Source organism: Schistocerca serialis, chromosome 1 (assembly GCF_023864345.2).
Source record: "Schistocerca serialis cubense isolate TAMUIC-IGC-003099 chromosome 1, iqSchSeri2.2, whole genome shotgun sequence".
NCBI lineage: Eukaryota > Metazoa > Arthropoda > Insecta > Orthoptera > Acrididae > Schistocerca > Schistocerca serialis.
The window spans coordinates 122,005,804-122,077,892 of NC_064638.1; positions in this window are offsets into that span (position 1 = coordinate 122,005,804).

The following is a 72,089-nucleotide window of genomic DNA, read 5'->3' on the forward strand; positions in this document are numbered from 1 at the left end:
TAATGAGGAAGTATTGAATAGAATTGGGGAGAAGAGGAGCTTGTGGCACAACTTGACTAGAAGAAGGGATCGGTTGGTAGGACATGTTGTGAGACATCGTGGGATCACCAATTTAGTATTGGAGGGCAGCGTGGAGGGTAAAAATCGTAGAGGGAGACCAAGAGATGAATACACTAAGCAGATTCAGAAGGATGTATGCTGCAGTAGGTACTGGGAGATGAAGAAGCTTGCACATGATAGAGTAGCATGGAGAGCTGCATCAAACCAGCCTCAGGACTGAAGACCACAACAACAACGATAGCTGCCAGGTCACCGTGGCGTACTGCTAACTGAAGAGGCCCAGTTTCGATCCCCGGTCAGGGAGGAGGCTTTCTCCGCTTGGGGAATGGTTGCCATGTTGTCCTATTAGTTTGTATCGCCAGAAATGACGTTCCACTGTAAAGATGACTGTAAGAGCCAATAAATTAAAAAAAATTACCGTTCTTCATGTTTTGAACAAAAAAGTTATTGCATACTGTTACGACAGAACGTTGTGACAGCCACAGATAGTGACATGACAAGAAACAACTAAGTTCAGAATTTGGGGGAGGTTAGAACGGGAAGATGAATGTTATCTAACGTGATGGAAGCTTTTTAGAAAACACAACTGACGTGATTGAAAACTTAATGTGAGACAAGCCATGGGGAGATATTGTAAACCTATGAGAGAGGTAAAAGAAGAAAGGTCGCGAGGAAGCAAAATTATTGCATAGTGTCACACAGTCAGACATGGTTGTAGCGTCTCCCTGATGTTATTCAATATGTACAGTGAACAAGCACTAACGGAAATCAAAGGGAAATTTGGAAAGGAAATTAAAGTTCAGGGAGAGGAAATAGAAGCTTTCAGATTAGCCAATGCCTTTTTTTTCTGTCTGAGACGGCAAAGGACTCGGAAAAGTAGTTGGACAGACTGGATACTGTCTTTAAAGGAGATTAACGTCAATAAAGCAAAACTAGATAAATAGAAAGTTGTCGAATTAGATCAGACGATGCTGAAGGAATTAGATGAAGCAATGAGAAACTAAATGTAGCAGACAAGATTTGTTATTTGGGAGTTAAATAATTGATGGTGGCCGAGGTACAGAAGATATTAAACGAAGACCAGCAACAGTAAGAAACATGCTTCTAAAGTGAGGACTTTGTTAACATCTTATATAAACTAAAGTACAGATATTAAACTATTTTAGTTATAAAAGCTGCTATAATAGAATTTTAGTCCGCAACTTGTATGGCTATGAACTCATCTCGATACTATGATCATTTTTAAACTGTCTGCAAAACATGTGAGACGTTGGTACATAACTTTTGTACGTTCATTTAAAGCACGATGTAAATTTTAAGTTACAGTTTCTAAGTACTTACGTCCTTACTACATCGTTATCGTTGGTGCCGCCAAATTTTTTATATTTTAATAAGTTAATGAAGTTTTATTAATCTGCGGTTGCTGAGCACAATTTGTGAGATATTTGATTCGTTTCTAAAAGTGATAGCTTCTGTTGACACTTGGTAACGACGCACTATCTTTACGTGGCTGGTTTATTAATCTATGGATATCTGCGATACCATCCTGGCATAGTTTTCTGGTGGTATTATCTTTCCCTATGTACTATGGTTACTGGTTACATCATTGGTTTATTAATCTATAAATCTGATCATAATAATACACAGATACATATATTAATACATCAGAGATGTAACCATACTACACAGATAAAGAGCTAAAACGTTCACATGCTATAAGCCAATAAAAAAAATAAAGATAATACCATCCATAACCAAAACAAAGATAATAATATCACACAAATTCATAAATCAACAAACCAGAGATGTAAACATGGTACATAGTTACCAAGCTATCAACAAAAGCTATCTACTTTCAAAACGAATCAAACATCTCAAAAATAGCGCTCGGAAACAGCAGATTAATAAAATTCCATCAATTTATTAACATATAAAAAATTTCGACAACACCAACGATAACGATCTGCTAAGGACGTAAGTACTTCGAAATTGTAACTTAAAAATTATAACGTAATTTATAACTAATGAAAACGTTCAAAAGTTAGGCACCAACGACTTATATGTTTTGCTGATAGCCTGAAGATGAACGTGGCATCTAATTAATCAAAATGATTTACACTATGTGACGTCTAGTTTTCTGCTAGAGGACATGAACCAGAGCATGTTAATGTCAGTTTAAAACATCACACAGACCTCAAATGTACAATGCGTGTTAGAGCAGAAAAAACCATGATCCAAACAATGAGACAGGGTCACAGGGAGCATCTCTTGCAACTTACTGTACAGTACGATCATGCTCCTACAGCACTGGTGACGAAACTTTAAAATGGTCTGTGCAGTTGATCAATACCTGTATATTTAATACAATCGGCACAAGTGCTCGATGCGTGCATACATGCTGCCTTTCTTTTCGATATATGGGAGGAGAGAGATGCGGTAAAGATCTTATCGAGTTCCCTATCAGATGAAGTTAGTGGAACATTTATAGTTCGTGATTTTTCTCTGTTGGATGGTACAGAATAACGAAGATAGCATGTTGGGAAGAAAGATATGAATGAACGCGGATCTGCAGTACTTGTATGTAGTTTGGGGACGCACCACAATGCAGTAGTAAAAATTCTTGTCCTTCTCACAGTTTCTGCTTCCATCGAATGGTCAAAACACAGTCCTGTCACAGTAACGCAGCTAAGCCTGTTTTTATATGGGTTGCAGAAGGTGGCAGATATATTTTCCCCGACTCCTACTCAATTCCGACTTAAACTGGAACGATGACATGCGTAAAGCTGGAGAAATGGCAGCCGTTGCAAGGTGCATGGAGGTTACCTAAAATGAGGTTGGAATTTTACTGTAGCACAAAGGTTCGAGAAAGGTGACTCGTTTTGAGATATGAGAGTGCCAGAAATACGATTCACTAGTGGCTGTATTCAATAAAGGACTTCTCTGTAGGATCCTATGCAAGTATGGGAGGACTTAATTCCAAATCCCAGACAGCACTTTTAGCGGATAGCGTAGCACTAGAGATCTGAAAAGCTAGTGTACATTTCTTACGACCTCAATCAGCAAATCATCCACTGTTTGTTATTCTTCTCAATCAACCATCGCCTATAGCCCAATCGATAAGTCACAGAACCTCTGACATGGCATTGAGACAGAATGCGTTACAAATACTGGAGATATATCTAGCGGTGGTGGCTTGAGGGGGTTGAAAATACTGGTTTCATACCACGTTCCTTAGGCGAATCACTTTGTAAATTGAGTAATTTTATTACGAGCTTGCACCATCGGCAACGTGTAACCACACTGCTGGTCTGATACTCCAGCAATCACCATCTGTATTCAGTGTTAGAGTATTTGTCTGGACAAAAAAATACGTCTTTCAGAGGTAATGCCATACCTCGGTTGGTAAAGTGGGTATATCTTTTAACACAGATACTTGTATTCATCTGTAGAAGCAAGACTGCTTGTGATGGTTGTGTTTTTTAACATATGACTGTAAGACGATTAGGCCTCTCTTTCTAGGACACAGTGGTATCACTTGCAAGAAAACTTATTAGACCTGTCCACCCATGGTTGATTTTCGGTCAGTATTATTTTGTATCACTGGCAATCAGTTATTGATGAAGTATTATAGTTGTAGGAGATGTGTGATATGTTCGCATTGAGCACGAGGCTTATAAAGTATATGTTTGTGTTCCGACATGTGCAAAGGAAATGACTATGTCCAGTCGTACGAAAGGTATTGTTTTGACGTGCAATACTGTGATGGCGCAGGGAACCATACGTCAAGTCATAAGAATGGTACAGATATTTCTATTTACAGAGCCACAGCAATCAGCAGGGTGTATTTCCGATACTTTGCTCTTTGTCGAATGTCATTCAACTTAAACTGCAACGGTAAGATTTAATTGTAAATATAGCGATCAAATATGTATGCGGCCAATTTTGTAGGATGATTCTGTCTTTGTGTGGGCTGTGGTGGAAATTATTCACGTTTCCCACTAAAAGCAGGGACTGACCGAATGGAGAGGGCTGTTGCAATGTGAGAATGTAGTTGACTTAACCACGTAGTCTTCTGGACGACTGAATAGCGAATTAATACTTAGAATGTGTTCAAATGGTTCAAATGGCTCTGAGCACTATGGGAGTTAACTGCTGTGGTCATCAGTCCCCTAGAACTTAGAACTATTTAAACCTAACTAACCTAAGGACATCACACACATCCATGCCCGAGGCAGGATTCGAACCTGCGACCGTAGCTGTCGCGCGGTTCCAGACTGTAGCGCCTAGAACCGCTTGGCCACTCCGGCCGGCCTTAGTACGTGTTCGATAGCTTTCGTGATCATGTGGAAATTTGACGAGATTCAATATGGACGTTGTGTTTGTGCTGGGCCATTATTCCCTACCATGTAAATTGTTCCACTGACTGCTTCTTCGCATTTGACTTCTTTATTTAGTTGAGAGACGATCGATTGTGGTGTGTGCATCTAGAAGGTGGAAGGCATGTTTTCCAGTTCTCTAGATATGAGAAAGACCTTATTTAACTTTGTAAATTATAGAGGTGATTTGGAATCGGCTACATCACTGACATCTGTATTCGTGAGTGGAAATATCTGTTTGTTCTATTTTCTTTTTCCAGTTTAAACGTAAATGTCTTCAGAGACAAGACAAGTTTCTCAGTCGAACATGAAGAAACTATACTGATTTTGCTCATAAATCTAAATCAAACTGGACTATGTCTATTTTCGTGGAAAGAAGACATTCATTATGGTCGGGAATATTATTTTTTAATGGTTGCCTTATTATAGGAGTAAGTTCATGTTAAATAAATAATCGAGCGTAGAATGACAGGTGAGTTGTCTACGATACTGTGGGTCTCGTCTGGTCCCTACTCGAGCGTACTACTGTGACGTCAAGCAAAGTGTTTTCAATCTCAGAATGAGAGGCGTTGTGGCCTGTGACAGCAGCACCTCGTAGCCATTGTGGAGGGCTGCATCACTATACTTTTAGATCAACACTATGCATTTGAGATAAATACTGTTATCTCTATACCTGCTATTTTATTGGTGAAGTGCGTGATCATATCAATGCAGGCGGTGGCCGGCCGGGACTTTCGCCTTGGTACCAGCCATCAGGGCAACGAGGCATTTCGGCGACTCTTTCAACTCGGATGCTGCCCAGCATGGGGCCGCAAGGGCCTCGAGACTGTTGGCGTAGTAGCTCCATCACGCAGTCTGTGGTTGTATATGGATGAGAATGCACTCTTTTAGGACGACGATTTCCTCCAGTACTGTCATGTTTTTTTTTCCATCCGCTGTGATAGCGTGTATTGGCTTCAGTTAGGGCAATTTTTAGTGGGTGTGTGTAGCGAACTCAAACAGGGATAGATGATATATGCTTGCAGGTAATACATGTTTTTTTAAAACTCATCTCTGTCCAACACCAGGATCTAGCCAGTTGAACATTTTCGCCCCTAGTTTGTAGGTGTAGGCTAGAGTGTTTCTGTTGCTGGTTTCAAGTGGCATAATTTTTTTCCCAGCAGGATAATACTAGTTGTCATTTTATGGGGAGTATTGCCGTTATTGTGCAGTGCTATGCATATAGTTGTGTAAATAGGGCGGATCTTTATGATTAATTACGTAATTAGCATAGATTTTGCATAAGTTGCAGTAGTACTGCGAATTTTTTCTCCCAGAAGGATAACACGAGTTGTATGGTATAGTTTGTTTTTGCAATTTTAAGCTGTCCTTGTGCAGCGCTATGCATATAGTTGTGTAATTGGGACCAATCTTTGTGGTTGATTATGTCATTAGCATGGATATTTAAGTCAGTTTCAAGTGGTATTGGGATTTTTTTTTCAGTTGTATTGTATAGTTCGTTTTTGCGATTTGAAGCAGTTCTTGTTATTGCACTATGCATATAATTGTGAAATTAGGACCGATCTTTGTGATTAATTAAGTAATTATAGTGCATGTGCGCCCCCAGTAGCTGAGTGATCAGCGCGACAGACTGTCAATTCTAAGGCCCCGGTTTCGATTCCCGTCTGGGTCACAGATTTTCTCTGCTCAGGGACTGGATGTTGTGTTGTCCTAATAATCATCATTCCACCCCGATCGACGCACAAGTCGCCGAAGTGGCGTCAAACCGAAAGGCTTGCATCCGGCAAATGGTCTACCCGACGGGAGGCCCTAGTCACACGACATTCACATTATGATGGATAATTGACTCAGTTTGCCGAGAAAATAAATAAAGTACACTAACCTAATCTTCCTTTCCCGCATTTGGACAGTTTTCTACATCTACATCTACATCCATACTCCGCAAGCCACCTGACGGTGTGTGGCGGAGGGTACCCTGAGTACCTCTACCGGTTCTCCTTTCTAATCCAGTCTCGTATTGTTTGTGGAAAGAAGGATTGTCTGTATGCTTCTGTGTGGGCTCTAATCTCTCTGATTTTATCCTCATGGTCTCTTCGCGAGATATACGTAGGAGGGAGCAATATACTGCTGGACTCTTCGGTGAAGGTATGTTCTCGAAACTTTAACAAAAGCCCGTACCGAGCTACTGAGCGTCTCTCCTGCAGTCTTCCACTGGAGTTTATCTATCATCTCCGTAACGCTTTCGCGATTACTAAATGATCCTGTAACGAAGCGCGCTGCTCTCCGTTGGATTTTCTCTATCTCTTCTATCAACCCTATCTGGTACGGATCCCACACTGGTGTGCAGTATCCAAGCAGTGGGTGAACAAGCGTACTGTAACCTACTTCCTTTGTTTCCGGATTGCATTTCCTTAGGATTCTTCCAATGAATCTCAGTCTGGCATCTGCTTTACCGACGATCAACTTTATATGATCATTCCATTTTAAATCACTCCTAATGCGTACTCCCAGATAATTTATGGAATTAACTGCTTCCAGTTGCTGACCTGCTATTTTGTAGCTAAATGATAAGGGATATATCTTTCTATGTATTCGCAGCACATTACACTTGTCTACATTGAGATTCAATTGGCATCCCCTGCACCATGCGTAAATTCGCTGCCGATCCTCCTGTATTTCAATACAATTTTCCATTGTTACAACCTCTCGATATACCACAGCATCATCTGCAAAAAGCCTCAGTGAACTTCCGATGTCATCCACCAGGTCATGTATGTATATTGTGAACAGCAACGGTCCCATGACACTCCCCTGTGGCACACCTGAAATCACTCTTACTTCGGAAGACTTGTCTCCATTGAGATGTGCACTTAGGCTATCCATCCAGTAGAATCAGGGTTCAAATCGCTGATAAGTTGCGTTTTTTACTTGCACTGAGTTATTTTTGGGTTTTCAAGCGTTGTGAGTGTCTTTACATGCATCATTTCGGTGATCTACAAGTAGTTTGCACGTCTGTATGGTGTGTACTGTATTATTTCGGTAATTTACGAGTTGTTTGTGTCTCTGCACATCAGCGTAATGCATTATTTACGAGTAATTTCCAGGTCTGTAAACTGTATATTGTGACTCCAAGAACGTCAGGGTGAGTGTTTTGTATCAGCATAAAAAATGAACTAGGTGATATCCGTCCCTAAATGAATTGTTAAAGAAATGAATAAAGTACACCCATTCCTCTCTCCAGCAGCCCAGAACAGGTTGAATCCATTTCCCGGCAGTTTTCCTCTCCAGACCTCTGGGAGATGAGGAGGCTGGGGGAGACTTCTAGCTGAGAAAAAGGTGTGACGTCATTATGCTCCTATGGACTGAACTGCATGATCACGTGACCTATCAAGGCGCTCTCTAGTGGCGCACTCATGAGCTAGGTCAGTTCTTTGGTCTGATGGATCGGAGGTAGTTGTCTCTTGTATGGTGGTAGCTTATACGTAGGATTTAGAAATGACAGACAATTCCAGCAGAGACAGATTTTTCCATGCATTGTGTAATGCATCTTTAATGCAAAGCATTTATTTGCAGGACCGTATTCTTCCTCCTGATATGTTCAAGCATTACTGCTCGCTTCAATTCTGCGTGCGGTAAGCTGTGGATGCACTCCTCGCCTGAATGAGTGCATGTAATACAGTTATTAGCGCTCTCCCCCCCCCCCCCCCCAATCTGGTACCAAACACATTTACACAAATTTAAACAACTTATATTCGAATTGAATGACATCAGAGCAGCCTCTAGTGGGGGCAGCACCGTACTAAATCCCCTCAGGTGCAGGAGTAAGCTCTTAGAGAAAAATTTGCAGTTCCCACTCATTTTCCAAGAGGATGATGTGCCAGGAGCCCATGGCGAACACACTTCATGGTGTTACTGCCTCTAATTGTTTAAATAAAGATTTATGTCCAACACAGGCTGAGTCCTTTTCCCACCAGTTTCTAGGCAGAGGTGGCAGTCAGGTGACTTAGGTTAGTGGAGGTAGCCCAACTGCCCTCTCTTTCACGCCATTTTCGTTGGTTAGTAGAGGTAACCCAATTGGCCTCTCTTCCCTCCGAAATTCAACTTCCCACCAGGGGGCGTGGCACTTTCCCGCCAAAAGCCGTTATCTTGGGTAACAGTACTCGTGTCATCAGCTGACGTCACGGCAGCCATCTTGAATGTCAATCGCTTCATCATATGACGTCACGTCACGTCACATACTTGCGTCATCACTCGACTTCACGGCCGCCACTTGGATAGCGGTAGTTTGAAGTGGCACCGGCCTAGTCCACCTGCTGCTGCTGTAGCGCCATTTCGGAAATACTAGAATTATCAGCCGCCATTTCCCTACAGCCTGGCCGTCCGGATCACCTCATCTTAATCCGAGTGTCACCTAGCTGTGGGGCAATCCGAAAGATGTTGTGTTCAGTGTTCAGATTGCAAACTTAGCTGCACTGCAGGCACGCACTGCGCAACACATTCTGAACGTGATCCTGTAAACACTTTGATTAGCTGTGGAACATGCTGTTTCTCGATTTCAACTTGTCGCAGAAAACGGTGGACAGCTTATCGAACATTTTTGGCGCCAGTCACACGAAAATTAATAATCCGATTCGATTTTGATTGATACTTTTCTACATCTACATCTACATCTATACTCCGCGAGCCACCTTACGGTGTGTGGCGGAGGGTACTTATTGTACCACTATCTGATCCCCCCTTCCCTGTTCCATTCACGAATTGTGCGTGGAAAGAACGACTGCTTGTAAGTCTCCGTATTTGCTCTAATTTCTCGGATCTTTTCGTTGTGATCATTACGCGAGATATATGTGGGCGGTAGTAATATGTTGCCCATCTCTTCCCGGAATGTGCTCTCTCGTAATTTCGATAATAAACCTCTCCGTATTGCGTAACGCCTTTCTTGAAGTGTCCGCCACTGGAGCTTGTTCAGCATCTCCGTAACGCTCTCGCGCTGACTAAATGTCCCCATGACGAATCGCGCTGCTTTTGGCTGGATCATGTCTATCTCTTCTATTAATCCAACCTGGTAAGGGTCCCATACTGATGAGCAATACTCAAGAATCGGACGAACAAGCGTTTTGTAAGCTACTTCTTTCGTCGATGAGTCACATTTTCTTAGAATTCTTCCTATGAATCTCAACCTGGCGCCTGCTTTTCCCACTATTTGTTTTATGTGATCATTCCACTTCAGATCGCTCCGGATAGTAGCTCCTAAGTATTTTACGGTCGTTACCGCTTCCAATGATTTACCACCTATGGCATAATCGTACTGGAATGGATTTCTGCCCCTATGTATGCGCATTATATTACATTTATCTACGTTTAGGGAAAGCTGCCAGCTGTCGCACCATGCATTAATCCTCTGCAGGTCCTCCTGGAGTACGTACGAGTCTTCTGATGTTGCTACTTTCTTGTAGACAACCGTGTCATCTGCAAATAGCCTCACGGAGCTACCGATGTTGTCAACTAAGTCATTTATGTATATTGTAAACAATAAAGGTCCTATCACGCTTCCCTGCGGTACTCCCGATGTGGTTTTTGGCCTCAGGACAACTCAAAACCGATGTGATTGATGCTTTTTATGCGGTTTTTGGCCTCAGGACAATAACTTAAAAACCGATTTTTCCCATCCGATGTGATATGATCTTGCCATAGAGGATGGGCTTAGTAACTAATAGTATCACACCTGTACACCCACACTGCGTAGTACGGTTTGTTTAACGTCAAACGCACACCATAGGTATTGGTGTGTGATTCATTTGTCGTTTGTAGTCAACCACTATCAAATTATGACGCTACAGGGCTATCTATTGCCACATTTCGTAACTTTATTTTTCTCCTGTCACACGTTTGAGGCAAATATTCCATTGCATTGCGACGTCATTCTGACCAGTGGTGTTATTTCTACAGCGATTTGAAAGTTTAACTTTAATTATAATCACCCCGTATACTCCCATTCATAGGAGACACTTCCATTGAAAGAACGTGAAACACCTACAACCCTCCTTGTGATGTCACGTATTGTATGGATACTAGTTTCGGTGCTTCAGTTAGCTGATGCCGAGAGAGTTAACACAATCCGTATACCCGATGTATCAGTGGCCAACATCTATAACTGGTTACGCAGATCGCCTGTCACCGCCGTGTCGTCTCTCCACCCATCAGCTATCAAGGCTGTGGCTTCGAACCACCATTCCCACTTAAGATTTTTCCGTACTCTTTCTGTGGTTCATCACAGCTCTCATCCCCTGGTTTACGTTAATTTGCATTTGTTAACAATAGCGTCACAACCAAAGTGTGCGAGGAAAACTGAATTGATAGTTGATGGTTGGAGAGACAACATTGCGGTTACAGGTAATCTCCGTAAACCAGTTATAGATGTTGACCACCGATACATCGTGTCCGCCCCCGGTAGCTGAGTGGTCAGCGCGACGGAATGTCAATCCAAAGGGTCCGGGTTCGTTTCCCGGCTGGGTCGGAGATTTTCTCCTCTCAGGGACTGGGTGTTGTGTTGTCCTAATCATCATCATTTCATCCCCATCGACGCGCAAGTCGTCGAAGTGGCGTCAAATCGAAAGACTTGCACCAGGCGAACGGTCTACCCGACGGGAGGCCCTCGTCACATGACATCATCATCATCACCGATACATCGTGTATAGAGATGGTGTTAACCCTCTCGGCATCAGCTAAGGCCTGAAGATGGTGCACTGAAGCACCGAAACTGGTAGCCATACAGTAAATGATGTCGTAAAGACGGCTGTAGGTGTTTTATTTTCTTACATAAGTCTGCGTGAGGGCTATCGGGGCCAAATGCGGGCAGTCTGCGTGGCTTTCCGATGTCGGTCGCCACGAGGGGTACTGGAAACCTGAAAAGGCCCGCCGTAAACTTTATCGGGGCAGAGGCACATCTCGAGCCGTTCTGAGGTGGGCGTCCTCTCACCAAACCCCGAGCACTACCGCGTTTGTTATCCCACCGACACCCGTCTTCGTATACAGTGCGTCATTCACATTGCTTGCAGTTCTTCAGTGACCGAAATCTTGAAGTATGTGGCATCTTGGCAATTGCCCAGTACCGATGGCAGTAATTTCACTATAGCATCCAACTGGATTCCCACTTAACATTTTCCCATACGATTTCGGTATGTCCATCATAGCTTTCTTCGATTGGTTTACGTTAATTTACATTGTTTAACAATAACGTCATAATCAAATTGTGTGGATAAAACTGAGAATTCGTTTCACTCCTCCTTCACTAGTGAACTTCAGTCGTACATCCATTACGTATATTCCCGTACAGGAGAGACACTTTACTAGAAAATCTCTTGCCCGGTGTCGGTGCATAAATACGATATTGCAGTACCTGTATTGGTTAGAAGGGCGATACAATGTTCCTTCGGAGAAGCATATATGCTTCTTCGGAGGAGCATTGCATTGTACTTCTGACAAACACAGGCATTTTAATATCGGTCAAGAGCAACTCCTGGGAACAACACCTACTTCCCTGGCTAAATTGTTAGTTTGAATAAAACTGTGGTTTTATTCCATCATCTTCGGACGAACAGAACAGTAATACGCTATCTTCCGATGTTTCAGATGAGAGCCGTAGGCTACAGTAATCTTCAAGGCGAGTCGGTGACTCACCCAAAACCACTTGACAGAACTTTGTTCAAATGGTTCAAATAGCTCTGAGCACTATGGCACTTAACATCAGTGGTCATCAGTCCCCTAGAACTTAGAACTACTTAAACCCAACTAACCTAAGGACATCACACACATCCATGCCTGAGGCAGGATTCAAACCTGCGACCGTAAGCGGTCGCGCGGTTCCAGACAGAAGCGCCTGGAACCGCTCGGCCACTTCGGCCGGCGAACTTTGTAGATGTTGTCATGTCAGTATACAAGATAGATACACCAGACTCAACATACGTGGAAAATTAAAAAAAAAAAACCTTACTTGACGTTAACAGACCAACAGTAAATTTGAAACTTCCTTATTTTCTCTCATAAATGACGCTGCCGTCTCATACTGATATATTTATATATTTCCATTTATCCTTAACTCAATAAAGTTTGTATTATCATTACGAAAACATCCTATAGATCAAGTCTATTTAATTTCGACAGCCATTCCCGCACGTGGACTCGAACCCAGTATTTCTGCTTTATGAGGTGGCGACCCTACTTCAAAACAAACAGGAAGTGAGGATCATTATTTTCAGTTGGTGCAACAAAAGTTTTCTGTGTAATACAGCTGCTATAAAGTTGTTTAATGGCGCTGTGCATTTGTAACGGGATTAACTTCATTTTTTGTCACGACCAACCAGTCTTGAAATGCCCTGCTTAACCCGCAGGACAGGACAGATGAATAAATTGTAGAAAGGGACCAAAATAAGGGGCTGTCAATTACACTCGAACATAGAACTTTATTGTTTGCCAAACATTATAAGAGCAGAAAAAAATTTCTTAAACACAAAGCTTTTATGTTTGGGACTTAATTACTGGCTGAAAGCTACTTTAATTTAAAAACGGTTGGAGGCCAATCACTTAAAACGCAAGCATAATCAGACATTTTAAAGGCAAGCCTTATCTTAAAACAGTTCTTTAGTTAGTCTGAAGTAAACAAGTTAAATTCACATCGGCTGAAGCCCAAATACTTAAAATTCCAAACATTAATTTTTTTTAATACCGAAGTCATTACATGAAACAGTTCTTTAATTTAGGCTGAAGGCCTTAAGAACAAACAACTGCAACTCGCACCGGCCGAAGACTTAAAAATTCCAAAAATTTTTAACACGCCAGAGGGCTTACGTGAAGCAGTACTTTGAACTACGCTGAAAGCCTTAAGCGTATAACAATTTAAATCACAAAACCGGCTAGAAGCCATACAAATACCAACAACAAGAACAAATTAAATCAAATAAGGCAATACACACAAGGGCCCCCAGATGTTCGAGGGTCGGTCTGTAATTCAAACACTAACGCTCGCTTAAGTGGGACAGGCAAACGGGCCAACCATTCACGATCAGACGACAACCCAACCAACCGACAGTCAGAGGACAAGATAACTTCCACTTCACCCAACCAGGGCACAACAGGGAATTCAACGGAACAACGAAGAAGACATTGGCGCCCACAACCAATCATACACGGAGCTGTCAAACTACTCACCGTGCTGGACAGCAACAACACGATGAGGGAACCACGCTGCCTGAAATTTAAGTCAATGGCCATGGCTGGTAACCGGAATGTTAACGGCCACAAGGCAGAAGATTCCGCTGGCGCACTTTAATTCAAATAACCAAATAAAGTGAAATTCCACCGGAGGGTGGCTAGAATTTTGCAACTTGGAAACCACGTTGTTGCTCGCGGGAATATCCCAACAGCAGACAACGAACTCCAAACGACAGAATGTGAACAGTCTTGACTTGCTGGTAGGTGAAATCAAAACTCAACCTTCGTGTCTAGGGTCGGTGAGCCACGGACCTCGTAGCAATGGGAATAGGGCCGCACTCTCCGACACCGCGTAGAGACCGCCAGCGGGCCCCGGCCAAACTATGTCCCGCCGAGAATTCCTCGCTGCTCCATGCCAACCGACCGACTCCTCAGAGCCAGGACGCCGACAACATTTAAAATAAACCATCAAAATCACACAAACTACACACAGTTTCGCGAACACTTGGACGAAGAACTAGACTGCAGTGCCTGTAGAATTACAGGGACGAATCATGAGTCGGCACACACAGCCAAGCCATAAGGATCGCCAGCCAAATTCACGACGTCCTAACAAAAGTCGTCCCCACACCAAACAAGTGTGTCGGCAGCCGTCAGGCGAGTCATGGCGGTCCGGACCTCACTGCTGCTGCCGCGCCCCGACTGAACTTGTGCCGCGTGCCAACTCAAACACTGCCAGGTCCCAACTAACTGCTGGCACGTTCCAACTGACTTCATTGCCCGGTCCGAACAGCACTGCTAGCGCGTTCCAACTCGTTGGACCGCACACAAAGACCAGGAAGTAACAGCAGCCCCAAAGATAATACAGCAGGGCCTATATCGATAAGCGCTGCTGCTGCCGCTAACGGGTAGGGAAGGCGGCAGCTCAGTGACACCAGTAATTGAAAATTAATACAACGAGGTGGCAGTACTGTAAAAACAGGGTGTAAAATAAGAGATGGCACGAACACGAGCCACGCACGGCTCAAGTCTGTTAGTTTATGGTGACTAATTTTAAATGCTGTGCCGCCCTGTATTGATTGACTATCTACGCTTCGGCAATTTGGATGGATTCGCGAAGAATAAACGCTGGAGTGCCTCTTCATTAATGGTGTCGATTTTCTATAGGAGGCGAAAACTACAGCCGAGTGAACACGGCTTCTATAAAAAAAAAAAGAAAAAAAAGAAAGAAGAAACAAAGCGGAAATAACCGCCCGCGGTAACCAGCTTACTGCAAGAAGGGAACAATAGGCGACCAAAATAATTTCCCGCTTTCAGTTCGCAAGAACACTGCAAAGACGAGGGTTTGGGGCCACGCCAAATTCATGTTTTAGCTTTTTCTCGTCAGGTATTGTCTGGAACAACAAATATCCACTACCCTAAAGTTCCAGCACTACGAACGAATGTACTTGAGAGAGCATTACTGAAAGTTGTAAAAGTGGGAAAAAATTTAAAAGGAGACTGAATTAATTCCAATAAACGGCGTAGGCTGAATTTTCGACAAAATTTTTCATGAATGTGACTATGTAGTCATCTAGTATTGGCCAGCGTAGTGGATTGCAAGGTGTTTTCACCAGGATGGTTTATTTACTACTGGATCAGTTTTATTTTCAAATCGCCATTTACATTCCCCCTGTTGCAGGCGGACTGGCAGCGATCATAACAGAGCTCTTCAGCCTTGGCTTAAAGTGATAGTGATCAAATGATCAAAGACAACAACAATTCTTACTCAGTGTTAAGAGTCGCATTCTGCAGTACACGGTTGTAATGGTATTTTTTTTTTTAGAGATGGTCGATTTCAGTCTAGGAGCAGACGATCATAGGGCCCAAAAACCATCTCAGATATGCATCTGCATATCTTAACATTCATCAAAGCTGTAAAACAGCTCCGTAAAATAATTCTTACTTATTTATAATAGTGGTGATGAAATGCATGACGTGACTGTAATGTCAGTTCCTTCTGCCGTATGGTGAGAATGATGAAGGAGGTTTCTGGTGGTAGTAGATAGGATGGCTGGATAATAATGCGAAGTTGGAGATGATGTAGATGATGTGTTGGATGTGTATATGGAAAAGAACAAACGGATAGAATGTGGGTGTTGGGGACAGGTAGGATACCAACAAGGCAAGGAAAGAACAGGTCGGAGTCTTCATTTAGTACTGAAGGATTTAGATGGGTTTCAGCTGAACATCTACATCTACATTTCTACATTTATACTCCACAAGCCACCCAACGGTGTGTGGCGGAGGGCGCTTTACGTGCCACTGTCATTACCTCCCTTTCCTGCTCCAGTCGCGTATGGTTCGCGGGAAGAACGACTGTCTGAAAGCCTCCGTGCGCGCTCTAATCTCTCTAATTTTACATTCGTGATCTCCTCGAGAGGTAGAAGTAGGGGGAAGCAATATATTCGATACCTCATCCAGAAACGCACCCTCTCGAAACCTGGCGAGCAATCTACACCGCGATGCAGAGCGCCTCTCTTGCAGAGTCTGCCACTTGAGTTTATTAGACATCTCCGTAACGCTATCACGGTTACCAAATAACCTGGTGACGAAACGCGCCGCTCTTCTTTGGATCTTCTCTATCTCCTCTGTCAAACAGATCTGGTACGGATCCCACACTGATGAGCAATACTCAAGTATAGGTCGAAAGAGTGTTTTGTAAGCCACCTCCTTTGTTGATGGACTACATTTTCTAAGCACTCTCCCAATGAATCTCAACCTCGTACCCGCCTTACCAACAATTAATTTTATATGATCATTCCACTTCAAATCGTTCCGCACGCATACTCCCAGATATTTTACAGAAGTAACTGCTACCACTGTTTGTTCCGCTATCATATAATCATACAATAAAGGATCCTTCTTTCTATGTATTCGCAATACATTACATTTTTCTATGTTAAGGGTCAGTTGCCACTCCCTGCACCAAGTGCCTATCCGCTGCAGATCTTCCTGCATTTCGCTGCAATTTTCTAATGCTGCAACTTCTCTGTATACTACAGCATCATCCGCGAAAAGCCGCATGGAACTTCCGACACTATCTACTAGGTCATTTATATATATTGTGAAAAGCAATGGTCCCATAACACTCCCCTGTGGCACGCCAGAGGTTACTTTAACGTCTGTAGACGTCTCTCCATTGATAACAACATGCTGTGTTCTGTTTGCTAAAAACTCTTCAGCCACACAGCTGGTCTGATATTCCGTAGGCTCTTACTTTGTTTATCAGGCGACAGTGCGGAACTGTATCGAACTCCTTCCGGAAGTCAAGAAAAATAGCATCTACCTGGGAGCCTGTATCTAATATTTTCTGGGTCTCATGAACAAATAAAGCGAGTTGGGTCTCACACGATCGCTGTTTCCGGAATCCATGTTGATTCCTACATAGTAGATTCTGGGTTTCCAAAAACGACGTGATACTCGAGCAAAAAACATGTTCTAAAATTCTACAACAGATCGACGTCAGAGATATAGGTCTATAGTTTTGCGCATCTGCTCGACGACCCTTCTTGAAGACTGGGACTACCTGTGCTCTTTTCCAATCATTTGGAACCCTCCGTTCCCCTAGCGACTTGCGGTACACGGCTGTTAGAAGGGGGGCAAGTTCTTTCGCGTACTCTGTGTAGAATCGAATTGGTATCCCGTCAGGTCCAGTGGACTTTCCTCTATTGAGTGATTCCAGTTGCTTTTATATTCCTTGGACACTTATTTCGATGTCAGCCATTTTTTCGTTTGTGCGAGGATTTAGGGAAGGAACTGCAGTGTGGTCTTCCTCTGTGAAACAGCTTTGGAAAAAGGTGTTTAGTATTTCAGCTTTACGCGTGTCATCCTCTATTTCAATGCCATCATCATCCCGGAGTGTCTGGATATGTTGTTTCGAGCCACTTACTGATTTAACGTAAGACCAGAACTTCCTAGGATTTTCTGTCAAGTCGGTACATAGAATTTTACTTTCGAATTCACTGAACGCTTCACGCATAGCCCTCCTTACGCTAACTTTGACATCGTTTAGCTTCTGTTTGTCTGAGAGGTTTTGGCTGCGTTTAAACTTAGAGTGAAGCTCTCTTTGCTTTCGCAGTAGTTTCCTAACTTTGTTGTTGTACCACGGTGGGTTTTTCCCATCCCTCACAGTTTTACTCGGCACGTACCTGTCTAAAACGCATTTTACGATTGCCTTGAACTTTTTCCATAAACACTCAACATTGTCAGTGTCGGAACAGAAATTTTCGTTTTGATCTGTTAGGTAGTCTGAAATCTGCCTTCTATTACTCTTCCTAAACAGATAAACCTTCCTCCCTTTTTTTATATTCCTATTAACTTCCATATTCAGGGATGCTGCAACGGCCTTATGATCACTGATTCCCTGTTCTGCACTTAAAGAGTCGAAAAGTTCGGGTCTGTTTGTTATCAGTAGGTCCAAGATGTTATCCCCACGAGTCGGTTCTCTGTTTAATTGCTCGAGGTAATTTTCGGATAGTGCACTCAGTATAATGTCACTCGATGCTCTGTCCCTACCACCCGTCCTAAACATCTGAGTGTCCCAGTCTATATCTGGTAAATTGAAATCTCCACCTAAGACTATAACATGCTGAGAAAATTTATGCGAAATGTATTCCAAATTTTCTCTCAGTTGTTCTGCCACTAATGCTGCTGAGCGGGAGGTCGGTAAAAGGAGCCAATTATTAACATAACTCGGTTGTTGAGTGTAACCTCCACCCATAATAATTCACAGGAACTATCCACTTCTACTTCACTACAGGATAAACTACTACTAACAGCGACGAACACTCCACCACCGGTTGCATGCAATCTATCCTTTCTAAACACCGTCTGTACCTTTGTAAAAATTTCGGCAGAATTTATCTCTGGCTTAAGCCAGCTTTCTGTACCTATAACGATTTCAGCTTCGGTGCTTTCCATCAGCGCTTGAAGTTCTGGTACTTTACCAACGCAGCTTCGACAGTTGACAATTACAATACCGATTGCTGCTTGGTCCCCACATGTCCTGACTTTGCCCCGCACCCGTTGAGGCTGTTGCCCTTTCTGTACTTTCCCAAGGCCATCTAACCTAAAAAACCGCCAAGTCCACGCCACACAACCCCTGCTACCCGTGTAGCCGCTTGTTGCGTGTAGTGGACTCCTGACCTATCCAGCGGAACCCGAAACCCCACCACCCTATGGCGCAAGTCGAGGAATCTGCAGCCCACACGGTCGCAGAACCGTCTCAGCCTCTGATTCAGACCCTCCACTCGGCTCTGTACCAAAGGTCCGCAGTCAGTCCTGTCGACGATGCTGCAGATGGTGAGCTCTGCTTTCATCCCGCTAGCGAGACTGGCAGTCTTCACCAAATCAGATAGCCGCCGGAAGCCAGAGAGGATTTCCTCCGATCCATAGCGACACACATCATTGGTGCCGACATGAGCGACCACCTGCAGATGGGTGCACCCTGTACCCTTCATGGCATCCGGAAGGACCCTTTCTACATCTGGAATGACTCCCCGCGGTATGCTCACGGAGTGCACATTGGTTTTCTTCCCCTCTCTTGCTGCCATTTCCCTAAGGGGCCCCATTACGCGCAACGGAAGGGCTTTTGGGACAATTTCATGGTGTGAGATTAGGATGTGATTGAAGGTAAGCTACGAAAGTATGTGTCATGTTTGGCGATAGAGGAAAGGTTGGGCAGACTGTCAGAGGCTTAGCAGAAAGTGAGGTTTCACGAAAATGGAAGATATAGTAGGTCGGTATGACTCGATTTTGCATTAGGTGTATGACAGGTGAAGGTGCCATGACTGTCGTTTTGTGGGAACATGACCTGGCAGAGAATACAAGTGGGTAGGTGTATGACACGTGAAGGTGCTATGATTGTCGATGTGTGGGAATATGAAATGGCAGAGAATACAAGAGGGAGAAGGTAGTCAGATACGGAAAGCGAGAATTTAGACATAGCGATACAGTTCGAGAGTAGCAGAGAACTGAATAACATTCACATAGTCCTGGACTGTCGAATGATGGTCTTGAATGTGTGAATGACGGCTATGCATTTAGTCCACTCTGTCGGACGGATGAAAAGTCACCACTGCTTATAACAGGAGGCGAAATTTTCCAGAATTTTAGGATTAGAGGATAGGATTCTGCAACATGTCTTTTTTCTATTCATTGATCACGTCATTCCTCCACATAAAAGCCAGCTGGTAACAGTCACATTAGTGCTCTTAAGCCAAAGTGCATACATATACAGCTTTTTCAGTTAAAGGGTGAAAATATCAGGACTGAAATGATTATTTTTGATGATCATAAAACACAGATGGAGTTGGTGTAGATGGTGCTTAGATGATGACGATGACACATCCTGAAAGATCTTCTAGGTAATTTCCCAGAAGTTGATGTGTGGGTAAGAAGAAAGAAAGGTGGAAGGTTGAGTGGCAAATTAAGGCCTCCTTAATTTGAGGAAGAAATTTCTATGAATGTACTTTTGGAGCACAGCACTGTTTGGTAGTGAAACATAGACTATGAGATAACCGAAAAAGAAGAGAATCGAAGCATTTGACATGTGGTGCTAAAAAGAATGCCGAACATTAGGTGGACTGGTACGGTAAGGAATGAGGAGGTTCTCTGCATAATCGGCGAGGAAAGAAATGTATGGGACAAGAAGAGGGACAGGATGACAGGACATCAGTTAACGCATCAGGGAATAACTTGCATGGTGCTAGAGGAACCTGTAGAGGGTAAAAACTGCCGGGGAAGACAGAGACTGGAAGACATATAGCAGATAACTGAGGATGTAAGTTGCAAATGTTATGCGGAGATAAAAATGTTGATAGGGAAGAATTCACACGTGTCAAAAGACTGACAAAATAAACAAATAAACAAAAAGCTAGGAGGTCGAGAGATGACGTTTGGCTGAGAAGTGATGTGAACTGTAGTCAGGGCAGGGAGGTACGAGGATGGCCCAGGAGTAAGGGAGTAGTGTAAGAGCTTTGATCTAAGGATGGATATGGGGAATAATGATATAGCTGGTAGGATGGGTGAAGGTCAGGGTCAAGCAGAAGGAGCCTTTTAGAACAAGGAAATGGAAGGAGGGTGGAACGTATTAGTAAGGTACGGCAGCAGCCCAGGATTGGAGAGGACTCTATAGACAATTGGGTTATAATCTTCAAATTTGTCGGATGTAGAGGATTAGAGAAGTTCCTCGAGTAAAGGGTCTGTTTTTTCAACTGGTATGTAATACGTGTAGAAGAAGCAAGGTGAGTGCAGCTGTCAAAGTGCAGTATATAGTATTCTAGGACTTTCAAATTGTGGTAAAATTTTAGGTGTGCAGAGATACGGGCTACGTTGGCAAGGGTGAGGGAAGGTTGGATTATGCTTTGTGAGAGTAAAGGATTGGGGCAGGTTGTAATCCATATGTATGAATAGACCGCGCCGCTGGGACTGTCAATACAGCTGGCACTGCTAAGAGTATCCTACGGCTTGCACACTGGTGGCAACGGGTTATAAACAATGCTAGTGATTACATTGAAGGTTAGTAAAACTTTGAAACACGTATCTATTTTGTACAAGCTGTAAATAAATAGTTGCCACTACTAAAGTTCCATCCCTCGTATAATGGATGTACGAGTACAGGTTGTAGAAGCGTGGTTCACAAAATACGGAAGTTTGGGTCCGGCTGTAAGCCGTGCACGGATATCGAAACGATGATCCGGGTTCGAGTCCCCGTCGGCCAAAAATTTTCATTGTCATCATTCAATTGTACAGCTAATGGTTGTGCATATTCGCAAATGCAAATGTATTAAACGTACATGATACCGTTATTGGAGATTCCTGGTGCTTATAATCGGTGGTTTCAATAAAATTTGATTTTTCTTACCATGGGTTTCCATTTCAATGGGCTGTTACGGAATCGCACTCGGTATTTTATACTTGTCATAATTTCTCACTGTTCCTTGTTATCAAGGTCACAACGTTTCGTCCAAAGTGTTAATTTCGCAAAGTAATTTACCACATACTTCTCGGAAGGTAATGAACAATCTGACTATGCAGCTGATCGCATCTGATAAATCGTTTACCGGTACTTAAGTGACTTCTTTATGCTTCCATGCCACTGTTCATTGTCATTACTCATGAACATTCAAACATTTGGTTATCTAGCGACGCAGTATAACAGTTTGCGGACCTGAACAAAATGAAACCGTCAAATATAATTTATCTTGATCATAACCACAGGAATGATAATTATTATGACGCTTGAAAATAAATACACGTTAACATAGCTCACATATAGAACGTCACCGAACTGAAAAACAAAGGTTCGCGTAAAAATGTGCTTAAATAACGTAAAGCAAAGTTGGAAAACAACATCTGCTGCTTAGTTTCTTCTTCTTTTCATGACGTATGGTGACATGATATGTATAAGTACATGATGAAAGGCCTCCAGGATGCCGTAAAATTAAGATTTATTAAAAAGAAATTGCAACACCGAGTAACCAGAGGGTTGGCAAAGACGTCAATCATAAATGCGCGGTAAGGCACAGCCAAACGAAAACATTTTCTGATTCAATTTGTTGTAGTTTTTTGTTTTAGACAGAGTCAGTCAGACTCTCTCGTATGTAGAAGGACGATGAGGATGTGCGATTTTAGAGATTAAGTATTGCGATATTGATGTGTTATATGTGTGAGTGAATGATACAATGTTAAAGAACCGTATCAAGCATTTTATTTATTGAACTAAAGAGGATTTTCTGACCACTACAGACGCCGGTGTGCCCGGAGTCCTCTGCCGCCTGCAGCTTCAACAAAAAAAATGAGGAAGTCCGATGCGCCAAAAAACACCAATAAGCTCGGAACACTTTAACAACGGAACCACATTACTTTTCTTATTCATATTCATTTTTCTAATTTTTTTATATATTTCTATTACAGATAGACTATCAGAGCAGCAGCACTAATTACGATTTCCGAAACGCCTTTCATTCCGTATAACTACCGAACGGTGAAAATTAGATCCACGGCAATGTGCCGAAGTGTGATGGAAGGCGCCCGCCATCTGCTGAGTACTCCTTGATACTCGGCGAGAACCACGCCTATTCGTCATTCGGCCGTGGTCATTGAATGCTGCACGTCTGGTGGCGCCACAACAGTCAATCGCCGCCGTAAGGTGTGTTTGCACTAGGGCTGTTGATAAAATGTCGTGTAACATCGATAGTTTTTCCAGAGAGGATCGATATATATCGGCGTCGGTATTAAAATGATAATCGATATGAAAATGGGAATATCGAGTGCCGATATTTTTAATTTGTATTATTTTTTTTCGCAATTTTCCGTAAATTTTGTAGTTGGTCTCTTCAAGTTGTTCTTTTGAAATTGTGGCAGAAAATAATTTTACTTTCACTGTGTGAAGGAGTCTTACTACTTTCTGAGCTTTCATCACTTTCAGTTTATCTCTTCGACTATGTGACGCAAGTATGGGTGGCACAAAAGAAGCCCGATTGCACTCGGGGAGTGGCGTTGTGAGTAGAATAACAAGATTCCCGATGTGAAGAAACAGCACATCACTTGCGTTAAAAAAAAAAAAAAATTTATAACGTGTTCACATCGCCATTCTTCGACAACAGTTACGGAAAATTCTGAACGAAAATCTAAATAACAAGCTTGGTCTTCGCAGTGAGTGGAGACGTGTGAGGGGAAGAAAGCTGAGGTAATCAGCGCTCGCCGTACTTACAGAAACTGCAACGTCTAGCTTTGACTTTACTACAGCTAGGTCGTTGGAATTTGCAGAAATGACAAACTTGGGAAGTAGATATGAAGTGTTCTGGACAAATCTGATATGTGGCAAAACCGAAAGACGGACCCATCGGACACCTTTAATTGCGCCACGTACATAAAGTTACCATTGTTAGCAAAGTGGTTACAGCCAAGCCTGAACTTGCACCGTGTTCCTTTCAATTTTTGCTCTGAGGGAGACAGGCAGGCTTGTTGATGTATAAAATATCTAATAATAAACCAAACCGGCAGTATACTCGTATTTACAATGTGCAGCCGATATTCAAATAGGCCTGGATGTTGACAGTTCTTCCATCAATATATCGGTACTTTACATATATCAAGGGCCGACAATGGTATTTTCTTCAATGTCGATATATCGGATTCCCGATATTTTTTGAAATATCAATAGTCCTAGTTTACAAAACGTAGCAACTAGCAACGATAATAGAGTTTACAGATGATCAAAATAAAATTAACTGTCGATTTTCTTGTCAACCGTCGTGTGCTAATATCTCTACACTCCTCAGATCAGAAAGCGTCGTCCAACCATTTATAAACATATGCATTCGTTTGATGGAGAACATAAATACTTGAAAACTCATCAAGCAATATCTGGAACGCATTCAAAAACGCCTTTTTACTTAATTATTTGGGTCTTCTTTTCTTTCCAACCGCCGAATAACATCGAAAATTATTTTGCTCGTCAAACGATTCTGATCTTTCCACTGGTGTAAAAATTTTCATTCAAAGACGTTTATCTGTTTACCTTGTTATTTGTGTATAGTGTCGTCTTTTTCTCTGTAAAACTTAAGTGCGTTTTTGCTTTCAGATATTTCATCCCCCTTGTAGTTGGAAGAATACCAAGGTATAGTGCAGCCTTTTCATTGTTTCACGAAAACAAAGGAAATGACTCCATAAATAGTAAGAACACACGGGATCACATGATACACTTGTACAATACGAGTAAGCTTGGCCAGAATAGTGTAACTTCCAATGATAGCAGACGCCCCCGTTGTCCTACGCTTTTGTACAACCGAGCGAGGTGGCGCAGTGGTTAGACACTGGACTCGCATTTGGGAGGACGACGGTTCAATCCCGCGTCCGGCCATCCTGATTTAGGTTTTCCGTGATTTCCCTAAATCGCTCCAGGCAAATGCCGGGATGGTTCCTTTGAAAGAGCACGGCCGATTTTCATCCCCGTCCTTCCCTAATACAATGAGACCGATGACCTCGCTGTCTTGTCTCCTTCCCCAAAATAACCCAACCCAACTCAACAACCGAGCGAGGTGGCGCAGTGGTTTGCGCACTGGACGACACTTAAAATCCGCATCCGACCATCCAGATTTAGCTTTCCCGTGATTTACCTAAATCGCTCTAAGCAAATATTGTGGTGGTACGTGCTTTGGACTGACTGTTCGCACGACAGGCCTGCCACCCCTTTAACAACTATGGTACGCGAGCAATCCAACCTGGAAGGAGACTACGTCAGCAGGCGACAGAGCGGCGGTGAAGCACGTTGACTATACTCTGATTATCATAAGAATAAACCTGATGTAAGCAAACACGAATGCGATGAATGGTCAGAAGCCATAACACACTAGTTACGCTTTTGGAAGTAGGCCCTACTTATGTATTACATATCTTATTAATAATCTACGTTTATTTAAAAAGTCGTGTACACTCACAGTCTCTGTACTGTTGCGCTCTGATTGTCGCGCCGTTAATACGCAGTATGAAAATGGCTGACGCTGCTTCCCGTTCCGTAGTGAAACACGCATTTGGTCCACGGTTAAAAAGTGCCGAGAAACACGTTGTTCTTAACGTCTTTCATAAATTTACAGAAAAAATCGCCTTTGAATTTTTCCGAGGGACTATATTTGATGCAGTTCAGACACAAAACACGCCGGATGTATGACTTGTAGTATAGTGGACTAATAATCTGGCGCGGTTCATGGATCGCTTGATCAAGTCTCGCTTTAATCATTTTTTTTCCGTTGAATTTGAATCACCGTACCTAGATCTCGTAATTGTAAAATTCATCATATTTTTTTATGAATAATGCACGTTTCCTTGATTCTAATTACATATTGTATGCGAAATTCCTGTTTTCATTTCAAATATAAATTATTAATAAAAAATAAAAAAATATTTTAGGAAATGTTGTTAATAAAGGTTGCTTAAATTAACAAGTTAATTTTTAGGACAAAAATAAGAAACCAAATGCTCTTTTATTTGGACTATGTCCATTGTTTTACACCACAGATGTAATCACACACGAACCAGCGTGATATGTGTCGTAGAAACATGAAGAACGGTTATTTTCACAGCATCGAGCACACACAAACAAACGCTGCATTTTTACATTTACCATTGTACCATTACAATATGAACCCAAGAGAACTGATCTGGAGCCAAGTTAAGGGATTTGTCGCGAGAAATAACAAGACTGTTAAGCTGCCATACGTGCTGGGACTAACACACGCTGGCGGGATATAGAACCGCACATCATAAAAGAAGAAGAGAAAATGCGGCGCCTGGGTGGTTTCGTGGATTTTCAGATATTTTTTCCTGAAATTAAGTGTTACAACTTACATCAAAAGTCTTGCCTTGGCCAGGAATGCTATCTTTGGCTGTGTCAGTCTGCTTTTTATGTCCTCCATGCTTCGTACGTGATGGGTTATTTAGCTTCCAAAGTACCAGAATTTTCTTAAATTCGTCTACTTCTTGAACACTAATTTTGATGTTGAATTTGTCGCTGTTCTCGTTTTTCTACTTCTCAATACTTCTGTCTTCTTCCGGTTTACTCTCAGACCATATTCTTCACTCAGTAGACTATTCATTCCATTCAAACGATCCTATAACTCCTCTTCATGTTCAATATTCAGTGAGGATAGCAGTGTCTTCAGCGAGTCTTATCACTGATATCCTTTTACCCTGAATTTTATAGGCACTCTTCGAACTTTATTTTATTTGTGTCATTGGTTCTTCAATGAGCAGACGGAATAATACGGGCTCTTACATCTAGTTACTGTCCCCGTTTCATAATATTGTGTACGTGTTTGTTTTACTGGCACCTATAACCCCACTGGGAGTGGAATGTATCAGGTTGGTGGATAAGTTTCCAACGTTTCTCTTTTCCATTTTGCTATTCATCTTACTATGGGTTTATTCATCGATTGTAATTTTTTTATTTGTAGCTCACTACTGCTATTTGAGTGTATATATCGTAACACTTCTGTTTTGAGCTTTGGTATTCCGGTTGCTATAGGTTTATTATCGATTTGTATTAGTAGTTTACTATTGCTATTTGAGTTTACATATTGCAATTTTGTCGTCTGGAGATAATGATTGGCGATGTGGATGTTGGAAAATGGAGTCCAAGTGGAGAAATCGGAGTATTTTCGACATATGCTTCTGTTTGAATTCAATAAAGAAGTGACATCAGCAGAGGTAGTAGGAAACATTAGAGCGGTGTGTGGGCATAACGCCACTGTAGGGAGCACGGGAAGAAAATGGTGTTCTCGTTTAAGGAGGATTGTTTTGACATTAGTGACACTCCACGTTCAGAAAGACCTTTGTGATTTGTTGAAGATTAAACTTTAAACGCATTAATACACGGTGATCCCCGTTAGTGTACTCGAGAACTGTCAAACGTGATGAACTGTGATCATTCAATAATCGTGAGACATCTGGTCTAAGGGTACCGCATGCTGTAAGCCAAAATCACAAAAATCCATGGGTGGCCATATGTGGATCTCTGCTTGCTCGTCACTCGTGAACAACACTGTATCGTTCGTTACTGGTGTGAGAAATGGTGACTTTGTGCCAACATAAGGAAAAAAAAGGAACGGTTTAACCCAAAAATAAGCAGCAACTCCCCGTATAAAGACCTGCGCGCATCCACAAAAGACAGTGTTATGCATCTCGTGGAACGTCCGCTCCGATAGCTGAGTGGTCAGAGTGACGGATTGCCGTCCTATGGGCCCGGGTTCGATTCCCAACTGGGTCGGGGATTTTCTCCGCTCAGGGACTGAGTGTTGTGCTGTCTTCATCATCATTTCATCCCCATCCGGCGTGCAGGTCGCCCAATGTGGCGTCGAAAGTAATAAGATCTGCACCAAGGCGTTCGGACCTGCCAATGACGCCAAACGCTCATTTCCGTTTCCATCTCGTGGAACGGTATAGAGCGCTAAGAAACGATTCCCCGAGAGGTAATAATGACTGCTGACGTTTGTTCTGAATAACTAATACGTCTTGCATACACAGTCTAAGAGCAACGACCAGGAACACTGAGTCAACTGATGCTACTCCACGAGAACACCCACCAGCATTTTGCTACACTGACAAGAAACACTACACGGGAGTTTGGTTGGGAAGTCACTCCATACTCAACTTATTCACCTGATCTTGTGTCATCAGCCTTTCACATTTTTCGCTTTCTGTGGAAGAACCTTCAAGGAACTTCCTCTCAGGTGAAGATGCGATCCGAACATGGCTCGACGAGTTCTTCGCCTCAAAGCCACTTGACTTCTACAATTGTGGAATCGAAAAGTTGGCGGCCTATTGTAAATGGTAAAGGAGAATATACACTACTGGCCATAACATTGCTACACCAAGAAGAAATGCAGATGATAAACGGGTATTCATTCGACAAATATATTATACTAGAACTTACATGTGATTACATTTGCACGCAATTTGGGTGCATAGATCCTGAGAAATCAGTACGCAGAATAACTACCCCTGGCAATAACGGCCTTGATATGCCTGGCCATTGAGTCAAACAGAGCTTGGATGGCGTGTACAAGGTATAGCTGCCCATGCGGCTTTAACACGATACCACAGTTCATCAAGAGTAGTGACAGTCGTCTTGTGACGAGCCAGTTGCTCGGCCACAATTGACCAGACGTTTTCAATTGGTGAGAGATCTGGAGAATGTGCTGGCCAGGGCAGCAGTCGAACATTTTCTGTATCCAGAAAGGCCCATACAGGACCTGCAACATGCGGTCGTGCATTATCCGGATGAAATGTAGGGTTTCGCAGGGATCGAATGAAGGGTAGAGCCACGGGTCGTAACACATCTGAAATGTCCACTGTTCAAAGTACCGTCAATACGAACAAGAGGTGACCGAGACGTGTAACCAATGGCACCCCATACCATCACGACGGGTGATACGCCAGTATGGCGATGACGAATACATGCTTCCAATTTGCGTTCACCGCGATGTCGCCAAACACGGATGCGACCATCATGATGCTGTAAATAGAACTTGGATCCATCCGAAAAAATGACGTTTTGCCATTCGTGCACCCAGGATCGTCGTTGAGTACACCATCGCAGGCGCTCCTGTCTGTGATGCAGCGTCAAGGGTAACCGCAGCCATGGTCTCCGAGCTGAGAGTCAATGCTGTTGCAAACGTCGTCGAACTATTCGTGCAGATGGTTGTTGTCTTGCAAACGTCCCCATCTGTTGACTCAGGGATCGAGACGTGGCTGCACGATCCGTTACAGACATGCGTATAAGATGCCTATCATCTCGACTGCTGGTGATACAAGGTCGTTGGGATCCAGCACGGCGTTCCGTATTACCCTCCCGAACCCATCGATTCCATATTCTGCTAACAGTCATTGCATCTCGACAAACGCGAGCAGCAATGTCGCGATACGATAAACCGCAATCGCGATAGGCTAAAATCCGACCTTTATCAAAGTCGGAAACGTGATGCACACGAGCATCACAACATCGTTTCACCAGGCAACGCCGGTTAACTGCTGTTTGTGTATGAGAAATCGGTTGGAAACTTTCCTCATGTCAGCACGTTGTAAGTGTCGCCACCGGCGCCAACCTTGTATGACAGCTCTGAAAAGCTAATCATTTGCATATCACAGCATCTTCTTCCTGTCGGTTAAATTTCGTGTCTGTAGCACGACATCTTCGTGGTGTAGCAGTTTTAATGGCCAGTAGGCTATTATTGATGAGTAAAGTTTCTGTTATGCGTTTATTAAACTCATGGATAAACTCTACGAACTCATGCGCGAACACTGTAGCAAACTATAAGTCGTAATTAGTAGTTTAGCCCATCCCTACTGTATAGAGTTTTCCAGCATTCAAAAACAAATATTGCCGAGGTACGTAAATTACTTGAGGAATGAAAGCCAAGCAGTTTTGTTCTTTTACGACAGAGTAATATGAGGCTCAGGGGAGGACATGGGAATTGGTTCGACCACTCATCCACGTCCGCTATCTACCAAATGGTGCCCTCTATTTCGCAGCACGACGCGGCAAAGGGAGAGGACAAGAGATTAGCCGTTCCGGAACGGCTCGGCCTGTTATGTGAGACTCGTCCCGCCCTGCTCAGATAATACACTGCGGCTCAGAGGGAAATTGCGGGGCAGGGCGACAGCCCTCTGGGACCACCCGACACTGATTGCCTCCGAGAATAAGAGGACACGGCGACCGACCTGAGGCAAAGGTGGTGAGAAAGGCGCTGGCGGCGCGAAGCAGTGGCGGACGCAACGTGATGCGCTTCCTAGGGCCAACATCTACATCTACGGGGGTCGCTCCAAAAGAAATGCACACTATTTTTTTTATAAAATCCATCTTTTATTCTACATGTTTGAAAGTTTTGCAGTGTGTAGATACATCCTTTAGGAACAATAGTTTCATTTCTCCACATAATTTCCATCCCTCTCAACTGCCTTACGCCATCTTGGAACTAGCGCCTGTATACCTGCATGCTAAAATTCTGGACCAACCTGTTGGAGCCACTGTTTGCCAGTGTGCGCATGGGAGTCATTATCTTCAAACCTTGTTTCATGAAGAGAGTCTTTCAGTTTCCCAAAGATATGATAGCCACATGGAGCCAGGTCAGGACTGTAAGGTGGGTGTTTCACTGTTGTCCATCCGAGTTTTGTGATTGCTTCCATGGTTTTTTGACCGACATGTCCCCGTGCATTTTCGTGCAACAGCAAAACATCCTGCTTTTGCCGATGTGGTCAAACAAGACTCTGTCAAACTTAGTTTCTTCAGTTTCGTCACATATACATCAGTATTTATGGTGATTCCACTTGGCATGATGTCAACAAACAAGAGTCCTTCGGAATCGAGAAACACCGTAGCCATAACTTTTCCAGGAGAAGGTGTGGTTTTGAATTTATTTTTTCTTGGGTGAATTTGCATGATGACACTCCATTGATTGCCTCTTCGTCTCTGGTGAATTATGATGGAGCCGTGTTTCATCACCTGCCACAATTCTTCCAAGAAATTCATCTCCATCATTCTCGTACTGTTCCAAAAGTTCGCTGCATACCGTTTTTCTTGTTTCTTTGTGAGCCACTGTCAACATCCTGGGAACCCACCTGGCACAAACCTTTTTTAAGGCCAACATTTTTATTCTGCAAGCACTTCCGTCCCGTATCCCAACGTAGCGTGGCAATTCGTTCAGTGTAATGCGTCTGTCAGCAGTCAACAATTCGTTAACTCTCTACAGATTGTCTGGAGTGTGTGCAGTACGAGGCCTGCCGCTGCGAGGACAATCCTCAATATTGCCGTGCCCGCTTTCATCGCGTAACCTGCTTGCCCAGCGCCTAACTGTACTGCGATCGACAGCAGCATCTTCATACGCCTTTTTCAACCTCTTGTGGATCTTTCCCACTGTCTCGTTTTCGCAGCACAGGAATTCTGTGACAGCACGTTGTTTCTGACGAACGTCAAGCGTAGCAGCCATCTTGAAGACATGCTGTGACTGCACCACTCACGGGAACAGGTTGAACTAAGTTTGACAACAAGCGGGAAGGATGTATCTACACACTGTAAAACTTTCACATATGCAGACTGAAAACTGTATTGTTACAAAAATAGAGAGCATGTCTTTTGGAGAGACCCTCGTACATCTACATCTGCATTCCTTGAGGCACCTTACAGTGTGTGACTGAGGGTACTTTGTGTACCATTGTCATTTCCCTGTTTTCCTGTTACAGTAGGGACGGGAAAAACCGAACGGTTAAAAGCGATGCTCGTATTTCAGTTCTGAACGACAGATACTTTTCGGTATCTATTTGATCTCCGTTGTAATAGGCGTTTTATTAATTTTTCATTAATAACCATGCATAAAACCCGAAATATTGATTACCCAGAGCAGCAGAGCTAAAATTTTTCGATTTAAAATTAACTTGTTTTTTTTAAAAAAAGGGGAATTATTCGGAAAATTTGCATTGGTTTGAAATATTGCATTACTATTGAAAATGGGAACCGCGAACAGTGCTATTTCGATAACAATGCCGATACGAGCAACAAACACATGACGTAAGAACTGGTACAGCGTTGCTGAGACAATAATATCCTAGTTGCCGTGTGTCGTGGCTTAAGGTATGCGTGAAGTGCAGTGCTCAAGACTTGTCCCCACCTGTTCTACATGGCAGTTTTTCGTTATCGTCGCCGGACATCCTTTGTATTGCAGGATGGCACCAATCCTAGTCTGGCAATAACTTTACGTAGTGACGTAACAATGAAGTACAATGCTTTAACAGATTAAACATTCGTCTGTAATTTCTATGAAATAATAAAAGACGAACTTTTGGTCGTAGTAACACACACACAAAAAAAGTTTAGCATCACCTCGATTCCGTGAGTTCCGAAACCTGTACAGAAAACTGAAATAGAGCTCAACATAAACTTCATTTCCGACCTTTTTATTGCTCATGAAAACCACACATTGCATGTTATACAACAATACAGCGAGACCTTTAAGAGGTGGTGGTCCAGACTACTGCACGCACTGGTACGTCTAATACCCAGCAGAACTTCCTTTTGCATTGATGCATGCCTGTATTGGTCGTGGCATACTTACCACAAGTTCATCAAGGCACTGTTGGTCCAGATTGTCCCACTCCTCAACGGCGATTCGGCGCAGATCCCTCGGAGTGGTTGGTGGATCACGTCATCCATAAACAGTCCTTTTTCAATCTATGCCAGGCATGTTCGATAGGGTTCTTGTCTGGAGAACATGCTGGGCACTCTAGTCGAACGATGTCGTTATCCGGTTCTAGGCGCTCAGTTCGGAACGGCGCAACTGCTACAGTCGCAGGTTCGAATCCTGCCTCTCGCATGGATGTGTGTGATGTCCTTAGGTTATTTAGGTTTAAGTAGTTCTAAGTTCTAGGGGACTGCTGACCACAGCTGTTAAGTCCCATAGTGCCATTTGAACCATTTTTGATGTCGTTATCCTGAAGGAAGTCATTCACAAGATGTTCACGATGGGGGCGCGAATTGCAGTCCACGAAGACGAATGCCTCGCCAATATCATAGGCAGCACACCGCGCCTGGTACACGCGGCGCTCGGGGACCACAGCACAGCTACACCTGAGGATGGCTTATAACAGTCCGAAACCGGTCGCGTGAAAATAAAGTAGTTTACAACTGAAGCGGTATTTCCAACCCTTGCTATAATGCTGAGTTGCGGATATTCTGCCAACAGGATAGTTCTTACAGAGGACATTTTCGGTCTCCAGAAATGTCATAACATGAGAGCATAAAATATGATCCATAATTCTACAGCACACTGACGTGAGAGATATAGGCCTATAGCTTTGTGCTTTTCCACGACCCTGCTTGAAAACGGCAATGACCTGCTAATCATTGGGAACGCTTCACTCCTCGAGAGATCTATGGTGCACTGCTATTGTAAGAGAGACAAGTTTTTCCCCATACTCTGCGCAAAATCGAATTAGTGTCCCGTCAGGGCTAATTTTAGCATCAGCAGATGTCCCCCTCGAAAATAATCAACTTTGGATTCTACACATTTTTTCGTGTGGGGCTTATTTTACGAGTTATTGTCAACTTAAATTTACACCCTGTATACACTTCACAGAAATTAGTGTCCTGACTTCTCCAACTCTGCTATTTGTTTAGGTTAGCCAGTGACGAAATCTCTTAAAAGTTTTTAAACCAGAGGCTATTCACCTTATTTGAATGACAAAGGCGGCCTGGTGCGTTATGGAGAGGGGAGAGTTCCTCTTCACAAAGCAGACTGTCACTTCTCACAGAAAACTAAGATATCTTTCTCTGACTGCTCCTCGCTTAGGCGACTTTTTGTCGCAAATGAAGGTGCTTTGAATTTTGTTTCCTCTGGCTTCCCCAGCTTCTAATAACCGAGACTCTCCAATAGTGCAGGTGTTTATCATACCACGTAAACTACTTGTGTGAATGTAGCCCTTATCATATGTCACACAATGTGCATAGCATTATGTGAAAACTGCTTTAGGCGGCTGATTGGACGGCGCCAGCTCTGGCTAAAGCTGGGTCGTTTCCGATTCCTGCCCTTAGCGATCACCACGCCTTTCACTCACTACTGCAAAGGTGGGCTGCAGCATCCTAGGGAGGGGTGGGGAACGAAGTCCGTGCAAACATTAAGTCACTGCCCTGGTCTACTGTGTCCGGCTTGGCTCATCACATATCCAAGTAAGCCATATAGAAAAATTTCTTGCGAAACTACCTTTACAATAGTAAACTAATTTATTGAGTGAGAGCGGTAAAGATCAGACAATAATGATTTTAAGTCAAATCATACATATTACGTTAGAGGTGCCAGTCCGACAATTGACTGCCGCGAACGAGAGTCAAGGAGCGATTGGCTGTGTGACTGTTCGTCAAACCAGGAACGTAATGCTTGCAGCCCTTTGAACAAGGCTGTTCTCATCTTGAAAGATGGAGAGTGTCCACAGCATCCTGAAGCTCTACACGAAAGGCAGCACTTTGCAAGAAACCCCCCCCCCCCCACCCCATCACCACCACCACTCGTACTAAACGTCCAGAAATATTTCAGTTTAGCTGCTGAGTCTGTAGACGGTGATATAAAGGGCGTACAGTACAACTGGAAACGCTTTCTCACCCGAGTTTTGCCATAATTAAGCCAGTCCGTCCTTGAACTGACTTAAAGAACCGCCGCCAAGGAATTCTTCCTACCTGTCGTGTGAAGGTGCTCTCGTATTTTTATGTCCCCTTGCAGAGCCGCAGTAGGGCCGTCCAATTCTGCAAGTGCAATACTGCTGTCTGTGATTCACGTAATGAAGCCGGAAGAGGTTTTTCCTGTGCAAATAGTTTTTACACGGGTTGCCATTATGGTGCGTTTATTTAAGAAACATCGTAAAATTAACTTGTTCACACTGATTATTAACGGTACGAGAGCATGGTTTACCACATGAATAGGTCGAAGGGCATCCTACGACAATTATCGTCTATGGCACACTGTCTGTATCAAGAGCATACAAGATCGTATATCTTCAATTATGCCAAAGTTATTAATTTATTTATTAATATCAACGTTTGCTGGCATTGAAAACTTACTAAATGATACTGTTTATGACTCGTAGACTCCTGCTAATTTCTGAGTGCAAAAAGGCGACTTTTATTTGTAAATATTTATTGATAACAATTTCTTGATTCGCTCCAGAATAAATGTGCTTTCCTTATGTACCTCTTTCCTGACGTCACGAGGCGTTTCTGCATCGGCACCTCATCCAACTGGCTCTGAAAGCTCCAGATGGCCAACCACCTCTGCTAGCCAGCATGGGAACTTAACCGCTCGCAAAAAACAAAAAGAAAAAAAGACCTGCGACTTGTCCAGTGTCTTGCGTTCTTTGGTCCTTTACAGACGCGCAGCTTTCATGCCCTTTTGATAAGGTACCTTTCTCTAAATGTCAAGTTTATGCAGTTCATCTTTCAGTATTCGCTTCCTAAACTGACTGAGACGGGTCTGTATTACTGACAGCAACAATTCATGTCGGGTTTGAAGCCGATTATCACTCACAATGCTTTACTTTCGTCTGTGGTTCTGTCAGTTAAGTTCTTTTTTACGAGCACTGTTCTTATATCGTGTCGTTCACTGTATCGTGCAGTGACTCGACAGTAAATAGTGCAACTTTGTCATGGTGTGGTCTAGAGAATGCCCAGACACAATAGCTTCTTTCCGCCATTTTCTCGTATTACTGCGTTGACTCATTTTACTGCGTTGATTCTGTTCAACCGACATCCACTCTCTCACACACACGCCAATTCCCTATCGTGTCAGCGCTGGAGGGTCACATTATCGTCTCGTGTGCGTTCCACACAGTCTACAGCGCCTCAAATGGACCAGTGTCAGCATGTACGGTGAAGCATGTCGTAACTTGATTCAGTATTTTTTGGTTAAGTTAAACGTCAACATTACGAGATCGTGCTCCACCAGTCTTATTCCTTTTAGTCCATACGCCTGTTTGCCCATAATCTGCCACATGGGACTGACTATGAACGCCGGATTTTTCCCCGTAATATACACTCCTGGAAATGGAAAAAAGAACACATTGACACTGGTGTGTCAGACCCACCATACTTGCTCCGGACACTGCGAGAGGGCTGTACAAGCAATGATCACACGCACGGCACAGCGGACACACCAGGAACCGCGGTGTTGGCCGTCGAATGGCGCTAGCTGCGCAGCATTTGTGCACCGCCGCCGTCAGTGTCAGCCAGTTTGCCGTGGCATACGGAGCTCCATCGCAGTCTTTAACACTGGTAGCATGCCGCGACAGCGTGGACGTGAACCGTATGTGCAGTTGACGGACTTTGAGCGAGGGCGTATAGTGGGCATGCGGGAGGCCGGGTGGACGTACCGCCGAATTGCTCAACACGTGGGGCGTGAGGTCTCCACAGTACATCGATGTTGTCGCCAGTGGTCGGCGGAAGGTGCACGTGCCCGTCGACCTGGGACCGGACCGCAGCGACGCACGGATGCACGCCAAGACCGTAGGATCCTACGCAGTGCCGTAGGGGACCGCACCGCCACTTCCCAGCAAATTAGGGACACTGTTGCTCCTGGGGTATCGGCGAGGACCATTCGCAGCCGTCTCCATGAAGCTGGGCTACAGTCCCGCACACCGTTAGGCCGTCTTCCGCTCACGCCCCAACATCGTGCAGCCCGCCTCAATTGGTGTCGCGACAGGTGTGAATGGAGGGACGAATGGAGACGTGTCGTCTTCAGCGATGAGAGTCGCTTCTGCCTTGGTGCCAATGATGGTCGTATGCGTGTTTGGCGCCGTGCAGGTGAGCGCCATAATCAGGACTGCATACGACCGAGGCACACAGGGCCAACACCCGGCATCATGGTGTGGGGAGCGATCTCCTACACTGGCCGTACACCACTGGTGATCGTCGAGGGGACACTGAATAGTGCACGGTACATCCAAACCGTCATCGAACCCATCGTTCTACCATTCCTAGACCGGCAAGGGAACTTGCTGTTCCAACAGGACAATGCACGTCCGCATGTATCCCGTGCCACCCAACGTGCTCTAGAAGGTGTAAGTGAACTACCCTGGCCAGCAAGATCTCCGGATCTGTCCCCCATTGAGCATGTTTGGGACTGGATGAAGCGTCGTCTCACGCGGTCTGCACGTCCAGCACGAACGCTGGTCCAACTGAGGCGCCAGGTGGAAATGGCATGGCAAGCCGTTCCACAGGACTACATCCAGCATCTCTACGATCGTCTCCATGGGAGAATAGCAGCCTGCATTGCTGCGAAAGGTGGATATACACTGTACTAGTGCCGACATTGTGCATGCTCTGTTGCCTGTGTCTATGTGCCTGTGGTTCTGTCAGTGTGATCATGTGATGTATCTGACCCCAGGAATGTGTCAATAAAGTTTCCCCTTCCTGGGACAATGAATTCACGGTGTTCTTATTTCAATTTCCAGGAGTGTATTACGTGTATCATCACTTGACACCAGTTTGCACCTGAAGATACAGCTCTTAAGTGCTATGAAAGTGGTAATGCCTAAGAATAAAAGGATTTTACAACTGCAGCGCTTTTATTTCTTAATATGATTTCGTAGTTTTTGTCTGGGAAATACTTTCCCGGAACTGAAAACCTACTATCGTGGCTGTGGTTGCTCAAACTATACGGTTTTTTACAAAAATTATGAAAGCTTACTGCGTGTGAAAGTGAATTTATTTAACATGTGTATGCAGTAAAGGGGACCACAACGTGGTTCAGGTTCAAAATATCGATATTCGGTTTTCATCATGTTTCGATAATTTAAGGTTTTATTTATGTACTCTGAAAAGGATTTTGCTGAAAAAAGTTTTTTCGAGCATTTAAAGAGCATTTTCCAACCACGTGTGTTGATGTGCCACGCCCACTTTTCTGTCACCCACTTTTCTGCATGTATTTCAGATCCTGATATCATCTACATTGCACGTTGGGGATTATTTTTACTCTCGAGTGTGTTGGCTATCCTTGGAGTGCAACGGTCGGTATTCTTTTGTTTCTGCTGTTTGTAAACAACACGCTTTCAAACACGCGGGTAGTTTTGTTCAAGTGTGATTGCGAGTAGTTGTTATAGAAAACTTCTAGGTATACTATGGGCAGGCAATTAGAAGAAATAAAGAAAATCTGGAGGCAATAAAGAGAGATGTTTGGGCCATATTCTTCCATAAGTCCTCTACTGATCATAAATCGTGTCATGGATTGTGCCCATCAGAAGAAAATTCGTGGTGCAAATACGATAGGGCTCAGGCAACTGGAGAATCTTATTCTCACCAGCATTCTCTTCCTGCTGCTGTTATCACAGCAGTTAAACCTATTTTCAGAGACTTGGTTCATCCTGACCTTCTAAGCAAATGGGTGCATGGGCAGACACAGAACCCAAATGAATGTTTCAACAGCATAATTTGGAACCGCCTTCCTGAATCTGTATTTGTAGCCAAGCATAAAATGAAACTAGGAGTTCATGATACTGTTATTACGTTCAATTGTGGTAAGATTGGAAAGTGTTGGGTACTGAAAAAGCTGGGAATTAATCCTGGTGAAAATATGATAACTGGGCTGCAACATTGCGATAAAATAGCCGATGCAGATAGATCTGCATCTAATATGGCCAATAAAGCAAGACAAACATCCAGGAAGGTGAAAAAGAAGCTGGAACACCTGCTAGAGGACAGAGAAGGGCCATCATATGCAGCAGGACAGTTTTAATTAACTGTAAGTAACAAATTTGAAAAGTTTTTTCTTTAAAGTCAATTTCCCGCAAACTAAAATTTTCAGTACATATGCCCCATTACTTCAGAAACTATCATAGATAAATGAATGAAATTTTCAGAGACTCTGATAACATAAAAAGCTGCCTCTGGTGCTACATTCGTTAATTTTCCCCCCATTAGAACGTTACAAAAAATATTTCCTGCTGAAAAAACTTAAGATTTTTTGTTAAAAAATTTAAAAAGTATTTGACTCTATTAGCATCATGTAATATACAGTAAAAATATTAAGGTCCTGCATCAAATAGTTTTTTCAGAAATGGGTCGAATACTTGCCTAGATTAACATGGGTTAGATAGGCAGGGTGTCGTCCCCTTAGATTGGTTCGATATGAGCATTGCACCAAGGACACTTACGCGAATGACGCACCACCAGGAAAGACATAATTGTTTCGACAGCCTTGTTAATTATGATTTCTCAACATACGAATCAACTGTTCGATGTATTTTCGATTGCACTACGCTAAGATAGTTAAGTGCAGATTTTTCTTCCTGCGCGAATCTGACAAACATCGTTGTCTGGACTCAACCTCGGGAGATGCGATACACTCCCCGGACGCTGAGCGTGAGATACACCTAACGTCAGATGTGGACAGCAAGACGTATTTCCACTTGCGCTATGGAGCTTAGCGGAGAAACGCTCTATAGATTTCACAGCCCACCGCCACCGATGTATACGTAGGAACGCACCAGCACTTCGCCCGTAGAAGGATCAGCGATTCCTCACGGAACGTCACGGACAGCTTTCGATTTCAAGCGGGCTGAAAGCTCTTACTTCAGTTAACGCCACCAAATATTCACCTGTACAAATATACTATTATTTGCCGTCTGAATAAGGGTGATTCACAATGATCATTCTCTAAGTGCAACATTGCACTCTCCCCAGAGTTCTTATCTCATCCCCATTTTACCCATTTTAGATTGCATTCCAAGCATATTTCCCATGTATAGAATCATCTTACTAATAAAAGTACAGCCGGACGGCACATGATGAATAAATGCGTCGTCGTACACTTATCGATATATAACGAGACGTTCATTAGCGAAATTGTCTGAGATTACGAAGCATAATAGTTAGTAAAAGTGAGTTTCTGATGAACACAGGAAATGCATGAGACATACACTTACATATCATAGCATCACTTGATAAGAACAGTCCTTTCTCTCTCTCTCTCTCTCTCTCTCTCTCTCTCTCTCTCTCTCTCTCCCTCCCTCCCTCCCTCCCTCCCTCCCTCACACGCACGCAAACACACAAATATCTTACTTACATATACACCGCCTGTTCACATTTATCATAGTGGTCTTCATACGCATAAAAATGCATTAGTAGAAAAATAAATTTTAGAAACACTTAACCCGTACCAAAGGATGTTTGAAGATGTGTTGCGATATTGGCGTAATGTAGATCATCCACACATTTAAGATGATACTCCTCCAGACCACAACGCCCTTGATTTTAACACATATCGCTGAAACCACCGTTGTCATCTCTAGTGTCACGAAAAGTAGCTGAGTACTGGCACACAAAGGATTTAAGAATCACATGGCAACAGTAACATGCAGGAGCCATGTTATATAATGACCCAAGCGATGGAGGAAGAGACGAACTATTACAGTTTAAGCAAAGGCAACCCCTAGTTCAGGTGGGAGATGGTAACATAGATGTATACAATCATGCAGCAAAAACGCTAAATTTCAGAAAAGAAGACTGAGTTCTAGTTGACAGGGAAGTTACACAGTATTTCAAAAAACTAAATCGCAAGGGTCTCTAGCGTGTAACCTAGAGAATTTACCATGATTAAGCAAGAAATTGAAAATAGAACAAAACGAACAAGCAAAATTAAAAAGTGGGAAGGAGGGTAGAAAGAGCGTAGGAAGAAACCGGAAAGCAGAAGAGAGAAAAGAAAGAATGTACAGGCGAAGGAGTACGGGAGAAAGCTTAAAGCTATCTTTGCGGCATAAACATGGCCCCTAGCTGGCCGATAATGAACGAAGAAGAAGAATAGGGCGATATACTTGCATATTTTGAAACATAATGTAAAGTGTGGTGTCACCGCAAGGCATCACACTCGCTGGGTTGTAGGTTTCAAATCGGCCGCGGTCCGTCAGTAGACATCGGACCTGCGAGTCGCCACTATCGATGCTAGCAGACCGAGCGCCGCCACTCAGCTGGTCTTAGGAGACAAGCTAGCGCACTGGCCCAGTTCTACAGCCGACTTTAATAGGAATGATTCACTTGTTATAGCTTCAGAGATCTCATCTGCAGAGACGGTAGTTAGCATAGCCTTCAGCTAAGACAGTAGCTGCAGCGTAGACAGGCGCCACATACAGTTTATGCATTCACAATTAATCTAAATGTGTGAAGCAATCAGAATTGTAAAGAAGTATTCGGAGTTCAGTCTATAACTGCACTTGTAAATATTATCGTACAAAGTCAAGATCGACGTTCACCGCTGATGCTGAATTAAAGCTAAGTATTTAACGGTATTCCTGTCTACTAACTTTCTAATCACCTAAGATGTTCTAGTTACATCCCGTCAAATATAGTTCATGGATCCTCACGCCAGCCTGCGTGATCAACGCGTGCAATTAATGGCAACACCTCGTGATCAGTCTAAGAGTCAAATTGCGTGACTCAGCGGGTTACCCTTTTTGCATGAGGCCCATAGTTCCGCCTCATACATAACATAAAGTAACTCTTGCCAGTGACATAGTCTGGAAGCAGATGAGGCTGCAATGTTTGCTGTTTGCTATCACGGAGTGTGTACACCGCGAAGGGGTATAATTAATTCGCACCTAGCCGCCACGGGGTAGTGAAGTTATTGCGTGGTACCTGAATAACGTTTCTCCGTTCATCACACACACACACACACACACACACACACACACACACACACACACACACAAAATCTCGGACAATTGTGGAAGGAGCTGGCCCAGCCTACCAAACAGCAACGTTTAATCAAATTTATCTTTGTCAGCTAGGCTTTTTGAGACGAAAATTTGTCGCTCGTGGAAGGGGATGCACTGCCAACAGCATGCGCGAATAAAAAAAAAAAAATCAATGGAAATGAGCGTTTGGCGTCATTGGCCTGGAGGCCCCTTATGGGGCGGGTCCGACCGCCTTGGTGTAGGTCTTATTACCTTCGAAGCCACACTGGGCGACCTACGAGCCGAATAGGGGTGAAATGATGATGAAGACTACACAATACACAGTCTCTGAGCGGAGAAAATCCCCAAACCAGCCGCGAACCCGGGCCCCCTAGGACGGCAGTCTGTCACGCTGACCTTTCAGCTATCGGGGCGCACTGAATATCACAACAAAGTATAAGATATACTTATATGTATATGTCCGAAAGAACAGACACCATTGATGACCTGCAGGCGTCTAGAACGAAATTAGAGTGGGTTGGGTGGGGACAGTACGAATCTAGTGTATGGACATCTAAGGTGAGAATGTGGGTCTCGCGGGAGGCGTGCGCGAGACAGTCCCTGCAGTCGCACTATGCTCTGTGCCCTCAGTGGCTCAGATGGATATAGCATCTGCCATGTAAGCAGGAGATCCCGGGTTGGAGTCTCGGTCGGTGTAAACATTTTCACCTGTCCCTGTTCATATATGTCAACGCCCGTCAGCAGCTGAAGGTATTCATACAATTTCGACAAAGTATAGGAGGTTTTCTTCCCTACGCTTTCGGGTCGTTAAAGAAGCGTTTCAGAATGGTTGGAAGACCTCAGATTCACCAGTTCCTGTCCACCACACGTGTTCCGCTACTGCGATATAACCATGCTGTTGCTTCTACAGGGTGAGTCGGGAGAAGAGCTACATACTACGATGGTTGCACCAGTGTACTATAGTGTTGTTACATATGCAGTCAAAATCGTACAGGTCAGTGAAGAAATATGGTGACATGATCTTTTTCTATGGGTTTTGCAATGGGAATTCCAGAGCCGCTGTTTGCGAGTACAGACGACGATTGCCTAATCGCAGAGTTCCGGACGGCAGTGTGTTTACCCTCTCATTTGACAGAGTGTTTGAGCGCGTTACGCTTCCCAGGGTACACGTTGTTCCTGAAAGTCCCATCCAACAATATCTTTGTGAAGTTGAGAACATTCTAGAAATGGTAGGAAGCAGCTCAACTAACAGCTCTAGCTGAATTGCCGCTCAGTTTAGTACATCACAAACTCGAGCGACACGCCCAGTACAAGAGCGGGCCTAGTAGGAATCCATACCATCGGCAGAGTGTGGAACATTTGCATGGTTGGATTAAGAGCGAAGTGGACACAAAGGAGGAACTCCTCGCTCGTATTTTTGCGTGTGCTCACGTAAAGGACTATACGAATGAGATGAGATAACACAGCAAATGTCTACAAGAGCTGCAAAATGTGTTTTAGTTGACTGTGGACTTTTTGAACATCTCTGGTGAGGAAATGTGCACAGTTTAATAAAACATTAGATCTCAATGGCTCTGAGCACTATGGGACTTAACATCTGAGGTCATCGGTCCCCTAGACTTAGAACTACTTAAACCTAACTTACCTAAGGACATCACACGCATCCATGCCCGAGGCAGGATTCGAACCTGCGACCGTAGCAGTCACGCGGTACCAGACTGAAGCGCCTAGAACCGCACGGCCACAACGGCCGGCTAGATCTCAATGTTTCATAGACTATCAGGTGCATTTGTCCTGCTCCCCACTGTTCTTATTTGTTTCCTTCGAGAACTATAAAGAAGAGGACACATGTTAATATGAAATTTTTTGTTCAGAATCATCTCTCACAACATGTACATTTCCTTTTGACCCATCCTGTATACTCCCGTAGTTTGTCAGATCGATTACTTTTACCAAAATAAAAACAGCTCCGACTAATAACTTATTTAAATATGTACTTCTACACATATTATACTGACGGGGAAAAATCACATCAACAAAAAGTAATTAATGTAGAATAACGAAATTTCTGAAATACATTTGTCTGGCTAACATATTTAAGTGATTAACATCGCAAGATCACGGGTTAATGCAAGCGCGAGATAAGTCACTGCAAATGTGAAATGCTCGTACATTAATAACTGGTATAACAGCCAGAGTGTTGAATGCAACCATGGAAATGTGCTTGCTTTGTGTTGTACAGATGTCGGATGTCAGTTTGTGATATGGAGTTCCATAACTGTTGCAGTTGACCGGTCATTACAGGAATGGTTAATGCTGTTTGTGAATTGCGCTGAGGTTGTTTCCCGATTATGTCCCGTATGTGCTCGATTGGAGCAGGTGATCTAGCGATCGAGCAGGCCAAGGCACCATGTAGACAGTCACTAAATGATGTTGAATTTCAACAGGGGTATGTCGACGATCGCTATCGTGTTGGAAAACAACCCATGCAAGCTGTTCATGAATTGCAGCACAACAGGTCAAGTCACCAGACTGATGTATAATTTTGCACTCAGGGTGCGTGGGATAACCATGAGAGAGCTCTTACTGTCGTACGAAATCGCAACCCAGACCGTAATTCCAGTTGTTGCTCGCAGACTGGTTGGTTGCAGGTCCTCAGCTAGTCTCCTTCTAACCAACACATGGCCATCATTGGCACCGAGGCAGGACCAGCTTTAAAACAAGAGACTTCTGCCCTGCCCTCCAATGAGCTCTCGGTTGACAACACAGAAGCCGTAAATAGCGATGGTTTGTGTCGGTGGAATGCACGCTACGGGGCGTCTGGTTCGAAGCTGTCTTTGAAGTAACTGCATTCTAACAGTTCGTTGTGTCACTGTGGTGCCAACGTCTGCCCAAATTGTTGCAGCAAGTGCGGTTACGACGCGCCAGAGCAATACGCCGAACACGATGGTTTCCCTCTCCATAATGCCACGTGGCCTCCCGGAACCCGAGCTTCTTGCGATCGTACTTTCTCGTGACCACCGCTGCCAGCACACATGTGCGATGGCTACATTTCCGACGTTTTTCTGCAATATCTCAATAAGACCATCAGGCTTCTCGTAGCCATATTACACGACATCGTTCAAACTCAGTGAGTCGTTGATAATGGCGTTTTGTTGCATTAAAGACATTCTTGACTAACACCAACTCACCACGTCCAATCTCAAAGATAACTAACACCCACGACCGTTACAGAGAGTAAAGCAAACCTGGTTTCCATCCTCATTGTGGCACAACCTTCCTGACACTCTTACGCGACTTGTGCAAACTCTGTATACACATTATCCTTCTACATCTGCATCTACATCTGGTTACTCTGAAATTAACAATGATGTGCCTGGCAGAAGGTTCATCGAATCATTTTCATACTACTTCTCTACCATTTCACTCTCGAATGGCGCGTGGGAAAAAGGAACACGTAAATCTTTCCGTTCGAGCTCTGATTTCTCTTATTTTATTACGATGATCATTTCTCCCTACGTAGGTGGGTGTCAACAAAATATTTTCCCATTCGGAAAAGAAAGTTGGTGGTTTAAATTGATCTCGCCACAAATAAAACCGTTTGTTTCAGTGACTGCTACCGTAACTCGGGTATCATATGAGTGTCACTCTCACTCCTAGTGCGCGATAATACGAAACGAGCTGCCCTTCTTTGCACTTTTTCGATGTCGTCCGTCATTCCTACCTGGTAAGGATCCCATACCGCGCAGCAATATTCCAACAGAGGACGGACAATGGTAATGTAGGCTGTCTCTTTAGTGGGTTTGTCGCATCTTCTGTTATGCCAACAAGTGTTTCTCCTTCCCCACAATATTATCTATGTGGTCTTTCCAGTTTAAGTTGCTCGTAATTGTATTTGCTAGGTATTTAGTCGAATTGACAGTCCGTAGATTTGTGCGATTTATCGTATACCCAAAATTTATCGGATTTCCTTTAGTACCCATGTGGATGACCTCGCACTTTTCTTTGTTTAGTTCTAATTGCCACTTTTCGCACCGTACATAAATTCTCTCTAGATCATTTTGTAATTGGAATTGATCGTCTGGTGAATTTACTAGACGGTAAATTACAGCGTCATCTGGAAACAATGTAAGGGGACTGTTCAGATTATGACCTAGATCATTTATGTAAATCAGGAACAGCAGAGGGCGTATGACACTACCTTGCGGAACGCGAGATATCACTTCTGTTTACCGTCTATCACTACGAACTGTGACCTCTCTAAGAGGAAATCACGAATCCAGTCACACAACAGAGACGATAAAACATATGCACGCAATTTGATTAATAGTCGCTTACGAGGAACGGTATCAAAAGCATTCTGGAAATCTAGGAATATGGAATAGATCTGAGATCCCTTGTCGACAGCACTCATTACTCCATAGGAATAAATAGCTGTGTTGCACAAGAACGATATTTTATGAATCCGTGTTGGTTATGTATCAGTAAGTCATTTTCTTCAAGGTGATTCATAATGTTCGAGTACAGTATATGCTCCAAAATCCTACTGCAAATTGAGGTCAGTGATATGGGTCTGTAATTAAATGGGTTACTCCTGTTTCCTTTCTTGAATATTGGTGTGACCTGTGCTACTTTCCAGTCTTTAGCAACAGACCTTTCGTCAAGTGAGCGCTTGTATGTGAATGCTAAGAAAGCCGCTTTTGTGTCTGCATACTGTGAAAGGAAACTGATTGGTATACCATCTGGACCGGAAGACTTGCCTTTCTTGAGTGATTTGAGTTGTTTTGCAACAACAATCTTTCAAATTTAGAAACACGCCTACGAATTTTGTTTTATGTTGCACAGCTACTTCTTTCCGTCAGTGTCCCTCGTAAGAACACTAAAAGTTCGAATGTGAGACAACCATATGCTCTCACGTTGCTTCTGAAAGCGAGTCTTTTGCCACTGCTTGAATTCGCATCAGTTCTATGTATATGCATAAATGACACTTCAGCTCAATATTTTCTCCTTAGTGCTTGTCTGCGGCGTCTCGATGAGTTATGGCACGTGTCACTGCTGAATGTGTACTTACAGGTCGATAGTCCCTTTTGTGTACGGTAGGTGCTGGGGAGCAGATTTCCTGCTTTTATGTCATTTTATACTCTTGTGTGTGCCTTTGGCATTGTTGCCTGTAATGCACACTTCGAAATTCTGAAGATAGCAGGGGTAAAACACAAGGAGTGAGATGCTGTTTACAATTTGTGCAGAATGCAGAAAGCAGTTGTAAAACGTCGAAAGACGAAAGGAGGACGAGGGTTGTAGCGTGTTCCCAATGTTATTCAACTTGTACGGTGAGAAAGCTGTGAAAGAACCCGAGAACAAATCTGAAGAGAGAATTAACGTTCAGGAAGAAGTAATAAAAACTTTGAGATTTCCGAATGACATTATAATTCTGTGTGAGAGAGAGCAAGGGACTGGGAAGAGTAGTTCAATAGAATGGATAGTATCTAAGGAGGTTGTAAGATGAACATTAACAAGTAGTAAAATAAGTGTAATATAATGTAGTTCAGTTAAATCAGGCAGTGCTGAGGGAATAAGGATAGGAAATGAGACACTAAATGTAGTGGATGAGTTTTGCTATTTGTGCAGCAAATACATGACGATGGCCGAAGTAGAGAGGATATAAAAGGCAGACTGGTTACAGCAAGAAAAGCAATTCTGAAAAAAGAGGAAAGTGTTAACATCTAACATTTTAAGAAAAGAAAGGCACATAGCAGTCAGTCGCAATGCCATTAGCTCTTACTATTCTTGCAAATCTAGATTTCGGGCATAAATAGCCATCTTCAGTGCAACTTCGTTGTATTTCAGCAGACGCGCAGCAGTTCATGTCACCATGCGCGTCTGTTGAAATATAGCGAAAATACACTGAAGATGGCTATTTACAGCCGAAATCTAGATTTGCAATAATAATCCGAGGGGCGTTTGAAAAGTCTGTGCAAAGTCGGAGAGATGGCACCACCAGCACGTATCGAGGTCATGTTTGTTAGTTGCAACTTTGGAAAGAGCGCACACCAAGTTTCAGCCATATTGGTCTATTTCTTTGTGTTTGAAATTCGTGTGAATCAAGGAAGTCGAGTGATTGTCAAAAAATGGACGAAAAAGAATTTAGTGTGGTGATTAAACATTACTTTATGAAAGGCAAAACGCCTCAGTAGACTAAAAAGAAGCTGGATAAGCATTACGGTGACTCTGCAGCTTCGATTAGAACAGTTCATAAGTGGGTTTAAATTTTCGGAGTGGCCATATGGGCACAAGTGATGCTGAAGGTTCTGGGAGCCCTGTGGAGGTTACGACTCCAGAAACCATTGATAAAATCCATGATATGGTAATGGAAGACAGAAGAGTTAAGGTGCGTGAGATTGCTAGTTCTGTGGGAATCTCGAATGAACGGATACATAATATTTTGCATAAACATTTGGACATGAGAAAGCTATCTGCAAGCTGAAGGTATTCATACAATTTCGACAAAATATAGGAGGTTTTCTTCCCTACGCTTTCGGGTCGTTAAAGAAGCGTTTCAGAATGGTTGGAAGACCTCAGATTCACCAGTTCCTGTCCACCACACGTGTTCCGCTACTGCGATATTACCATGCTTTTGCTTCTACAGGGTGAGTCGGGAGAAGAGCTACATACTACGATGGTTGCACCAGTGTACTATAGTGTTGTTACGTGTGCAGTCAAAATCGTACAGGTCAGTGAAGAAATATGGTGACATGATCTTTTTCTATGGGTTTTGCAATGGGAATTCCAGAGCGGCTGTTTGCGAGTACAGACGACGATTGCCTAATCGCAGAGTTCCGGACGGCAGTGTGTTTACCCTCTCATTTGACAGAGTGTTTGAGCGCGTTACGCTTCCCAGGGTACACGTTGTTCCTGAAAGTCCCATCCAACAATATCTTTGTGAAGTTGAGAACATTCTAGAAATGGTAGAAAGCAGCTCAACTAACAGCTCTAGCTGAATTGCCGCTCAGTTTAGTATATCACAAACTCGAGCGACACGCCCAGTACAAGAGCGGGCCTAGTAGGAATCCATACCATCGGCAGAGTGTGGAACATTTGCATGCTTGGATTAAGAGCGAAGTGGACACAAAGGAGGAACTCCTCGCTCGTATTCTTGCGTGTGCTCACGTAAAGGACTATACGAATGAGCTGAGATAACACAGCAAATGTCTACAAGAGCTGCAAAATGTGTTTTAGTTGACTGTGGACTTTTTGAACAACTCTGGTGAGGAAATGTGTACAGTTTAATAAAACATTAGATCTCAATGGCTCTGAGCACTATGGGACTTAACATCTGAGGTCATCGGTCCCATAGACTTAGAACTACTTAAACCTAACTTACCTAAGGACATCACACGCATCCATGCCCGAGGCAGGATTCGAACCTGCGACCGTAGCAGTCACGCGGTACCAGACTGAAGCGCCTAGAACCGCACGGCCACACCGGCCGGCTAGATCTCAATGTTTCGTAGACTATCAGGTGCATTTGTCCTGCTCCCCACTGTTCTTATTTGTTTCCTTCGAAAACTATTAAGAATAGGACACATGTTAATATGAAATTTTTTGTTCAGAATCATCTCTCACAACATGTACATTTCCTTTTGACCCATCCTGTTACAGCGTCATCTGGAAACAATGTAAGGGGACTGTTCAGATTATGACCTAGATCATTTATGTAAATCAGGAACAGCAGAGGGCGTATGACACTACCTTGCGGACTTTTATATCCTCTCTACTTCGGCCATCGTCATGTATTTGCTGCACAAATGCAAGTTGGGTTCTGAGATTGCTCACGCTTGTCCAAAACCGGAATCGTGTGAAGTGTTGCAAGCATCTTTTGCAGCTGTTCAGGAAAAATCGGCAGGACTTTAGGCGTCGTTTCGTCACTGTGGATGAAACATGGATACATTACTATACTCCTGAGACCAAACAACAATCTAAACAATGGGTTACCAAGGGAGAATATGCACCAAAAAAGGCGAAGACCATTCCTTCGGCCGGAAAGGTTATGGCGACTGGCTTTTGGGATTCGCATGGGATAACACTCATCGACTATCTGGAAAAGGGTAAAACTATTACAGGTGAATAATATTAATCGTTATTGGACAGTTTGAAAACCGAGCTGCAAGATAAACGCCGTCGATTGTCCCTCAAAAAAGTCATTTTCCATCACGACAATGCACCAGCACACACGTCCGGCCGAAGTGGCCGCGCGGTTCTGGCGCTGCAGTCTGGAACCGTGAGACCGCTACGGTCGCAGGTTCGAATCCTGCCTGGGGCATGGATGTGTGTGATGTCCTTAGGTTAGTTAGGTTTAACTAGTTCTAAGTTCTAGGGGACTAATGACCTCAGCAGTTGAGTCCCATAGTGCTCAGAGCCATTTGAACCATTTTTGAACCAGCACACACCTCAGCAGTTGTGGTGGCAAAATTAATGGAAATAGGATTCCAACTCGTTTCGCATCCTCCTTATTCTCCAGACTTGGCTCCCTCGGACTACTATTTGTCCCCCAATTTGAAGAAATGGCTGGCGGGACAAGGATTTTATTCAAACCAGGAGGTGATTGCAGCAACTAATAGCTATTTTGCAGATTTGGACAATTCCTATTATTCGGAAGGGATCAACAAATTAGAAATGCGTTGGACGAAGTGAGACTATGTAGAAAATAAAAAGGTTTCACGCCAAACACGTGATTAGTTGTTTTTTTATTTTTGCACGGACTTTTCAAACGCCTCTTGTAATAAAAGGTATTGGGATTTCGATTGACTGCTTTGTGTCTCTTGTTATTTATAGCCTACGGTACATGTGTACAACGGTTCCGATGGAATCGAAGATGATTAATTTAAGTGTTAAGCGCATTTTTCTGAGGATGTTTATCTGTAATGCTGCATTGCATGGATGATACACAGTTTAGACAAGAGGAGAATATAGACTTTTGAAATGTCGTGCAAGAGAAGGAATCTGAAGATTAAATAGGTAAATCGAGTAACTAATGACACGGTATTGAAAAGAATTGGGGAAAAAAGGGTATTTACGTAAGAATTTGGCCAAAAGAAGGAATGAATTGATAGGACAAATCTTAAGGCATCAAGAAATCGTTACCTTAGTAATGGAGTGGACCGTAGGGGTGCAATGTAGGGGAGGCTAATGGGTTGAACAAAGTAAGCACTTTCAAATGTGAAGGTTACAGTACTTATTCGGAGACCAAGAGACTGGCACGGGACAGAGTAGCTTGAAGATCTGAATCAAACTAGTCTTCCGACTGAACACAGCAAAAACAATTGTGTATAGGACTACACTACCCGCCGCGCGGGGTAGCCCGTGGTCTCGGCCGTCTTGTCACGGTCCGCGCGGCTCTATCCGTCGGAGGTTCGAGTCCTCCCTCGGGCATGGGTGTGTGTGTGTTGTCGTTAGCGTAAGTTAGTTTAAGTTACATTAAGTAGTGCGTCAGCTTAGGGACCAATGACCTCAGTAGTTTGGTCCCATAAGACCTTACCACAAATTTCCAAAATACTACACTATCCAGTGGATACAGTCAGTAGACCGTGCTCTTGATTTCAATATATCTCGAGAGCTTTAACGAACCTGGATAACAACATTCGTGATGGGGCTAAGACTTGAAATTGATGATCGACTTTACGAGTGGCACAATAGGCGAGCACACTATGCTTCGGCACACGTTGTATGGCGTCATGAAAGATGACTTCTTGAATTCACTGATTTGGATGCTAACGGGCGTCTTTGTAGCTCTAAACAGCGGCTAGTTTGAAGGGAAACTATCGACAAAGAAATGTAATCCTACCTCAATAGCTTCCTGCATTTCAATATGGTAACAGCTGCTCGCGTGTTGCAAACAATATTTAAGCCTTCACCTTCACACACTAAGTACTTTTACGTCTCTAGCTTCATATCGTCCCCATTAAAGCTGTTCAGAACGTCGCAGGTTTGCAGCCCCCTATGAGACATCTATTAGTCATCTTTTTTTTCCCTCAATCAGAATAACTGCTTGAAAAAGGGGCAGAGGTGGATCAACGCGTTACTGACTCGCTCAATTTGTGAAGCTCTTTCTCTTGAATAAATCATCCATGTTTTCTGACATTGCAATCATTTGGTTGTCTTCACGTGTAGCCGGCCGGTGTGGCCGTGCGGTTAAAGGTGCTTCAGCCTGGAACCGCGTGACCGCTACGGTCGCAGGTTCGAATCCTGCCTCGGACATGGATGTATGTGATGTCCTTAGGTTAGTTAGGTTTAAGTAGTTCTAAGTTCTAGGGGACTGATGACCACAGAAGTTAAGTCCCATAGTGCTCAGAGCCATCTTCACGTGTATATCGACTCTACCGATTTCCGTCCCATTCAGATAATTCTTTCTTGGTACTTCGTTTACTCTGTTTTGGAATGTATAATATTGTTCTTACTGTGTGCACCCTGTCTGAAGTTAGTGGCGCCTGAATAGGCACTCCTCTGTATAGACTATGTACCGTATCTTCTGGAGGGTACAGCAGTGACTTCATCCAAAAGCAAAACTCATCGTTAACTTTTCTGTCTTCATAACGCATTATTTTAGTATTATTAAAGATAATTTTCAGGACTTTTTCAGCTTTATGACTTGCTGTATTAAGGACTATCCTCCGTTGGTGGTGTTTATCTGTACTAAAGCCAAGCATTAAACGTCGTCAGTGATACTAAAGTATTATTGAAGATCACGACCTCAGCATAGCAGTATACAGAAACAAAGTAGCATATAAGGAACTGGGAAAATCCGAACTATGGAAATTGTGTCTTCGGATTGAAGACCTATTGGAACAGATCAGAAAGGTAACAACAACTTAACACTGTCTGATCAAATAAGGTATTGGCGAGTTGCCGTATTACGACTTCTAAGGCTAAGCAATCGGCGTGTTACGGATATTAAGAGCAAGTCAGCGAATGATGTTCGGTGGATGGCACTCAGCACAGAAGAATGACAGACTCTTCATCTATGTATAGGGTGCTGCAAGAAAGGCTGTTGTAGCCTTATATGTAACCAAGAATACCTAGTATATCAGCAAGTCGCTTATGTTATAGAAGTATAAAAATAAACAGAGGTCTATAAAATGTCATAGCTCACCCCAGTCGAAATAAGGCTCGTTATACGAAAGGAGAAGACGAAATAAAAAAATTGTGAGAGCGCGTCTCAGCATTTTTACAATAAAAACCACTCCACATGCAATGTTTACCGTTTCAGTGGAAAGCCAAACAAAGAGAATGCGGATGCACTCACTATGCTACGAGAACTTGTAGTAAATATTTGTCTTGTTCTGCATATGGGAACTGGGCTAGACGTATTACTATGCAACGCAAGTGAAATGTTTACTGCATGCGCTACTTTACCACTCGACCGTGACGTGGAGTTCTTTTAATCCAGACATTCTCTCGTCTAACAACAGCAGACTGTGCATTTTATTTTTATTTGTTTTTTCCTCTTGGGTTTTGCGTAGCAATGTAGGTTACAGCTACTTGGTGATGAAAGAGTCACTACATTCACAGACAGTCTAAAAACAAATCTCATGCAGTAGAGAAAAACGGAAATAATGTGTCTTAGTATATACAAATCACTAACGAGCTACTGATAAAGGCTCTGAAACACGGAAACAACTTAATTCACTCTAAGACAGAAAAAGAAACGTCCTGCTATGAAAACAAATTTCACCCCAGATCATCAATTCCGACGTCCTGACAACCAGGGGAAATGGTCTGGGGTGTCATTTCTTTTCGTAGAAGGTCCTCTTCGGTTGTCATTCGCGCCACCCTTACGACACAGCGACCCGTTTTGTTGCCTTACTTTTCATCAAGACAGTCCCCGCCAACATACGGCGAGAATTTCTACTGGTTGTCTTCGTGCTTGCCACATCCCACATTGGCCAGCAAGGTCACTTGATCTCTTCCCAGGTGATAACGTTCGGAGTATTACGGGCAGGGATTATGTGACTTTAACGTGTCAACTGGACAGAATTGCACAATACCCTCAGAAGGACATCAGACGATTGTATCAATCAGTGCCAAGGCGAATAACTTCTTTCATAAGGTTCAGAGGTGGATCAACGCGTTATTGACTTGTTCGATTTGTAAAGCTATCAGTCCTATGCAAATAATTCCTTCCTGGTGCGTCGGTGTCTTGTCCTCTTTTTGTCTTAGAGTATACATGATTGAGGAAGGGTTATCTAAGAGCAAACTGCTTTACTGCCTACTGTTCCATGTTAACAAGTGAATGTTGTATTTCCCTTCGAAGGACTACTGCTAGTAGCCACAGATCCCGTGGGCAGGGATCTTCAGTACCAGCTTCCGAATTCAGCTGATAACATACGTAACCCTTTATTATAAATGTTGAAAATTCCACTAGTTCTTCCCGATTGATTGAGAGTCCAGCCTAATTTCGACAAATTTTAATTTCAAGAACGTATTCTAGCACTGGTTACTGATACAAGCACTCTTAAAGAAAATATTTGGAAGGCAGATTGTTGTGGTAGATTTAGGAAACGTACTTATTGACTTGTTGTAGTTTCTTAATAGATGTCTTGCATCTTTATTAGTGCGGGACATAATGGAAATTGATTTATCGTCACGGCAGTGAGCTAGCAGAGGCCCACCGACTCCTTGTTGGGATGCTGCTGATCAACCGGGCTTGTGCCAGCCTCGACTGTGGCCACACCTGTCTGCTGAGAGCGTAGTCGCCAGAGTAATGCTTTCATGTTACACCAGCAAGGAGGCAAAAGTAAGAACAGCGTTAGCAGACAGCACGGCGAGAGCGCAGAGCTCGGCCACAGCACATATGGTAGAGATGGCCATGGCAGCGATAAATCAGTCATTTATAGAACGCATGCGCCCTTCAAACAACAGTGCAAAGATCAGTGAAGTAAGGAACTCTTGTTGGTAGGATTTTCGCCTTGTAATTTACAAAGATGTTATCTCCTACTACATCTCACGTCTAAAGAAAACGATTACTGGTAAGCCCTCTACATAAGCTTCAGTTTCTCTAATTTTCCTCGTCCTGGTCATTTTGAAAGACGTGGGAAGCAATATATTGCTTGACACTTCTAGAACGCACGCTCTTGAAAGTTTAACAACTTCAACAGTAGCTTCTCCAGGATCCACAAAGTTCGTTTGTAACATCTGCCACGGTGTTTCTCGGGCATCGCCGTAACACTATCGCACAATTCGGGAAGAAATGCACGGTCCTCGTTGGAACTTCTCAGCCACTTGTATCAAGGGGAGACGTTCATGAAACTGATCGAAAACGTCAGTTTTCAATGTATTTTTTATTTACTGGTAGGACTGAGACCCATAAGTTCCCAAAGTTTCAGTGATGAAATTGCATCCGAAGCGCCAGGAAAATAATTAAATGTGTGACGTGACATTCCTGTGAATCCACTTTTTGAAGGAACGCCTCATTGTTAAAGGTTGAGAGGGATAACAACCCCTAAATTCCCAAGGAGAGGCTTCAGAATTGTACCCAGCATGTTGTCGAGCTCAGTTACAGGTTTCTGGCCGGTCCTGAACTTCTGAAAAAGTGTGTTCATGGCAAAACCCAGAATCCTGATGAGTCTAAATTCAGTCATTTGGAAACGATGCTCTAAAACCACATTTTAATCTGACGCAGTCGTCGGAATCGCAAATTGCGCTGCAGTTCTTGTATTCAATGACGCGAACGTAGGGAGGATGAAGGTAACAGAGAGAATGGGCTTTAAGATAGAATATTTCATCCAAGACATCTTGAGACAAATAAATTTACAGAGCCCCTCTGCAGTTGAAAAGAAGGTTGAAGACCTGTTAAAAGAAAGAAGTCAGAATGCAAGAAACCAGAAGAGAAACCTTGAAGGGAAAGAGGACCCTAGGTACAAACCTGGGGCGACCTGAAGAAGTGATATAAGAAAGAACGTTATCTTGAACTTAAAATTGCTTTCCTGAAAATTATGTTTCTTAAAGTTTGTGTACCTTTTTCTCAGACTCTATGAAGGGCAGATTTATAAAAAATTTTACACTTATTTCCATAAACGCAGTAAATGTTGTCCCTAGAGAAAATTTTGAAATTCTGACTGTAAGTTGAGTTATGGGACAATGTGCTTGGAATTTTGCCTGAATTTTTTATCATACAGAAAAATAAATAAAAATATTAAAATTCTATTCGATATGTTAAAAAAAACTTTTGTATGCAAAGAGACTAAACATAGAAAATTTTGTAGAAATCTCTTGAATAGTTTCCGAGAAAAAGGTAAATATATTTTTTAAAATTTAAATTTTTAAATTCCATAAAAATTTAAATATACAGGTTGTAAATTTTAAGTTGACAAACCAGAATAACTCGAAAAATAATCTTCACACGAAAAAATGTGTAGAATCCGAAGTTGATTATTTTCGAGGGGGACATCTGCTGGTGCTAAAATTAGGCCGCCACCCCAGCCCCCTTGGGGTGGGGTGGGAGGCAACTTTAAAATTTCAGATGTGAACAGCCACTTTTTATTGCAGAATCAGATTCTACATAAAAAACTACGTACTTTTTGCCTTAAATATTTGTTTTTATTCTTGCTAGTTGGGGCTGTAGTTCAAGAAAATCCATGTTGTCATTTTTGCGTGGAAAATGGTTGCGGATAAATAAAAATACTTATTTACTCCGCAAATTTTGATTTGCTAAAATTAAAACTCTCCCTCTGTCCAAGTAGGATAAGAAATGACAAAAAATGTTTTGTCATATAATACGATTACAAATTTAGCGTTTTCGGAATTTTTCCTTTGGTTGTACTGTGAAACCTTGCTTCTTGCCACATTTCTTGCTTCTAGTCCAACGGGAAGTACCATACAGATTTTGACGAGAGAGTTTGCAAGTATCACCGTTTGTGACAGGAAAGGTCGTATCTTTTGAATACACAGACCTAGAAGGCACGGTTTTTTACACCGCCAAGGGATTATACACCTCCTGAGAAAAAGGTTTTCAATAGCCGGAAAGACAGAAAAACGGACTACAAAGTTTCTACCGACTGAGGTGAGGAACCCTATCAACGTCCAGTGTCAATTTCAATAGAACCTATACCCAAGCCAGACGTCAGCTGTTGGCTGGATGTATTACACACATTGAATTTAAACAAAAAGTACCTACTACATCGTTTTATATTTTTGTGCTGGTCTCGTAATCTACATTTACCTTGCATGTCGATATTTTCATAACTTTCGACGAACAATTTACACATGGCTATATTGATGATCGTTCTATTATGACTAGGCCATTTCCTTACTTGCCTGTCAAATGATTCCTAAAACAGTGTACTACTGTGCAGAACGTGCTCCCCTTAGACCATATTAAGGGAAGGCAGCGATTTTCTTCTACTTTTTTTTTTCCTTCCTCCCCAGGCCGTGGCTTCCGACACGGCCTCGTTAGCAGTCTCTGGGGACTTTGGGGTGAGATTACGTGACCGCCCCGGTGGACTGACGGAAGTACGACGTCAGCGTACACGGAGCAAGAGGGACACCACTGGTCCAGTCAACAAAAAACTGCTCACACTACATAATACACAATACATGTCGTAGCACAAATAACTTTATAAATATCGTGAACAAAACACTGGATAATAATTAATATCGCTTTCGTTCCAGTCATTCGGGCTTATAGTTCTGTCTTCCATCTCTTCCTGTAGTATGTACACTACTGGCCATTAAAATTGCTACACCAAGAAAAAATGCAGATGATAAACTGGTATTCAATTGACAAATATATTATACTCGAACTGACATGTGATTACATTTTCACGCAATTTGGGTGCATAGATCCTGAGAAGTCAGTACCCAGAACAACCACCTCTGGCCGCAATAACGGCCTTGATACGCCTGGGTATTGAGTCAAACAGAGCTTAGATGGCGTGTACAGGTACAGCTCCCCATGCAGCTTCAACACGATACCACAGTTCATCAAGAATAGTGACTGGCGTATTGTGACAAGCCAGTTGCTCGGCCACTATTGACCAGACGTTTTCAATTGGTGAAAGATCTGGAGAATGTGCTGGACAGGGCAGCAGTCGAACATTTTCTGTGTCCAGAAAGTCCCGTACAGAACCTGCAACATGCGGTCGTGCAGTATCCTGCTGAAATGTATCATTTCGCAGAGATCGAATGAAGGGTAGAGCCACGGGTCGTAACACATCTGAAATGTAATGTCCACTGTTCAAAGTGCCGTCACTGCGAACAAGAGGTGACCGAGACTTGTAACCAACGGCCGGGTGAGACGCCAGTATGGCGATGACGACTACACGCTTCCAATGTGCGTTCACCGCGATGTCGCCAAACACGGATGCGACCATCATGATGCTGTAAACAGAACCCGGATTCATCCGAAAAAATGACTTTTTCCATTCGTGCACCCAGGTTTGTCGCTGAGTACACCACCGCAGGCGCTCCTGTCTGCGATGGAGCATCGAGGGTAACAGCAGTCATGGTCTCCGAGCTGGTAATTCATGCTGCTGCAAACGTCGTCGAACTGTTCGTGCAAATGGTTGTTGTCTTGCAAACGTCCCCATCTGTGGCCTCAGGGAACGAGACGTGGTTGCACGATCCGTTACAGCCATGCAGATAAGATGCCTGTCATCTCGACTGCTAGTGATACGAAGCCGTTGGGATCCAGCAAGACATAATAGCCCTTGCCTAAAACCACTCTGCTATTCACTTTAAGCAAACACATCTTTTTCTATTTGCCTGTTCAAAATACTGCAGCAAAGCCTAGCTTTTGGTGGGATAACACTTATTCGTTTATAATTTGTGCAAAGCCTCTTGTCACCATTTCTATATATCAAGGAGAGACATGATAAATTTCACTCCATAGGTGGATGCTATTTGCCTCAATTTTCCCAGAACGTTTCTGCAGATATCTTATACCTACGCTTTCTCCATACTTCATAAGTTCCATTCGTAAATTTTACAGCCTTGGAGCTTAGTTTCCTTTTGCTTTATATAACGCTGGTTTCATATGCTTCTCCGTTATCTCTATCTTGATCTCAACTTCTCTTTTGGGAGCCAACCATTTTTTCTGCAGTAATGTTGAATAATGTCCTGTGTATTCCTGTGCAGGATTTTCTAATAATGTTCTTGCACATTGTCATTTCTCATTTTATTAGTAACCTTCCATACTTCAGCAGGCATGTTATATTCTATTGTGGCAGCCTGTCCGAAAGTTCATTTCTGTCCATAGCTTTAATAATAAAAATAATTCATTTAAGAAAAAACCTATTCACAGTTCACGGAGATTAAATTGCAGCTACTGATGGAGGTCCAGTGTGCGCTGCAATTATCGCAAGGCGATTTACTCTGAAGTAAAAAAAAAAGTTTCAATTTTGACCATGAGGTGCAAATCTGGCGGGTTGTGTGCAGAAAAGGTCAAAGAAATGAGAAAGGCATGGTGATGATTCTGTTATCTCCTGCTTACACAATTTGTTCAACATAAGCAACAGAGACGTTAACAAGGAGCTGCATCCGTAAAACGACGTAGTCAACAGTGGCTTTCAGGGCTTCCGGTGGAATCTCAGCAAGGTGTTTCTGTACACTGGTTTTCAGGTCAGGTAGAGACTGAACCTGTCCCCGGTCTTTTAGGGATTCCCAGAGGCAGAAGTCACAAGGATCCAGAGCAGGTGACATAGCAGGCCACATGTATAGCGGTAGGGTCTCTGATTAGTAATCAAAATGTCTTCGGTGCTGAGTTACAATCCAGACCGCTTACATTTTGAATCAGTAATGGCGGCTGAAGCCTTCCGGCGTAAGAAGCCACCACCCTCATCCAGCCAACTGCCTTGGCGAAGGAGGGGGACACTCTTTCCCTCGGGTGTGGGAAACTGCCTCCAAAGGTGGAAGAGTCAGCGATGATCAGAGGAATGAGGACGCAGAAGGCAATGGAAACCATTGCATTAAAGACTTATAATGTGTATCCACAAGATATGAGGCCCGTTATTTTAGAAAAAAAAGTGCCACGATGACCTCTCTATTGGAAGAAGATTCCGAACTAGTCCCCCACTCGGATCTCCGGGACGAAGAAGTGACCATGAGAAAATGATTGAATAACCATCGAAAGAACAAAGCTCTACGAGTGATGTCGTGGAATGTCAGAAGTTTGAACAAGCTAGAAAATCTGAAAAGGGAAATGTTAAGGCTCAAGCTAGATGTAGTGAACGTCAGTGAAGTGAAATGGAAAGAAGACAAGGATTTCTAGTCATATGCGTGTAGGGTAATACAACAGCAGCAGGAAATGGTACAACGGGAGTAGGATTCGTTATGATTGAGGGTAGGGCAGAGAGTGATTCACTGTGAACAGTTCAGTGACAGGGTCGTTCCCGTCAGAATCGATAGTTCAGATATACATTCTGATGTCGTAACAGAAGATTAACCCTTTGTTTCCTGACATAAGAAAAAATTTACTTTTTAACATTTTCTTTGCAGAATTTATGCTATTGTGGCCTCAAATGACGGTAGGATTTTTTTAAAATTTTATTTTATTTTTCACAACTTTTTTGTCTCCTGGTACTCATAAGTACCGTCAGACTCCATGGACAGAATCACAATATGCGCAGAAAAATGCTCCAATTTTTATAACTTGTCCTTTATTCCACATAAATATTAAATATTTTTACATTAGAAAATTAATTAACAGAAATATATTTCTCAATTTTTTTTTAAATTTTGCATAAATTTATTCTAGAGCAACTTCACAATACATAGTAACTTAGCTATACATTTTTGACAGTATATACATATCACATATTTAGTGATACCTCATGAAATTGTAGGAAACAGTTCTTTTTCTCATTACAGCACAAATACACTTTACATGTACTACATTGTGAATGTGGTCTCGACTGAATTTTATTTTTCGCACACATTTCGCATCGTCCTCTTTTACATCTGAACACTACAAAATGGTTTCCTCGGTTGCCAAGACGTACATCCTTCGGAACAGAAAAGTTATCCTTCCTTCTCTTTGGGGGAGTTATTTCATCTTTACCAGAGTTTCTCTTTTCGAGATTTGGCACTTGCTGTTCATTCATTAGCCCTAGTGCCACAGCACTCCTGAATTCCAGCTGTGGCAGTGCCTCATGTAGATTACTGAAAATGACGTAAGCATTGACAAAAGCAATTTCTATTGCTCCCAGAAGAGACGGTGCCACCATTTCTTTGATCGCCTGTCAAGACCATAAGTTGAACGTAATCTGTCTGCATGATCCACACCACCCATGTTTTTATTGCAATCACATACAATAACTGGTCATGGTATAGTTATACCAGTTCCATCTTTCAGTTTTCTTGTCACTACGCTCTGTTCAGTGCCATGGAAGTTTGACGCAAAATACACTACTTTATTTTCCTTCCACTGAAATACTGTTAGGTCTAAAGATGACTCTCTGTGATTTGATTCCCCACGCTTTAGATATTTTTCTTTATGTAAATTCCCTGCCAAACGTTTCCTGTTTGTTCTAATTGTTCCACAGGCAATTGTATTTACAGATTTCTGTGTGAGAAAAAGTGGACAGAACAACTAGTGGGAGGTAACGCATTGTTGCTACAATAAAGTGTTCGCACAACCTGACGGTACTAATAAGTCCGTCTTATATTTTCCACTTTATCTCATTCACTTGTAACATAATGCTTCAAACTATTATAAAAAAACAAAGAAGGTAAGTACGTACAATGGAAAACTCAACGGAAGTTTCAATAAATTGCACACAAATTCAGGCAACACCATGGAAACAAGCACATACAATCTTCTGTTTTCACAGCAGCGCGCGAAAAACAATTTCAAGCTCTGGCCGCCAGAGAGGTCTATGTATTGCACAATAACATCTATGAAACAGTAGAGCAGAGTTACTGTTACGTACCGACAGGCTTTCAGATCACGAAACTACACCACGAGAAAATAATGAGAGTCAAAACTTATTGGTACTTTTAAGTACCGTCAGGCAACAAAGGGTTAAGAGATACAGAATGTATATTAGGATCCTGAACAGATAATTCAGTAGTGAAGGGAGATGAAAATCTAATATTCATGGGGGACTGGAATGCGGTTTTAGGTGAATGTGTAGAATAGAGGGTCATGGGAGAAAATGAGCTTGGTACTAGGAACGAGAGAGGAAAAAGATTAATTAATTTCTGCAATGAATTTCAGTTAGTAACAGTGAATACTCTGTTTAAGAATGACAAAAGGTAAAGCTTGGTAGATGCGGGGATATTTCAGTTAAATTACATCATCGTCAGGCAAAGATTGCAAAAGCAGATGTAGATTCAGATCTCAACTTAGTAATATTGAAGAGTAGGCTGAAGTTTAAGACAATTGTCAGGAAGAATCAATGCGTAAGGAAGTGGATGCGATAGTACTAACAAGGGAACCTCCCCATCGTACCCCCCTCAGATTTAGTTATAAGTTGGCACAGTTGATAGGCCTTGAAAAACTGAACACAGATCAATCGAGAAAACAGGAAGAAGTTGTGTGGAACCGTGAAAAAAATTAGTAAAATATACAATCTGAGTAGTCCATACGCAAGATAAGAAACATCAAGGAAAATGCCAGCTCAGTAGCGCCGTAGTCCCGTGGTTAGCGTGAGTAGCTGCAGAACGAGAGGTCCTTGGTTCAAGTCTTCCCTCGACGGAAAATTTTACTTTCTTTATTTTCGCAAAGTTATGATCCGTCCGTTCGTTCATTGACGTTTCTGTTCACTGCAATAAGTTTAGTGTTTGTGTTTTGCGACCGCACCGCAAAACCGTGCGATTAGTAGACGAAAGGACGTGCCTCTCCAATGGGAACCGAAAATATTTGATCGCAAGGTCATAGGTCAACCGATTCCTCCACAGGAAAACACGTCTGATATATTCCATACGACACTAGTGACGGCATGTGCGTCACATGACAGGAATATGTTGTCGACCCACCTAACTTGTACTCGTACATTTAGCGAATGGGTAAAAAGATTCTTCTGCCTTGCCCGATTTAGGTTTTCTTGTGGATGTGATAATCACTCTGAAAATAGTGATGAAAACGTAAGAGTTTGTCACATAAATTGAAAATAAAAAATTAAACTTTTCACTCGAGGGAAGACTTAAACCTACGACCTCTCGTTCCGTAGCTGCTCTCGCTAACCACGGGACCATGGCGCTCCTTGATTCCCAGCGTCCTTGATGTTGCCTATCTTCGCATGGACTACTCAGTTTGTATATTTTACTAATTTTTTCATAGTTCCACACAACTTCTTCCTGTTTTCTCGATTGATCTGTGTTCAGTTTTTCAAGGTCTATCCACTGAGCCAACTTATAACTAAATCTGAGGGGGGTGCGATGGGGAGGTTCCCTTGTAAGTAATTTAGAGATATGTTTGAAGTTCTCTGAGGCTATAGATACTGCGATAAGGAAAAGCTCAGTAGGCAGTTCATTTCAAGAGGAGTGGATGTATCCAAAAGGGCAGTCACAGAAGTAAGGAAGTGGGATGCAGAAGTACTAAGGAATTTAGAGATATACTTGATGTTATCTGAGGCTATAGATACTGCGATAAGGAATAGCTTAGTAGGCAGTTCATTTGAAGTGGAAAGAAAAACATACGTACAAAGAAGGTAACTTCAAAGGAACCATGGGTGACAGAAGTGACAGAAGAAACAAGGAAGTACAAAATTGTTCAGGGAAATTCAGATGTACAGAAATACAAGTCACTTAGTAATGAAATAAATACAATGTGCAAGGAAGTTAAGGCGAAATGGTTGCTTGAAAAATGCGAAGAAATAGAAAAAGAAATGATAGTCGGAAGGGCTGACTCAGCTAGAGTGATAACACTAAGATTGCAATAGGAAACCCACTGTTAAATGCAGAGAACTGAGCAGGTATGTGTAAAGGGTACATTCAGGCCCTCCACGAAGGAGAAGATTTGTAGGATTACGTGACAGAAGAAGAAAAAGGAGTCGATAGAGAAGAGAGAGAATTTAAAAGAGCTTTGGAAAACTTGCGATCGATTAAGGCAGAAGAGGCAGATAACATTCCATCAGAATTTCTAAAATCATTGGTGGAAGTGGCAACTTAACGACTATTCACGATGATGTGCAGAATGTACGAGTCTTGCCATATACCTGCTGATTTTCGGAACAAACATCATCCACAAAGTTCCCAAGATTGTAAGAGCCAACAAGTGCGGGAATCATCGCACAATCAGCTGAGCTGCTCGTGCACCCAAGTTGCTGACAAGAATAATATACAGAAGAATGGAAAAGAAAATTTAAGTTGTGTTAGATGACGATGAGTTTGGCTTTAGGAAAGGTAAAGGCACGAGAGAGGCTTGCTTCCATTATCAAACACATTGTCAATGTTATTTCTGATACCGGAAGCAAGACTAAGTGAGAAATCATGTTCATAGGATTTATCGACCTGGAAAAAGGGTTCAGGAATGTCAAGTGACGAAATTCTGAGAAAATTAGGGGTAAGTTATAACGAAAGGCGGGTAATATCCAATATTTACAATAGCCAAGAGGTAACAATAAGAGTGGAAGACCAAGAACGAAGCGCTCATATTAAGAAGGGAGACAGGGATGTTGTCTTTCAACCGTACTATTCAATCTATACATCGAAAAAGTAGTGATCGAAATAAAAGTTCAAGAGCGAAATTAAAATTCAAAGTGAAAGGATACCTACGTTAAGATTCGCTGATGACATTACAATCGTCAGTGAAATTGAAGAATAATTACATGATCTGCTGAATGAGATGAACAATCACAATATGGATTAAGAGTAAATCGAAGGAAGACGAAAGTAACGAGAAGTAACAGAAATTGGATCAGCAAGAAACTTAACGTAAGGATTGGTGATCACTAAGAAAATGAAGTTAAGGAATTCTGCAACCTAGGCAGCAAAATACCCCATGACGAACGTAACAATGCGGACATAAAAAGCAGAATAATACTCGAAAACGGGTATTGCTGGCCAAAAGAGGTCTACTAATATCAAACATAGGCCTTAATTTGAGGAAGAAATTTCTAAGAATGTACGTTTGGAGCACAGGATTGTATGGTAGTGTGACATGGAATGTAGGAAAACGGAAAAATAAGAGAATCGAAGCGTCTGAGATGTGCTACAGAAGAATGTTGAAAATTAGGAGGACTGATATGGTAAGGAATAAGGGGGTTCTCTGGAGAATCGGCGAGGAAAGGAATCTGGAAAACAAGACAGGAAGAAGGGACAGGGTGATAGGACATCTGTTTAAGACATCAGGGAATAACTTCCTTGGTACTAGAGCGAGCTGTCACACAATTGCGCTCTTTCAGAGCAAGAATAACATGCTATCGATAACGTGCAGGCATGGTGGTAATGCTGACAAGCCTTCTGGGTGACTTCTCTCAAAGAAGAACGGTCCGAGAATGAAAGTGTTTGTGAAACCACGCCTCTAAGTCGCATACGATGAGAGCAGCGGATCTTCGTGCACAACACACGGTTTAACATTATCCCGTATTTGGTTGGCATGTGTATTCACTGCACCCTATAGTGTAAAATGGCCTCGTCACTCCATAGAATATTGCCCCGTTACACATCATCAACTTAGATCTGTGCCAGAAAACAAACAGCAAATTCGGAACGCTGCTGTGGATTATGAGGTTTCAGTTGCTGCACCGTCTGGATGTCGTAGGTGTTCAAGCACAAAATAGACAGCAAAATTTTCCGTACTGTTGACCATGGGGTAGAAAATTCTCTTGAGACTGCACGAGCATTAGCATTAACCCTGGCGCATGCTACATGGTCAGTTATGGCAACAGCAACCACGTCAATAACTTCCACCGGGACAGGACACATTCCGGTTTCCACACAAAGCGCGTCTGAGCTTTCGAATTTCATTATCATCTATAAAGAATTTAATGATATCAAGCCTCTACTCTCATCTATCAGTCGGCGATCCTCTCTCAGTGAAGCTCTGTAATTGCTGCCTTTCACATGAAACAGTTTCACTAAGAGCTCACAGTCCCTTTCCTGGAGAGCTAAACACTGCACTCTCGTTATAGCTTGCCAAAAGACAGCTTGATTGTCGTACTGTCATTCACTGTACAGCGCCAGATTTGCATCTGGGGGCCACAACTGGAACTGATTCTTTTTTCAGCGTAAATCGATTCTGCATTAACTCATTAGCATATCTACTAAGTTTCGCTGCTTTGGGATAATTAGACCCTTTAGTGGAACTCCGTCAGTAGCTGCACTTTAATTCTAACCATCCGGTACAATGACAAAACCGTTTTCATACTGTCCAGTGAGTTTTATGTAACAAAGTATGGAACCTTTTTCTGAATTACTTGTTGTATTTGTACTGCACTTCATTAAGGTCGTTTAGCGAAAAACCAAGTGACTGAGTGCCAGCGACACTTGTTTGACTAACTACACTAAGAAGTGGTGTAGGCGTTTCACTGGTGGACATGGGGATCAGTGCCAAAGAGTGCTGCGAGGACGAATGAATGTTATAATTCACACTTGATGAACAAGAATCGCATTGTTGGCTTGTATACACTTAAGAGCCAAAGAAACTCTTACACCTGCCTGATATCGTGCAGGGCCTCGGTAAGCACACAGAAGTGCCGCAACACAACCTGTCATTGACTCTGATGTCTGAAGCAGTGCCTGAGAGAACTGGCGCCATAAATCCTGCGAGGCTGTCCATAAATCGTACGAGTCCGAGGGGTGGAGATCTGTTCTGAACAGCACTTTGCAAGGCATCCAAGATAAGCTCAGCAATGTTCATATCATGGGAGTTTGCTGGGCAGCGGAAGTGTTTAAACTCAGAAGATTGTTCCTGGAGCCACTCTGTAGCAATTCTGGACGTGTCTGGTGTTGTCACACTGTCCTGTTGGAATTTCCCGATTCCGTCGGAATGCGCAATGGTCAAGAATGGATGCAGGTGATCAGATAGGATGCTTACGTACGTGTCACATGTCCGAATCTTATCTACACGTTCAGGGGTCCCATATCACTCCAACTGCATACACCCCACATCATTACTGAACCTCCACCAGCTTGAAAAGTCAGTCCACTGCTGAGATGCATGGTCCATGGATTCATGAGGTTGTCTCCATACCCGTACACGTCCATCCGCTCGTCCGACCAGGAAAAATGTTTCCAATCACCAACTGTCCAATGACGGCCTTGATGGGCCCAGGCGAGGCGTAAAGCTTTGTGTCGTACAGTCATCAAGAGTACACGAATGAGCCTTCGGCTCTGAAAGCCCATATTGATGATGTTTCATTCAATGGTTCGCACGCTGACGTTAATCGCCCAGCACTGAAATCTGCAGCAATTTGCGGAAGGGTTGTTCTGTCACGGGGAACGATTCTCCTCAGTATCTTCAACATTTCGCGGCCCTGTCAGCAACTGTATAAATATTAATATTAATTTTAATAACGAACAGTCTCAGTTGCACCGTTTACCTAGAAATTTACCTAGGTTTCAGTCGGGATAACCTAACCTTCTTCAGAATAACAGTATCTATCGTTTGTGCATAATGGACATCGTCAAGCTAAAACTACGAGGGCAGTTCAATAAGTAATGCAACACATTTTTTTTCTGAAACAGGGGTTGTTTTATTCAGCATTGAAATACACCATGTTATTCCCCAAGCTTTTAGCTACAAAACACTATTTTTCAACGTAATCTCCATTCAATGCTACGGCCTTACGCCACCTTGAAATGAGGGCCTGTATGCCTGCACTGTACCATTCCACTGGTCGATGTGGGAGCCAACGTCGTACTGCATCAATAACTTCTTCATCATCCGCGTAGTGCCTCCCACGGATTGCGTCCTCCATATGGAAATCCGACGGTGCGAGATCGGGGCTGTAGGGTGCATGGGGAAGAACAGTCCACTGAAGTTTTGTGAGCTCCTCTCGGGTGCGAAGACTTGTGTGAGGTCTTGCGTTGTCATGAAGAAGAAGAAGTTCGTTCAGATTTTTGTGCCTACGAACAAGCTGAAGTCGTTTCTTCAATTTCTGAAGAGTAGCACAATACACTTCAGAGTTGATCGTTTGACCATGGGGAAGGACATCGAACAGAATAACCCCTTCAGCGTCCCAGAAGACTGTAACCATGACTTTACCGGCTGAGGGTATGGCTTTAAACTTTTTCTTGGTAGGGGAGTGGGTGTGGCGCCACTCCATTGATTGCCGTTTTGTTTCAGATTCGAAGTGATGAACCCATGTTTCATCGCCTGTAACAATCTTTGTCAAGAAATTGTCACCCTCAGCCACATGACGAGCAAGCAATTCCGCACAGATGGTTCTCCTTTGGTCTTTATGGTGTTCGGTTAGACAACGAGGGACCCAGCGGGAACAAACCTTTGAATATCCCAACTGGTGAACAATTGTGACAGCACTACCAACAGAGATGTCAAGTTGAGCACTGAGTTGTTTGATGGTGATCCGTCGATCATCTCGAACGAGTGTGTTCGCACGCTCCGCCATTGCAGGAGTCACAGCTGTGCACGGCCGGCCCGCACGCGGCTTGACCTTGCGGCGATGATGACACACGCTTTGCCCAACGACTCACCGTGCTTTTGTCCACTGCCAGATCACCGTAGACATTCTGCAAGCGCCTATGAATATCTGAGATGCCCTGGTTTTCCGCCAAAAGAAACTCGATCACTGCCCGTTGTTTGCAACGCACATCCGTTACAGACGCCATTTTAACAGCTCCGTACAGCGCTGCCACTTGTCGGAAGTCAATGAAACTATACGAGACGAAGCGGGAATGTTTGAAAATATTCCACAAGAAATTTCCGGTTTTTTCAACCAAAATTGGCCGAGAAAAAAAATGTGTTGCATTACTTATTGAACTGCCCTCGTACAAATCCATTAATTATCGTCAGAACGTAAAACTTATCTGGCATTGCCCCGGCCCCATTTCGCGACCGCGATGCGGCGGCCGCGAGTGCTGTACTGAAACTATGGACAAACGATAGATACTGTTATTCTGAAGAAGGTTGGGTTATCCCGACTGTAACCTAGGTAAATTTCTAGGTAAACGGTGCAACTGAGTCTGTTCATTATTAAAATTAAAATTCTCCTCAGTCGTCGTTGGTCCCGTTCTTGCAGGATCTTTTTCCGGCTGCAGCGATGCTGGAGATGTGATCTTTCACCTGATTCCTGATGTTTCGGTACACTCATGAAATAGTCGTACAGGAAAATCCCCACTTCTCCGTTATCTCGGAGATGCTGTGTCCCATCGTTCGTGCTTCGACTATAACACCACGTTCAAACTCACTTTAATCTTTATAGCCTGCAGTAACCGACCTAACAACTGCGCCAGGAACGTCTTGTCTTACATAGGCATTGCCGACTATAGCGCCGTATTCTGCCTTTTTTGTATTTCCGTATTTGAATATGCATGCCTATATCAGTTTCTTTGGCTCTTCAGCGTAATTCACACTTGAAGTAAAACCGCAGTGTTGATTTAACAGTGCTTTGACGATTTGGAAAACTGTAATCTTGGGCTGCCTACTGGTCTGGCCAAAATTTTTCACCATCACTTGTTTCGAAGAACATATCTGTTTCACCCTCTTTTGGTGGTCGTTTTGAGATTTCCAGACAGAGAAGTTTGTGTTATTTGTTCTCATTAAAATATTTGAAAAGACCAATACTTTTCTTTCCCTTCTTGCTCAGAGGGCGTTTTGATATATGGCTTCAAGAGATGGTTCCCATGTTTGCAGACTATTGGGAGAAAGCGGCTCACTCTCAATTGTTTCTGGACAGTCATCGTAAGCTTTGCTGCAGAGGCCACTATTGGGTTCCGCGATGGGTCCTACTCTCCCACAGTTTTTGGCAGTCGTTCACTAGAACGCATCATATAATGCATTAGACTTCTCCATAATCAGTCGGCCTGTTATCCAGAATAACAACTACATATCATGATGAGTGCAGCGCCACCTAGGCGTTCGGGTGCACATCACATCGATTTCGACCAACAAATACAGGTTGGGGCAAATAAAAGTGGCCCGGACGATAGGATACGATTGGACGTGAATGTATGCATATAACCACATTTACAGTTACTTCCAATGGGACGGAGCAACTTCCATACAGGCGGCCGAAACTTAGAGTACATTTACACTATCTTCACGCCTGACATAGCTGTTAGCAGAGGTCAGTCTGGTCCCGCCCTTGATGGCCACTCAGGTCACGTGATCTGTCAGTGTGCGATTACCCTGTGTGGGGAGCCCTCAAGTCTAAGGCGTTTCGCAACAGCCCTCATAAAGGAATAGCAGAAGAGCATTTCGGATGAGACTGCAGCAATTCCAGCAGTTCATCTTCGATTCGCCTTCAGAAACCTGCTGACCAGAGCCCAAAAGTGCCAAGAGATGAATGCCGGTCACTTTCAACATCTGCTACGGTAAGGTTAGTACTCTACTTCTTTTCCTCTGCTGTGTTTCTTTGTACCCTAAGAGTCCCCTTAGATATACTAATTTTGGCTCTTGTTGGCGGTAGTGGACCTCGAAAACGACCGGTTCCTGTCATACAGAGCGGAATCACATGATTTTTTGGAGAGGAAATTTCAGTTAGTGTCATCTCAGTTGATAGGATGTAGATCACGCCATTGAGATTTTGCGTCTTGACGCCGTGTGACTGTATTAGGTGGGGTTACGAGAAGTCACGTGTTACCGTGAATAATCCAAGAAAGATACCAGATTTAAGGACCAAATGGTATTGCAGGGGAAAGCGGCCCGGAAATGTGGGAATATGCCAAACAAATTTCTGTACAAGGTGTAGGAGTTTATCAACTTCGTTTTGGCGGACATTTGTTAGATACTGTTTCCACACGTAAGTACATTGTATACCAAGGAGTGAAAAATATTTCAGCTTCTCAAGTAACTAATTTTATTAAAAAATTAAATTGTGCCTTCTTATTGAGACAGTCTTTATTTCTAAGCGTTTGTGAAATAAATACGTGGAAGAATCAGTGAACAACGTTATATTCTGTAGAGTGTAATGACAATGTTGACGGAAATGGTTCGATGTAGTACCCGAAGAGTGCAATTACAGCAGCCGTAAAACTTTGAGGAGGGACATGTTTGGAGGAACTACAAAAGAAGTAAATAGCTGAATGGCTAATTAGACAGGCACTATACTCAAAGACAACGACAGCAAGTCGATCTAGAGTTGGCCCTTAGCGATGTGGCTCGTCAGGAGCACTACTGATGATTAAAGGTATTGCGTAGTTCACGTGTGTGCAATCAAGGCAAGCACTCAATGTGCCGCGTAATGGCGACGGCGTGAGGGCGTATGAAGTGGCACTTGATTAAGATTGATGTAGCTACTGCTATATATGGCTAAGCCCTTGAACGCTGCGGTAATTTGTCGTTATAGAAATGTAGGATGAAGAATAACGAAGTATAAAGAGCCGACTCAGCGTAGAAAATCTGGGGAAACCAAACAAATAATATTACATGCACGCATAGACTTCCGCGGTCATTGTCGTGGTCAGTAAGTTCTTCTGTGTCAATGATCGCACTGTCAGTGTCTAGAACCTCCAAAGTTTCGGCCACTGTTGCAAGTGGTCTTCCTCGGGTGTTTTTTTTTTTGTGTTTACGTACGGATTGCCCTCTCTCACCTATTGCAACAGACATCTTCATTGAAGCATTTTAAGAAACAGCACTCCAACTGCACCATTACTCCCAGAATGCTGGCTGCGATATGTTTAGATCTTCTTTGTTTTGCCACATGTCTACATCTACATCTACATGATTACTCTGCAGTTCACATTTAAGTGCTTGGCAGAGGGTTCATCGAACCACAATCATACTATCTCTCTACCATTCCACTCCCGAACAGCGCCCGGGAAAAACGAACACCTAAACCTTTCTGTTCGAGATCTGATTTCTCTTATTTTATTTTCATGATCATTCCTACCTATGTAGGTTGGGCTCAACAAAATACTTTCGCATTCGGAAGAGAAAGTTGGTGACTGAAATTTCGTAAATAGATCTCGCCGCGATGAAAAACGTCTTTGCTTTAATGACTTCCATCCCAACTCGCGTATCATATCTGCCACACTCTCTCCCCTATTACGTGATAATACAAAACGAGCTGCCCTTTTTTGCACCCTTTCGATGTCCTCCGTCAATCCCACCTGGTAAGGATCCCACACCGCGCAGCAATATTCTAACAGAGGACGAACGAGTGTAGTGTAAGCTGTCTCTTTAGTGGAATTGTTGCATCTTCTAAGTGTCCTGCCAATGAAACGCAACCTTTGGCTCGCCTTCCCCACAATATTATCTATGTGGTCTTTCCAACTGAAGTTGTTCGTAATTTTAACACCCAGGTACTTAGTTGAATTGACAGCCTTGAGAATTGTACTATTTATCGAGTAATCGAATTCCAACGGATTTCTTTTGGAACTCATGTGGATCACCTCACACTTTTCGTTATTTAGCGTCAACTGCCACCTGCTACACCATACAGCAATCTTTTCTAAATCGCTTTGCAACGGATACTGGTCTTCGGACGACCTTACTAGACGGTAAATTACAACATCATCTGCGAACAACGTAAGAGAACTGCTCAGATTGTCACCCAGGTCATTTATATAGATCAGGAACAGCAGAGGTCCCAGGACGCTTCCCTGGGGAACACCTGATATCACTTC